Here is a 72,089-nt window from a genome sequence, read left to right on the forward strand (position 1 = left end):
TGCAGTTTTACAGCTAATTTCCTGCAATTCTGCACATTTTCCCATGACTTATACAATGTTAAAAGAACAATGCAGCCATTTCAAATAATTTATTGGTAATAAGAACCGTACTGTGATTATTTTCAATTACAATGTTTAAAAAAAAGCTTCTTAGTAAATAGCAATTTCTCAAGCAATACTTTTGCTTGAGTGTCTACATACATACTAGGGGTGTCTACATACTTTTACATATATAGTGTAGCTAGCATTTGGAACAACATGCTGTTTTTGGAGTAACATGAGTTTACTGTATGCCTACGCATGTATCAATTGAAATGTCACCTGAATCTTTAAGGGGAACTGCACCCACTGATTTGGCCCAATTTTCTGGCTTGCTCCTCCAGAAAAGCTGGTGACCATGACAGAAGCCAAACGTGAGTTGGCTTGATGTGGATATTTCTTGGATATGTTACCACCAACAAGTCACACCCATCTGTCAGAACCTTTCCCCTCACTCAATCACAACAAACAATCCTCCTGCAGGTTGAGTTCAATAACTACAGGCAGATGTATGGTGAGATGCCAGAGGAAGCTTTGAATATGTCAGTAGCCTACAGTGTAATGAGAGGAATGCAATTGTTGAATTTATGTAGATATTCTGAAGTGTTTTCAAATGTACACTACCGTTCAAAAGTTTGGAGTCACTTAGAAATGTCCTTGTCTTTGAAAGAAAAGCATATTTTTTTCTATTATAATTCTCAGAAATACAGTGTAGACATTGTTAATGATATAAATGACTATTGTAGCTGGAAATGGCAGATTTTTTATGGAATATCTACATAGGCGTACAGAGGCCCATTATCAGCAACCATCACTCCTCTGTTCCAATGGCACGTTGTGTTAGCTAATCCAAATGTATCATTTTAAAAGGCTAATTGATCATTAGAAAACCCTTTTGCAATTATGTTAGCACAGCTAAAAACGGTTGTTCTGATTAAAGAAGCAATAAAACTGGCCTTCTTTAGACTAGTTGAGTATCTGGAGCATCCTCATTTGTGGGTTCGACTACAGGCTGAAAATGGCCAGAAACGAAGACCGTTCTTCAGAAACTCGTCAGTCTATTCTTGTTCTGAGAAATTAAGGATATTCCATGCGAGAAATTGCCAAGAAACGGAAGATCTTGTACAACTGTGTACTACTCCCTTCACAGAACAGCGCAAACGGACTCTAACCAGAATAGAAAGAGGAGTGGGAGGCCCCGGTACACAACTGAGCAAGAGGACAAGTACATTAGATTGTCTAGTTTGAGAAACAGACGCCTCACAAGTCCTCAACAGGCAGCTTCATTAAATAGTACACGCAAAACACCAGTCTCAACGTTAACACTGAAGAGGCGACTCTGGGATGCTGGCTTTCTAAGCAGAGTTGCAAAGTAAAAGCAATATCTCAGACTGGCCAATAAAAAGGAAAGATTAAGATGGGCAAAATAACACAGACACTGGACAGTGTTATGGACAAACAAATCTAAGTTTGAGGTGTTCGGAACATTCATGAGACGTAGAAAAAATGAAAATATGCTGGAGTGCTTGACGCTATCTGTCAAGCATGGTCGTTTGATTCAGGTCTAGTGTGATTGAGGCAAAATAATAGCAACATTTTGTGAGCTAGCTAGCGTTAACCAACTTCGCTCTGCTAGCTAATGGTACATCATCACATTTACTTCTGTTGAATTAAGACAAAACAAAGACTACAAAACATTTCCATTCACACAACAGCTGTTAGATACCGCTACCTGACAGATAGCTAGAGGCTAACTAGAGCTGAACTGGCTGTGGTAGCTACTAGCTAGCTGCTAGTAGTTCATTCACTTCAGTCGAGAGGTGATGAAACATTAGTTAACGTTGTAACATGTCAGTTACACTACTAGCTCAACACTGGGAATATGCAGTTGAAGTCTGAAGTTTACGTACACTAGGTTGGAGTCATTAAAACTCTTTTCAACCACTCCACAAATTTCTTGATAACAAACTATAGTTTTGGAAAGTCGGTTAGGACATCTACAGTGGGAGAGTATTTGATACTCTGCCAATTTTGCAGGTTTTCCTACTTACAAAGCATGTAGAGTGTAACGGCTTTCTAATGGTGAAGGAGAGTCGGACCAAACTGCAGCGTGTCTATTGTGATTCATCTTTAATAAACAAACGTAACACACAACAAAACACTAACACTACAAAACGAAAACCGAAAACAGCCTATACAAGTGTCTACTAACCTCTAACCAGGACATCAAGACACACAGGACATTCACCCACAATACAACCAAAGAATATGGCTGCCTAAATATGGTTCCCAATCAGAGACAACGGTAAACACCTGCCTCTGATTGAGAACCACTTCAGACAGCCATAGACTCTCCTAGAACACCCCACTAAGCTACAATCCCACTATACACACATTCCAAAATCCCAAGACAAAACACACCACAATACAAAAACTCTATGCCACACCCTGGCCTGACCCAATACATGAAGAAAACACAAAATACTTAGACCAGGGCGTGACAGAACCCCCCTAAGGTGCGGACTCCCGAACGCACCTCAAAACAAATAGGGAGGTCCGGGTGGGCGTCTGTCCATGGTGGCGGTTCCGGCGCGGGACGTGGACCCCACTCAATTAATGTCTTAGTCCCCTCTCCTCGCGTCCCTGGATAGTCCACCCTCGCCGCCGACCATGGCCTAGTAGTCCTCACCCAGAAACCCACTGGATTGAGGAGCAGATCGGGACTGAGGGGCAGCTCGGGACTGAGGCAGCTCGGGAGTGAGAGGAAGCTCGGGAGTGAGAGGAAGCTCGGGAGTGAGAGGAAGCTCGGGAGTGAGAGGAAGCTCGGGAGTGAGAGGAAGCTCAGGCAGGTTGATGGATCTACCAGATCCTGGCTGGCTGGTGGTTCCGACAGATCCTGGCTGACTGGCGGATCCTGGCTGACTGGCGGATCCTGGCTGACTGGCGGATCCTGGCTGACTGGCAGATCTGGCAGATCCTGGCTGACTGGCAGATCCTGGCTGACTGACGTATCCTGGCTGACAAGCGAATCTGGCAGACTGGCGGATCCTGGCTGACTAGCGGTTCTGGCAGATCCTGGCCGACTGGCGGATCCTGGCTGACTAGCGGATCTGGCAGATCCTGGCCGACTGGCGGATCCTGGCTGACTAGCGGATCTGGCAGATCCTGGCCGACTGGCGGATCCTGGCTGACTAGCGGATCTGGCAGATCCTGGCTGACTGGCACTTCTGGCAGACTGGCGGATCCTTGCTGACTGGCGGATCCTGGCACACTGGCGGATCCTGGCTGAATGGCGGATCTAACTGATCCTGGCAGACTGGCGGCACTGGTGGCGCTGGGCAGACTGGCGGCGCTGGGCAGACTGGTAGCTCAGGCGGCGCTGGGCAGACTGGCGGCACTGGCGGCGCTGGGCAGACGGGTGGCTCAGACGGCGCTGGGCAGACGGGTGGCTCAGACGGCGCTGGGCAGACGGGTGGCTCAGACGGCGCTGGGCAGACTGGCGGCGCTGGGCAGACTGGCGGCGCTGGGCAGACTGGGAGCACTGGCGGCGCTGGGCAGACTGGCGATGCTGGGCAGACTGGCGGTGCTGGGCAGAATGGTAACTCAGGCGGCGCTGGGCAGACTGGCGGCACTGGCGGCGCTGGGCAGACGGGTGGCTCAGACGGCGCTGGGCAGACGGGTGGCTCAGACGGCGCTGGGCAGACGGGTGGCTCAGACGGCGCTGGGCAGACGGGTGGCTCAGACGGCGCTGGGCAGACGGGTAGCTCAGACGGCGCTGGGCAGACTGACAGCTCTGGATGCTTCATGCAGGCTGACAGCTCTGGCTGCGCTGAACAGAGGAGTACTGGTGCCTCTGGAATGAGGGGCTCTGGCGCCTGGCATGAGGGGCGGTAGCTCAGACAGCGCGGACAGGCGGGAAGCTCCGGCAGCGGCGCCGGACAGGCGGGACGCTCCGGCAGCGGCGCCGGACAGGCGGGACGCTCCGGCAGCGGCGCCGGACAGGCGGGACGCTCCGGCAGCGGCGCCGGACAGGCGGGACGCTCCGGCAGCGACGCCGGACAGGCGGGAGGCTCCGGCAGCGGCGCCGGACAGGCGGGACACACTGTAGGCCTGATGCGTGGTGCTGGCACTGGTGGTAATGAACCGAGGACACGCACAGGAAGCCTGGTGCGGGGAGCTGCTACCGGAGGGCTGGGGTGTGGAGGTGGTACTGGATAGACCGGACCGTGCAGGCGCACTGGAGCTCTTGAGCACCGAGCCTGCCCAACCTTACCTGGCTCGATGCCCACTCTAGCCCGGCCGATACGAGGAGCTGGAATATACCGCACCGGGCTATGCACCCGCACTGGGGACACCGTGCGCACCACTGCATAACAAGGTGCCTGCCCGGTCTCTCTAGCCCCCCGGTAACCACAGGAAGTTAGCATAGGTCTCCTACCTAGCGTAGCCATACTCCCTGTGAGTCCCCCCCCCCAAGAAATTTTTGGGGCTGACTCTCAGGCTTCCATCCGCTCTGCCGTGCTAGCTTCTCATAATGCCGCCTCTGCTTTTGCTGCCTCCAGCTCGGCTTTGGGGCGACAATAATCTCCAGGCTGATCCCAGGGTCCTTTACCGTCCAGTACCTCCCATGTCCATTTCTCCAGGTAGTGCAATCTCTCCCACTGTAGCTGCTGCTGCTCCTGCTGCTGCTGCCTCTGTTGCTTCTCCTGTGGCTCCTGCCTGTTGACACGCTGCTTGGTCCTGTGGTGGGTGATTCTGTAACGGCTTTCTAATGGTGAAGGAGAGTCGGACCAAACTGCAGCGTGTCTATTGTGATTCATCTTTAATAAACAAACGTAACACACAACAAAACACTAACACTACAAAACGAAAACCGAAAACAGCCTATACAAGTGTCTACTAACCTCTAACCAGGACATCAAGACACACAGGACATTCACCCACAATACAACCAAAGAATATGGCTGCCTAAATATGGTTCCCAATCAGAGACAACGGTAAACACCTGCCTCTGATTGAGAACCACTTCAGACAGCCATAGACTCTCCTAGAACACCCCACTAAGCTACAATCCCACTATACACACATTCCAAAATCCCAAGACAAAACACACCACAATACAAAAACTCTATGCCACACCCTGGCCTGACCCAATACATGAAGAAAACACAAAATACTTAGACCAGGGCGTGACATAGAGGTCTGTAATTTTTTTATCATAGGTACACTTCAACTGTGAGAGACGGAATCTAAAACAAAAATCCAGAAAATCACATTGTATGTGATTGTATTTTAAGTAATTTAAGTAATTAATTTGCACTACATGCTTTGTAAGTAGGAAAACCTGCAAAATCGGCAGTGTATCAAATACTTGTTCTCCTCACTGTACTTTGGGCATGACAGAAGTAATTTTTCACTATGTTGACTATGCCTTTAAACAGCTTGGAAAATTCCAGAAAATTATGTCATGGCTGTAGAAGCTTCTCATAGGCTATTAACATAATTTGAGTCAATTGGAGGTGTACCTGTGGATGTATTTCAATGCCTACTTTCAAACTCAGTGCCTCTTTGCTTGAAAATCAAAAGAAATCAGCCAAGACCTCAGAAGAACAATTGTAGACCTCCACAAGTCTGGTTCATTCTTGGGAACAATTTCCAAACGCCTGAAGGTACTACGTTCATCTATACACACAATTGTACGCAAGTATAAACCTCATGGGACCACACAGCCGTCATACCGCTCAGGAAAGAGACGCTTTCTGTCTCCTGGAGATTAAAGTACTTTGGCGCGAAAAGTGCAAATCAATCTCAGAACAACAGCAAAGGACCTTGTGAATATGCTAGAGGAAACAGGTACAAAAGTAGCTATATCCACAGTAAAACGAGTTCTATATCGACATAACCTGAAAGGCCGTTCAGCAAGGAAGAAGCCTCTGCTCCAAAACCACCATAAAAAAGCCAGACTATGGCTGCAACTGCACATGGGGACAAAGATCGTACTTTTTGGAGAAATGTCCTCTGATCTGATGAAACACAAACAGAACTGTTTGGCCATAATGACCATTGTTATGTTTGGAGGAAAAAGGGTGAAGGGTGAACCGTGAAGCATGGGGGTGGCAGAATCATGTTGTGGGGGTGCTTTGCTGCAGTAGGGACTGGTGCACTTCACAAAATAGATGGCATCATGAGAAAGGGAAATTATGTGGATATATTGAAGCAACATCTCAAGATATCAGTCAGGAAGTTAAAGCTTGGTCGTAAATGGGTCTTCCAAATGGACAATGACTTCCAAAGTTGTGGAAAAATGGCTTAAGGACAACAAAGTCAATGTACTGGAGTGGCCATCACAAAGCCCTGACCTCAACCCTATAGAACATTTGTGGGCAGAACTGAAAAAGCGTGTGCGAGCAAGGAGGCCTACAAACATGAGTCAGTTACACCAGCTCTGTCAGGAGGAACGGGCCAAAATTCACCCAACTTATTGTGGGAAGCTTGTGGAAGGCTACCTGAAATGTTTGACCCAAGTTAAACAATTTAAAGACAATGCTACCAAACACTAAATGAGTGGATGTAAACTTCTGACCCACTGGGAATGTGATGAAAAAAATAAAAGCTGAAAAAAATGATTCTCTCTACTATTATTCTGACATTTCACATTCTTAAAATAAAGTGGCGATCCTAACTGACCTAAGACAGGCAATTTTGTTTAGGATTAAATTAGTTTAAAACTGAGTTTAAATGTATTTGGCTAAGGTGTATGTAAACTTCCGACTTCAACTGTATATATATTTTTCTGTCAAACAGCAGTTACCTTGTCAGCTAGATCAGTCAACTAAAGAGTAGCCAGTTTCTGCTCTGCTTGCTTTTACAACTCAAACAAAAGTGCACCACAGACAGCAGCTGCCTTTATTCATCTTTCCCGTGCTGGTCCTATACGCCAGCCTTTCAGAAGCTTAGTCATCACACAGCCTCTCAGCAAGCTCTGTGGTGTCTGTGTGGTCCTAAATCCAGCCTGCTCAAACCCGCAAACAGCCTACCTGACCGCTCTGAGGAGTCTGCATGGTCCTAAAGCTCACTGGTGCTGCGTTTTATATCACAGTGCAATTATAAAACTGTTGGGGACAAAAATGCAATTTCAGAATGTGGGGGGGGGGTCATGTACCCCCCCCATCCCCAATGAAAGTTGTGCCCCTGAAAATAACAATATGACAACCACACTCTCACCAAGACACATTTGATTCTCAGAACATTATGCGCTAGCTGGGGATCATTCAAAATGATTTTTCTCAATCAGGGCTAGTTTTTTTTCAAGTTCCCAGTTGTCTTGAATGCACTGAAGTCAGAAGTCTGAGATTTCCGAGGTCCCAGTTGTTCTGAACTCTAAATTATCTCTAGTGACGAGAACCTTGTCGTGATGACGCAGCACAACATGATTTCCAGGGGTGCATTCAGTTCCATTCAACATTTGCTCCATTGCGTGATAGTTTGTACTGAACGACATGTTTCCCCATAACGGTGCGCACTGTTCTTCAACAGCCTTTGAGGTACGTTTGCTCGGGTCTGGTGGGTGTGGCGAGGTGTGGCTGAAATCGCAAAACTCGTGCAGCAGACACCTTAAACAATGTCCCTCAGGGCCATTATAATCTCCCTGTTCTTCAACTGCTCGTTCAGTACAGTACTGTTTCTGTTTATTTTAATGTTGCACACTGTTCATTTCATACTGAATGCAGCCCTGATTTCCCAGATGGGTCACTTAGAAGTTAAATCATAGTAAAAATGGTTATTTGACCATTTCCTGATGGCTCATACAGAGTTTAATTCAGTTGCTCTATTGATCGCTACATATATTTAGTCTAAGACTGCCATTGTAGGGGCACCGTACTACTATGGCTGACCCTGTAAAACAACACATCTCACTGCATCTACAGTATCTGGTATTACTGTATGTGACAATAAAACACATGCGTTTTCAGACGCTGGCCTAACCTGTTGGTTTCTGGGAACAATCAGAACGGTTTGAATGTGTTCGCATTCGGGGGGAGGAGATCAAATCCAGACTCATCGTGGAGAGCTAGTGTTAGTGAGCCTGACGTGTGGACGGGTAGCCAGGCAAATTTGATTCACTCATAGAACATAGACTATCAGTTTCATCACTGTCCTTTCTGGAGTAGATTATCCCTTTAATAGATACAGACAATCACTGATCACAGGATATGTTTTCTCACCCACTCACCATAAGACCTAGCTTACCCACAATAAAGAGTGTGTCCCAAATAGGACCCTATTCCCTTTGTAGTGCAATGCTTTTAACCAGGCCCATTGGGCTCTGGTCAAAGGTAGGCCACTATATAGGGAAAGGGGTATTAATTGGGACTCACACAAAGTGAGTCAAGTACATAGCACAATCAACTTGTTATGATTGACCATATTGGAAGCCAACTCTTGAACACACTAACATATAGCTAGCAACATACTGCCACAATGACATGCCTGTGTGACCTGATCCTTATCCGCTCCTCTATCAATGGGCCCTTTTTCTACCTAGAAAGTATCCCTTCTTGGGAACTCTTTAGAATAGGGATCATAAAGGGTTCATCATTTGCTTATTGGCCATCAATGGAGACACTATAAATCATTCATTAAACAGATAACATTTGTTGGTTAAAATGGTAAGATCATTCATAAAGATTACACCAGTACAGGTGGAACATTACGAGCTCAGTAGACATAGCCTGTTTTGCTTAGTGTTGCCAGCTAAGACATTCCTGGAACAGAAAACAAACACTGAATCAGTGGAATGTCAGATAGTGAATTTAAAACAATAGACCTTTCTTCCTGAAGTCAAGTGCAGGACTCTGAAGTAGAGCTTTAAAAGCCTTCCTGGTCATGTTACAACATCTCTTCCTGTTTGGACAATATATTTTAGCACACCACACACGTACTGTAACTTTGTTTCCGAGTGCGCGCGCGCGCGCACACACACACACACACACACACACACACACACACACACACACACACACACACACACACACACACACACACACACACACACACACACACACACACACACACACACACACACACACACACACACACACACAATACAATTGACGCTACAACAGCCTTGAGGTCTTCTAGATACATATAAATAGTGCTGGAAGATAAACCGTGCTTCTCCTTGATGCATTATTAAAGTCTGTCTTTCAGATGCCATAAACAACAACACACTTGGTAAGTGTGTGCTCTCTTGGCACAGTAAACTAAAGTGGATTATGGGGTTTGCCAAAGGCTAAATTGAATCATCAAACACAACTGTGAACACACTACACGGTGGGATCAATACAATAACAACCAGTAACTTGGTTGGGAACATATCAATTGGTAAGAGTTTGATTGAATAGTATTTCACTTCTTACCCTACTAGATGGCACTGTGGAACCATAGAAATAGTATAAAGGAAACTTACCCTCATATCACCAAATATTAAAGTCTTTCTTTGGTTTAATACCACTGTTGTATACCTCAATATACGACAGCAATGTTCTTACACAATGTGAACTCTGAGATTAAGACATTTTATTTACTGATAACATCAAACCAATTGATTCTCTGTCCGATTGATTTTCAACGGGAGAGTTTGTACTCTATACAAGGTTATATACCATTCACTGTGCTATAATAAATGATCTAGTTTGGCCCTGCCAACCTGCATAGAGGTCGTTAAGACCAGTAGTGTGCGTCCCAAATGACACCCCATTCCTTCCAAAGTGCACAACTTTTGACCAGAGCCCTATGGGTCCAGGTCAAAATAAGTGCATAAAGGGAATAGGGTGCCATTTGGGAGGGAGCCTTAGAGATTTTCCTAAATTGAGAGTGGAGATAACACTGTAAAGCTTTAATAAGATCAAGGACAGGGTTAAGTGGGAGGAGGCTGTGGATCTAATAGACAACACACTACATTGTCACAGTGTTGTCACAGTGTTGCCACAGTGTTGCCACAGAGTTGTTACAGTGTTGCCACAGTGTTGCCACAGAGTTGTTACAGTGTTGTTACAGTGTTGCCACAGTGTTGTTACATTGTTGTTACAGTGTTGCCACAGAGTTGTTACAGTGTTGCCACAGAGTTGTTACAGTGTTGCCACAAAGTTGTTACAGTGTTGCCACAGTGTTGCCACAGAGTTGTTACAGTTTTGCCAAGTGTTGTTACAGTGTTGTCACAGAGTTGTTACAGTGTTGCCACAGTTGTTGTGTTGCCACAGTGTTGCAGTGTTGCCACAGAGTTGTTACAGTGTTGCCACAAAGTTGTTACAGTGTTGCCACAGAGTTGTTACAGTGTTGCCACAGAGTTGTTACAGTGTTGCCACAAAGTTGTTACAGTGTTGCCACAGAGTTGTTACAGTGTTGCCACAGAGTTGTTACAGTTTTGCCACAGTGTTGTTACAGTGAGTAGATTTAGTAGTGATTGAAACATAATACATTCTGATTGATTGGGTATTTTCTTTGACAATATAAGCTTCTCCAGTAGACTATTCATGGAATAGAATTAATAACAAACTATTGGCAACAGACATTGATCAATTACCTTTCAATGTTATTTAGAGGTCTGCATTTTCGGTACGATTTTTGTGATCGGATATGTAGTCGTCAAATATACACAGCCACTATTGTATCAGCATTTAATTTGCCTGTGGTAAAACACTTTCACTGATCTGTTATCGCTACTCATGTATGCAAATGTAGAGATGCATAGATAATGTTGTTGTTGCAGATGAGGCACTGAGGTAAGAGACCAGTAGATATACATTACCCAATTAATTTCCTGCTAAGTTAAAGCTCTGCAAAACAATCTCCACAATATGACAGATTAAACTACATGTGTCTGTAATTGTAAACATGCATCAACCCTAAATTAAATATCCACATAGGAACAACCACTTAATTATTGTGTGTCTCCTCTAACAGGTAAACATGTCCTTGGTAATGTACTGCTGTCACGACTTCCGCCGAAGTCCGTCCTTCTCCTTGTTCGTCGGTCGACGTCACCAGCCTTCTAGCCATCACTGATCCATTTTTCATTTTCCATTGGTTTTGCCTTGTCTTCCTTCCCACCTGGTTCCAATCCCATCAATTACATGTTGTGTATTCAACCCTCTGTTTCCCCTCATGTCCTTGTCGGAGATTGTATGACTGGTTTTATACCCACTTTGTTATTTTGTACATTTTGGTTGTTTTGGAGTTTTGTCAGCATTTATTAAACAGCTCTGTTTATACCAAGTTCGTTCTCCTGCCCCTTACACATGTTGTTGGCTGTGTTTGTCACGCTCGTTATACGAACAAGGCGCAGCGTGGTATGTGTACATTCTTTAATAATATAATAATGAACACTGAACAAACTAACAAATGTGAAGCTAATACAGATAGTGCAGACAGGCAACTAAACATAGAATAAGAACCCACAGACACAAAAGGGAAAATGGCCACCTAAATATAATCCCCAATCAGAGACAACGATAAACAGCTGCCTCTGATTGGGAACCATATCAGGCCACCATAGACATATAAATACCTAGACCTACAAAACCCTTAGACATACAAAACCCATAGACAATACAAAAACTAGCATACCCACCCTCGTCACACCCTGACCTAACCAAAATATAAAGAAAACAGAGATATTAAAGGTCAAAGCGTGACAGTGTTTTACATTCAATTAATGGGTTTCTTTACTCCCTACTGTAGATTTAAAAAATAGTTTTGTCACATACACTGGATAGGTGCAGTGAAATGTGTTGTTTTACAGGGTCAGTGATAGTAGTGGGTCACCCCTGGAGCAAATTAAGGTTAAGTGCCCTGCTCAAGGGCACATAGACATTTATCACCTTGTCGGCTCGAGTATTCGAACCAGTGACTTTTCGATTACTGGCCCAACGCTATGCTACCTGCCTATTGATTGATGATCTAGGCTAATGCCTAGATGATATATTCACAGCCTTTGTAGTCATTTCCCTATGTTGATGTGATCTAATGAAATCATCAAGGGGCATCAATCTCTCCCTATACACCCTAGACAGCCTATTAGAGACCGATGTTTCGACAAAATAACTACACACACACACACACACACACACACACACACACACACACACACACACACACACACACACGCATAATTCAACGTCATTTGTCATACTTTAACGCCATGCACTTAATAATAAATGAACAAATAATGGATGAAATGATGAAATAAGCTCTAATATACAGGCTGATGAAAGACAATAGATGATCACCTGGCAGTCCATTTATTTATAAACCTAAGCATTACAAATCACATTGTCGGCACCGGCTAAGGTCCTCCCAACCAGGAGATGGATGAATTCATCTCAAATGTTATTGTCGGTCAATACATTGCAGAGGACAAAAATGCCCCATATCAACTATATCAAACAATGTGACATTTCAATTTACTGTATGTGTATGGTTAATGGGGGATGATGATTTTTGAAGATCTTAGAATCATTGCCTATTATAATTTACCAGTGAATGTTAGAAGATAGGGAGGGGAAACAAAGAGGAGCAAGTGAAACGTGGAAGAAATCATCATCGTAGACATCGCCACCATCTGAAAACCAAAGGACACTACTATTAGCCATTAGGCCCCACAATAACACAGCTGGTCTTTTATTAAATGAAGACTTTGTCCCAGCCATCACTCAATCACACTTCACAACACATTCCAGAGCTGTCAGTCTGCTAAACACTGAATTTCAGGCAGCCATGCCTCTCTCTCAGCCACTGTGTGTGTGTATGAGTGTGTGTGTGTTGGGGGGAGGGTTGTCTCTGACTGACACAACCATTAGAGTGTTTTTACGGCTGTCTAAACCTTCTCCTTATAATGGATTATCCTCCCTGGGAATGGGAGAGGAGAGGGGAAGAGAGGAGAGGGGAGGGGAGGAAAAGGGAGGGGAAGAGAGGAGACGGGAGGGGAGGGGAGGAAAAGGGAGGGGGAGAGAGGAGAGGGGAGGGGAGGAAAAGGGAGGGGAAGAGAGGAGACGGGAGGGGAGGGGAGGAAAAGGGATGGGGAGAGAGGAGAGGGGAGGGAGGAAAAGGGAGGGGAAGAGAGGAGACGGGAGGGGAGGGGAGGAAGAGGGAGGGGGAGAGAGGAGAGGGGAGGGGAGGAAAAGGGAGGGGAAGAGAGTTTGAAGTACCAAGCTTTATTAGTCGTATGTACGGGATACACATGGTATACACCATCCTACAAAATGCTTCTTGGAGATTCCTTCTCGACAATGCAACTACAATAAGAAAATATAAGAAAATGAAAATTAAGTAAATGGCTCAGTAGAATAGAAAACATTTTAGCATTAGTATAATACTGAAAAGCAGAAATGAGATGAAAGGACTGGAGCTGAAGGGAGAGGCTCTGTTCAGCTCTCCAGGATTCACAGGGTTGTCCCAGTGCAACAGAGGTGGTTCGTAACCACACTTGCTTGATGAGTAACCTTGCCTGAGGTCTTGCGTAATGATTAGGCTTTAACTCAGTGGGCTAAGACAGTCTTGTGGCACACAGAAGACATGGGCCACTGCTGAGGAACGGAGACTCTCTCTGCAGCTCATCAGGGCTCAGAGGGTAGCCTCGGCTATATACCCACTCCCTGACTGACTGCTCAGTCATCAAATGACTAGTCTCGCGAGCAATAGCCAAATCACAAGCCACATGAATGTCAGTCAAGTGAGACTAATCCAATGAGTTTAAAGCTCAGAACCTAGACTACCAGGGCTAGTCTGGCAATGTGATGAGTGAATGATGCAATTCAGGCAACATGGAAGAGCTAACGAAAAGAAAGTGACTGGCTGAAGATGACAGGATTCCTTAGATGGTAGGTTATATGGGGACTGAATGAGAATGTCCTTCTGTTTATCATTTACATTGACAGTAGAATCAAATTGTCCATACTCAGACTGATTCAAAACTCTAAAAACAGAGGTGGCAATTATATGGAAAGAGCAAGGGACAAAGAGATGGATTTCAGCATGACCTTATAAGCAGTGGGAAAACAAATCTACATTGTAAGATCTTTGTCCAGAACTTTAGACAGGTCAAAATGATCGTGGAGCACACCCATTTATCACTCAACCCAATCGCTTTCGCCTACCCACTATTAAACAGGCAAGAAAAATATCACAGAAACACATTGCAAATAACTATAAACCCCCCTTTAAGTGACCACAGCGAAATAAATAAATATTTCCTGTACAACTCAATATTGTTCCTTTCTGGATTTTGCTCCATTTTGGAGCAAAGATAAGAACCTATCAATCATGTATGTGTTCTGTCTGCACATTGAAGATTCCATTATGGAAAGGCACAATAGTATTTGGCTGTTTATGTTCAAAGCCAAACAAAAGCCAGCCAAAGGAACCAATTTCCTCTTTGTTACCTTCATGAATAAGAAACCCATTCGTCTTCCACTGTTCCACATTCACAACCCAAACAACAGACTAGTGAAGAGCCATTATCAAGCTGTCTGAGAAAATTAAATACACCTCACAGTCTCAACAATAATGGGCAAAGCTCAACTGAGAATTGAAGGAATACTGTACACTAAAGGGTGTCTGTGGAAATGGCTAACCCACTGGACACAGATGTCAGTTCAACATCTAGTTTGGATGTACATTTGGTTGAATTCAACAATTCCATTATGTTGATGGCTATTTTCCAAACCCAATCAGTTTTCCATATCGATTCAGCTCATGGATATGGAAAACACACGTTTTCCATATTCAACGTCATCACAGATTTTAGTTGTTGAAATGACAGAAACAACATTGATCCCCCCCCCCCAGTGGGATGCTTCAACAGCTAAATTACATTTGTAGACTATAGCATCATCATAAAGGCTGAGGTGTTCCTGATATTGTTGTGTAAAGGGCTTGGCCAGTTCCATTATAATACTACAGGTAGATATGATTTGAAACCACCATTTGTGGCAGGAGTCTTTCCCTGACCATACAGCCTAACTAGGAAACACTGAGCCGGAGTTGTAGCACAATACAAAAGGCTCAGAGGTCAAGGTCACTTCGTCAGGATATCTCTTCGTCCTGTGACCTATGATGTCAACACATCAACATTACAGATCAAGGGTGCATATTTGTGTCTGAACAACCCACAATAAATACATTTTACCGGCAGTAACAGTAACGCACACGGCAGACTTTGCCACCATGAACCAGTAGACGAGGCCTTGCATCAGACCAGTAATAACTTTGTTTATTGATTCCTCTTGCTGTTGCCTGATTCTCTCACCCCACGGCTTGTCTCACACCTCCACAGCTGAGCCCATTGTCTCCACCGTGGCCTGAAAAGCATCTCCCGCTGAGAGGCTATCAGATGACAATCACCGATTCCGCTCCTCTCCACATGCTAAAGGTCAAACACAATAAAACGCACCACTTTACAAATGAAGCTAGTCACGCTTTTAATGTTTCTCAGAGGGCTGTAGAGACAAGAGTACACGCAGGCACACACACCATGTCATCCCTGTGAAGCCTGTAAACAAACAGTGTGATGTGTCTTGGTGTAGTGTGCGTAAGAGCGCATCACGTTCAGCCCGACCTCTCACTGGGGGAGGAAATTAATCCTGATGGCAACATAAGAGCTGTGACTAGAGACAGGCTGCGAAGCCTTGAAGAGACACACTGGTGAAGTGGAGTGTGAAAACTGTCTATCGGAGAATCGGCACGGGGGGCGAAATAAAGTCAGAGAACAGTCTCCCATCTAAGCTGCTGAACTTGGCATCCTGTGATGATGCTGTAGTTATTGCTTTGCTCTGGTATCAGTCTCGTCTTTTCTGTCTGAGAAGGAACTCTAGGGGCCAGATTGTAGTGTTTGGGAGGAGAAAATGTAGTTCAACCGCAAATAGAATTCCAGTACACCTGGGAGGTAGAAGAAAAAGCGAGGTAAACAGTGATGTGAAAGAGAAAGACTTTGACATAAAGTTGAAATGAAGACAAGTCGCAGCTTTTGATTTTGGTGTTTCATCATATTCTGCACTTGACAACCCTACAGAATTTGTCTCTACAACAGATGACAGTATTTAAGTTTGCGCTATTGGACTGATAATGACCTACCTCTGACAGAGTATACAAAAGCCTGAGCTAAATGTAGAAATCCACAACTTAATTACAATTGAACTAAATACTTCTATAGAATAAACCCTCTGCTAAGCTACCCCCCCCATTCAAGCATGAGGGCCGGCTGACACAGCGTGATACTGAGAAATCCCCAGTCTGCTGGACTGTATCATGTCGTGTTGATTATTTCTTTGAGGCCTGGATGTAGCTCCATAAATCATTAAGATTTATAATTAATGGAACCAGTTTTGTTCTAATCAACTCTAATCTCCCATACAGTTTGGATTGCGGCCCAAATGGCACCCTATTCAGTGCACAACTTTTTACTGGACTAGAGCCTTATACTGGGACAAAAGTAGTGCACCATGTAGGGCAGGGTTTCCCAAACTCAGTCCTGTGGAACCCAAGGGGTGCATGTTTTGTTGTAACAACACAGTGGTGCAGGACCGACTTTGAGATACCCCGATGTAGGTAATAGGGTGCCATTTGGGATGCGCCTCATATTTCCGTTGGTAACGCTTGGGAATTGATGGGTCCTCCGCCACTTCGGGTCTTTCATCTCATGTAAATGTGAGGCATTATTCAAGATGTGATGAAAATAAAAATCAGGGGAAACTGTGGCACGCTAAATAAAACGATTACAACAAGAATAGACCTAACAGAGGGTCTGCATTCATTGACTGAGGAGAATGCATCTGGGTCATGTTCATTACGGTATGCAATAGAACATGTTTAGAAACAGAAAAGACACTTATTGGATGAGTCAGGTAGTCCCTCCCAGTTGCAGTCGGTTCTCTTCTGGTTGGTGTTGAATAACCTTGACGATTGCATTCTGTTAGTGCATTTTGTATGACACCATAGCACTGTAAAATCTGATCACAAAGGTTTATAACATTTTTACTAGCACAGACTTCTCCGGGGTAATAATAATATTTCTTAGAAATACTAGGGGGCTTTACTTAAAGCTCACGTTACAGGCAGGATGGTGCTGTACGTAGAGATAAAGGGATGCTGTAAAGGAAAAAGTCATTATCAGTTCCTGGGGGGGGGGTGTTCAGCCATACAACACACACAAACAGAGGTCAGGGTCCCAACTCTCCCTCCCTCATCCACAACTTTTCCTCCCTCTCCAACTTTCCCTCTCGTCCTCCCAAAAACCCAGGGTTACATTCAGTAGGTACAGAAAGGAGAAAACAGCTTCAAACGTAAAATAAAAAGGTCCATTCTCATCGGATACATTCAGGCGACGCCTACGTTCAAGTGAAAAAACACATTCAGTGACTTCTGAACTTTTTATGCATACTGAACGCTACCCTCCCTTCCCATCAGACCGAGGGTCTCAGTCTTGTTCCAATCACTCCTTCCTGCATTTCTTGTCATGGCCCTAGTCCTTGGAGCCTCTGCTGGTGGGGAGTCTCTTGGAGCCTCTGCTGGTGGAGGGTCTCTTGGCGCCTCTGCTGGTGGAGGGTCTCTTGGAGCCTCTGCTTCTGGAGGGTCTCTTGGAGCCTCTGCTGGTGGAGGGTCTCTTGGAGCCTCTGCTGGTGGGGAGTCTCTTGGAGCCTCTGCTTCTGGAGGGTCTCTTGGAGCCTCTGCTGGTGGAGGGTCTCTTGGAGCCTCTGCTGGTGGAGGGTCTCTTGGAGCCCCCGTGTTGCTTAACCTCCTCCAAAAACTTGTCCAGACCGAAGGGATCCTCCTCAATCTGGACGGGCCGTCACTACGAGGACCGTGATCCGTACCAGAGAACTCACGGTCAGGAACAAACCTGGGAAAGGGAAGGAAAGAGTCAGGATATGTTTTGTTTCTGAAACAGTAGACAAAATGCTGCTGCTGCAAAAAAGTGTTTTGGATCCTTGTAGTTATGACCCATAGAAAGTATAATTCAGGGAATATTTTCTTTAATGGTTTATTTATACAGGTATATGTAAATATATAGCTAACTAGATAATTAAACTAGCTTCTACCCCCCAAGCCATAGGACTGCTGAACAGTTCATCAAATGGCTACCTGGACGATTTGCATCGAACCCCTAATTTTATTTGCATTTATTATCATTTTTTCCCCCACTCTCTTGCAGAGGCTGGATGTACATTCACTGGACTCTAACCACACACACACCTCTCTGTTTATTATTTATGCATAGTCACTCTACCCCTACCTATATGTACATCACAGGAGGTTGGTGGCACCTTAATTGGGGAGGATGGGCTCATGGTAATAGGTGGAGTGGTATCAAATCCATCAAACACATGCCATTCCATGTACTCCATTCCAGACAATATTATGAGCCAGCCTCCCCTCAGCAGCCTCAACTGATGTATATTACCTCAATTAACCCATACCCCTGCACATTAATCCAGTACCACTTGTATATATCCTCATTGTCATTTTATATCATCCTTTAGTTTGTTCAGGACTTTTTAAAAACTGCATTGTTGGTTAAGGGCTTGTAAGTAAGCATTTCACTGTAAGGTAAAATGTGATTTGATAAAGGACAGACACACTTTAGTAATAAGGGATACAAAGTATATTGCAAGCAGGTGCAATTATCCTCCCATCAATGTCATAGAGATGGAAAGAGGCCTCATCATTGTGTCCGTACCACTATGGCATCTGTGACAGCATGGGCAGCGCCATTGAGGCCCTCAATTTTAAAGTAGTACATTTTCTTATTTTGTGAAAAAAGTACAAAGCTTATATTGGTGATCCACAGCCTGCAGTGCCTGAATCCTGAACCAAATATTGCGTCATTCATTTATTGTGGCCACTAGATGGCGATGTTTATGCCATTTACACACCATAGGACCCAATTGGAAGAAGACAATGTGCTGATCATTGGCTGTTGGTTCCCAAACCATAGGAATCCCCACCAATGACTACTTAAAAAATGGTGGAAGCCCTCAATGGAAATGTCCATGCTAAAATGGGTTAGATCCAAGTTGAGTCCTTTATCCATCTCTATACGCCATGAATAAAAAGTCTGTTCCCCATTATTTTAGATACCATGTTTAGAAGAGGAGATCTCGGTGACTTTGAAAGAGAGGTCTCAAAAAGGAGCATAGGGGGTTTGACGCTTTATTATAGGCACTATAAACTCCGTTTTTCAACTGGTACCCGGCTACCTTCAGAATAGTCTTGAGGCTTGTTGGCGTCCTAGAGTAAAACCAACAGCATCGTGTTTGTGAGAGTCTCGTCTCTCCATAGAGGGGTGTCGTGTCTTTACTATCATTAACTGAAGACTGATAGTTTTTATCAAAGATTCTCTGTAATTAGTTATTATGTGATTAGACTGATTAATCATGTAACTGTAATTACTAGGAAGTCGGGGCACCAAGGAAAAATATTCAGATTACAAAGTTATAATTTCCTAAAATAACTTTTCAGATATTCTATCTGATCAATTAGTCTTCGAATTAATGAATTATTTACTTTACCTCACGTTAGTCTCATTCCAAACGTCGTAAATTGTTGGTTATCTGCACGAACCCAGTCTTCACTACGAGTCATCCATACATCAATTGTCTTATTAAATCATTTATTTATTACTAACTAAGTAATTCACAGAAATGCATAAACAAACAAACAAAGGTAAATGTGGTTTCATGAAATGATAGGAGAATGTGCCCTAGTGGGCTAAACCGGCATGGCGGCTTGTTAGACAAAAGGGGAAGTGGGGGTCAACTAAGAAGTCACTACAGAGTGATAATTATAACAATTGAAATGCTAATCCTTTGCACATGAACGCTCACTCATTCGGGAATAATTGCAATCAATATATATATTTACGCTCAGTGTGTAGTCTTGATCGCTGGTGAAACATTCATTTATTTTGTAGAATTGTCCGTCTCTCTCCCTCAGTTGTGGTTAGAGGGGATTGTTCAGAGTGACATTCGTTATAGAATGGTTGTTTCAGCGGTTGTCGTTCTTCGCGTTCAATGATACCGAATTCCTAGCTGCAGACTAGTAATTATTATCAAAGACTTGTTCTTATTCTTTCGTTAACGATAGTCTAAGAGTTTTACCACGTGGTATAGTTAAAAGATTCAGCAATGGTCTACAACCTTTGCCCTCCTAATGGAGAAAAATATGGTCTGCAACCTTTAGCCATCTGGTAATTGAGGTAAGCTCGGTCTGCTGATCGAAAACCCGAGTGGCGGTTTTATTCGGATGGGCCGAAGAGGGCTGTCCCAGGATGTCTGACCCTAACTTGGCTCGGGGGCGGTCCTCTGATTTAGTTCAAATCAAACGGGAATCATATTACACAATTATACAAACAGTATCATACTCATTCATCTTATACAACAATTAGATGTAAACCTCATATCTGAGGCTATTATATAAACAGTGTTATGGTAATGTGGCCACACCGACTCCCATGAGCTTTCCCAAGTTGTGACAAACGGACCAGTTCGTAGCTGGATTCTTCACCGATCTTTTATACCTTCTCAGGAACGTAAACGTTGTTCAGACCTCAAGTTCTGTGAGGTGGAAGGATTTCCTTTGTCCTCTATGAAAATGTACTCTCTCTCTACTATGTGGCCATGTGACAGGGTCTTTCATGAATTTACGACCTCTGACCACAGCAGCCTAGTTGAAGGAGGCAAGGGGGAGGCAGGGAGAGGGGGATGGGGTTGCTATACCCAAAGAGGCCAACGTCATGACAGGGGTCATAATAGTTTGTTGGCCAAACTGTTGGGGACGCTACAGAGAATTTTGTGAGAAGACCGATTTCCCGGGATGTCTCAGGTTTGACAAACACTGCTCTAGCTCTGCCGCCTTTCACGCAGATGCGGAAGGGAGACATCGGCAGACGCAGAGGTTTGAGACGCATCCCATGCAGAAATGTGATATCTAGATAGATATTCTAACTTAATGTAATTAGATTTCCACGGGGACATTGACACTAGGGGGTTAAGACACCACATTAGGGTTTCCTTTATTTTGGTAATTACCTGTATGCATTGATGTGTACTGTTTGGAATGCTGTCCATTGAACTTTCTCTGTGTATTATTTCATTATTTAAATTAGGCTTAAACATTGCATTTCTCAGCAGTCGACTGCATCGCTCAATATATCTCTCCCCAGAGAGGAAGCAGCGCCAGGGAAACAGACGGCCTACGATACCTGATGCTCTGCACGCGAGTGATCAGGTCATCAACATACAGTAATATACTGCATATGGATATAGTATAAGCCAGGTCTCGCCAACCCTGTTCCTGGAGAACAACCTGTCCTGTAGGTTCACTCCAAACCCTGATCTAGCACACTCAATTCTAATAATGAACCTGTTGATAGGCATAAGCAGGTTAGTTAGAACCTACAGGTGGGTAGCTCTCCAGGAACAGGGTTGGAGAGCCCTGGTATAAGCTATAGTCAGCAGGGTCATTTAACAGACGGAGGTGGTACCTGTTGCTCTGCATGAGCTTGTCCAGGTCAACTCCATACATGTCCTTGTCAGAGCTCTACTCTAGTAGAAACACCACTATAGGAGAACCTCTGACAGCACAGCAGGTGTGTGTGTGTGTCACCTTGGTCTGGTTGAATAGTCTCTGGTCGTACTGAGCCTCACTGGAGGCTCTAGGGTTGGGCTGACCCAGACCGCCAGACGGTTAGTTAAGGAAGAAGGCGAGAGAGAGAGACAACATATGGATACGGGAGAGCTTGGTGTTTAGTACCACCTCTGTAGCTTGTGTGTGAAATGAGTTGCTTGCTGCACCAAACATAGCACATCACTGTCTGCTAACATTATCACAATCCCAACATATCTGCAGATAATCACATCCAGCAGAAGCGACTGCAAGGTTAAGTAGACGCTCTGGGCTAACCGGCTCTTCATAATGAGGCCATTTACAACCAGCAGTCAGGCCTGTCGTTGTAATCAGTGGCCGTCTCCCTATCCTTTCTTCCTACTGCTCTCCCCCCTTCCCCCTGACATCATCTGACAGCTCCACTGCAGAGACAGACAACTGGAGCAGAGTAGCCTAATCTCTATGTCTGCCTCTCACCAATTTGCTCTCTCATTTTCTTTGCCTGTCTCCCTCTCGGCCTGTCTCCCTATCTCCCTCTCGCTCTCTGAAGCACTGCAGCTGTAGCAGACAGGACGGTCAGGGGGTCTGGGCTGGGGGCTGCTGTGGCCAGCTGCGTTCCTTCAGCGTTCCGAATGAACCATGAATGATTCAGCAGGGTGTGTGTGTGGATGTATGTACCTCTTATCGGGGGAGGCTCGGGAGATGTTCCTGTCGTGCTGTCTCTCTTTCCTCCTGTCATGGCGGATCTCGTCACGCTCTCTGGCCTCACCGTCCTCGCCACCTGCCACAGGAGAGAGAGCGGGAGGGAGAGGTGGCGTAGAAGAAAGAGGATAGAGAGGAGAATAAGGGTGAGAGGATGGAGAGAGAGTTACAGAGTGACGACAGAAAGAGGGGAGGTATGGAGGGAGAAAGCGTGCGAGGGAGAAGGAGCAAGGGTGTTACCAGGCAGCTCACTCACACATAATCAGGACTGACAGAGTCTGCTCTCTGCGTGCACAGAGCTACTTGGACAAGATTCTGAGAAAGGTCTAGGGGTTTGTGTTCCTCAATGCTGCATTTGGTTAAACCTCGTCAGTATATTTAATTTCAAATATATTGATTGATTTGTCACAGACCATCCACACGACTTTACAACACTTTACATTGACAGTCCTTGTACAGGAAAACATGACATCACAAACAGGTGACCTGATCCTAGATCTGTGGTTAGGTTCAAGCAAGAAGAGGTTGTGGACTGACCTCTGTCCCCTCTGTGACCTTTGATCCCTGCCCTGCGTACTCGCGCCATCTGAGCCAGCTCTGTTGAGTTTTTCCTCCTTCTTCTACTTCTCTTTCTGGGCCATCTTCTTCTCCACCTGGGATCTCATCTCCACAGCCTCTCTGGCCTGGATGCAGTAGACACAGAGTTAGTTTACATTCATTTAAATCAACATCACATTTTAAACTTTAGGCTACAATCATAAATGTGGCTTGGAGGCATATAGGCTTAGACACAGCACAACGAAGAGAAAGAAAACACAGAATCTTAATTTTATGATGAGAGAATCACTCTAAAGGCTAGAGCCAATATCATACAGAAAAGTAGTCGGCTTTGAAATTGACACAAAGGTCTGTAATTTTTATCATAGGTACACTACAACTGTGAGAGACGGAATCTAAAAGAAAATCCAGAAAATCACATTGTATGATTTTTTAAGTAATTAATTTGCATTGTATTGCATGACATAAGTATTTGATCACCGACCTGTTAGTTTTTCTTTAAGAAGCCCTCCTGTTCTCCACTCATTACCTGTATTAACTGCACCGGTTTGAACTCGTTACCTGTAAAAAAGACACCTGTCCACACACTCAATCAAACAGACTCCAACCTCTCCACAATGGCCGAGACCAGAGAGCTGTGTAAGGACATCAGGGATACAATTGTAGACCTGCACAAGGCTGGGATGGGCTTCAGGACAATAGGCAAGCATCTTGGTGAGAAGGCAACAACTGTTAGCGCAATTATTAGAAAATGGAAGAAGTTCAAGATGACGGTCAATCACCCTCGGTCTGGGGCTCCATGCAAGATCTCACCTCGTGGGGCATCAATGATCATGAGGAAGGTGAGGGATCAGCCCAGAACTACCCGGCAGGACCTGGTCAATGACCTGAAGAGAGCTGGGACCACAGTCTCAAAGAAAACCATAGGGAACACACTACGCCGTCATGGATTAAAATCCTGCAGCGCATGCAAGGTCCCCCTGCTCAAGCCAGCGCATGTCCAGGCCCGTCTGAAGTTTGCCAATGACCATCTGGATGATCCAGAGGAGGAATGGGAGAAGGTCATGTGGTCTGATGAGACAAAAATGTAGCTTTTTGGTCTAAACTCCACTCGCCGTGTTTGGAGGAAGAAGAAGGATGAGTACAACCTCAAGAACACCATCCCAACCGTGAAGCATGGAGGTGGAAACATCATTCTTTGGGGATGCTTTTCTGCAAAGGGGACAGGACGACTGCACCGTATTGAGGGGAGGATGGATGGGGCCACGTATCGCTAGATCTTGGCCAACAACCTCCTTCCCTCAATAAGAGCATTGAAGATGGGTCGTGGCTGGGTCTTCCAGCATGACAACGACCCGGAACACACAGCCAGGGCAACTAAGGAGTGGCTCCGTAAGAAGCATCTCAAGGTCCTGGAGTGGCCTAGCCAGTCTCCAGACCTTAACCCAATACATCTTTGGAGGGAGCTGAAAGTCTGTATTGCCCAGCGACAGCCCCTAAACCTGAAGGACCTGGAGAAGGTGTGTATGGAGGAGTGGGCCAAAATCCCTGCTGCAGTGTGTGCAAACCTGGTCAAGAACTACAGGAAACGTATGATCTCTGTAATTGCAAACAAAGGTTTCTGTACCAAATATTAAGTTCTGCTTTTCTGATGTATCAAATACTTATGTCATGCAATAAAATGCAAATTAATTACTTAAAATGTTTTTATTTTAATTTTAGATTCCGTCTCTCCCAGTTGAAGTGTACCTATGATAAAAATTACAGACCTCTACATGCTTTGTAAGTAGGAAAACTTGCAAAATCGGCAGTGTATCAAATACTTGTTCTCCCCACTGTATGTATGTATGTATGTATGTATGTATGTATGTATGTATGTATGTATGTATGTATGTATGTATGTATGTATGTATGTATGTATGTATGTATGTATGTATGTATGTATGTATTTATGTATGTATGTATGTATGTATATATATTTCAGAGAGACTCAGAGAAGGAATCGCTAATCACAGGACAAACATCGGTTCTCAACCACAAACAGTGTACCTTTCTGTCAGCAATGTAGAGCGCCTCGGCTAGTTTGGCAAAGTTGTCATTGATGTGAACGGTCTGCAGTCCTCTACCGTCCGCTGCCAGATGCTTGTCCAGGGGGGGTGGTGTAACTCGAGAAGACAAACCCAGAATATAGGACTCAACTTTGGGAACACTTTCTATGAAACACACACTCACACATAATTAAGTGGTAATGCCCTCGAAGCCGGTGTTTGGAGGATATACAGTTACAGGTCTGGTTAGGCTTTATCTCGGGTCGGCGATCCGTGCCAAGATATCCTCCAAACACCGGCTTCGAGGGCATTGTCACTTTTAAACAACAGGTTACCAACATATTCAAATAATGACAGACATATTTCAATTTTTCATACCATTTCATCCTTCCACAAGATATAGTCCCGACACAAATCTAGGGTTGCTACCAATGCCGGCTGGTTGTTCGTTCGATCGGTTCGGTTGCTAGAGATGCGACCCAGTCGTTCATTCCAAATGTTCCATTGCCATACTGGCTGGCAACTTTCTTATCCCTTGCTTGCTAGCTAGTCAACTACAGCTAACTTAGTCACGTCAAAAAGTGCAGCCAGAATAACAGCAAAGTCGCCGCATTTGCATAAGCTGTTTTCTAGTGACATTTATTTGGATACATCCATAACAATGGTCTAATGAGGTGTGATTTCGCCTGGCATAGAAAATGTGCTCACTTGTCAGGACACTGTTGTTCAGAGGAGCTAGTCAACAACACAGCTAACACAATCACTTCAAACTGAAGCTGGAAAGACATCAAACAAGCTGCACTTCGTTTCACTTTTTTAATATTTTTTTATACATATCCATAAAATGATGCCAGCTGATTCATAATTTCGATTGGCTGAGAAACGCTGCCTGTCTATCTCATCCCCCGAAACTGTCTATATGCTTTTAATAGTGGAGATCAAGTTAATGAAGTGCCTGGCTGGGCTGATGAGACAGTGGATTGCTCAGTCAGATGGAACAGAGTAAATAGGCATTTTAACGTCATAGGATTTAGCCGGTGGTAACTTGTGGAATAGACACAGACTGGAATGCGCTTTTAACCAATCAGCATTCAGGATTAAACCAACCAGTTGTATAATGCCTTATAATAGAAATATAGTGCATTACACAACTTTGCTTTAGGCAATCACAAAAACCACTAGTCATAGAACACAGGAGTGTACTTACAATGTCAGCAATCCTGACCTCAAACAAACACAACCTCCCATTGAGTCAGTGTCTCCAGAAGGAGAGAGCAGAGTTGGTATATCTTTGCGTTCTTCCAGTTTGAGATGCAGGGAGGAATCTTCCTTGACTGTCATCTGGTAGGACAGAGAGAGAAAACGCATCACATCTTTGCTCAACACATCAACACAGCTAGAGAAGAGAGTACATTTCATTTGGACACGAAAAAAGGTGTTGAGTTGAGCTGATCCTTTTACACATTATTAAAAGTAATAAAAACACTATTGGCAACTTAAAATCTCGAGATCAGTTAAGTCTGTCTGAACCCCAACGGTACCTTTCTGCTTGACGAGTGCATGACAGATGCAGGAGGGGAGGGAGGTCCACCAGGAATCTTCTTATTGATCCTGGAATAAGGAACCTTGACACACCACATCCTAGATGACAAAATAAGCCAGTGTGCTTCTAGCTTTATTTAGCAGATGTGCATGACTCAAGTTATCCTAGCACATAGGCAGGTTGGCTGTTTAGCAACAAAACAGACGAGTGCACAGCTATAGGACAAAACAGACGAGTGCACAGCTATAGGACAAAACAGACGAGTGCACAGCTATAGGACAAAACAGACTTTGACAGTTGACAACATGTAAGCTATATTTTGCACAAGGACCACGTATCGTCTCTCAAATACATTGTCACAGTTGCTTGTTAGCTAGCCAGTGAATATTCCGTCAAAACAAGACATGGTATCAAGTACAAGAAAAAACTAGCTGAAATGAGCCACCCACGATTCCCCACATGGCAGCTTCTTGTCATTGTTGCTAGCTATCTAGGGGCGGCAGGGTAGCCTAGTGGTTAGAGCGTTGCAAGTTCAAACCCCTGAGCTGACAAGGTAAAAATCTGTTGTTCTACCCCTGAATAGGCAGTTAACCCACTGTTCCTAGGCTGTCATTGAAAATAAGAATTTGTTCTTAACTGACCTGCCTAGTTAAATAAAGGAAAAATAAAATAAATATCTAGCCCCCCAGAATCACATAACACGTGTGCATTGTTTCTGTGACCTGCTAACCTGTCTATAGCAAGATAGTGAAAGCACATATGTTTTAAAGTTTAGTCAGTGACGCTGGTGGGAATGTACTTACTTGACGCGTGGGGCTCCATGGGGTCCTTCTGCATCTCCACCATACGTTTGTTTCCCCGAGTTGAAGTCCACGCCCTGCTGGGACGGAGTTTACCTGGGGAAATGATACAGGTATCAGAATCAGTATGAATAAATGCATGCATGCATACATTACAGCACAGTGTGTGGAGGATGTATTTTCTAAGTATACCCTAGTGCTCCTGATGCTTTCTATACCGCCCATGATGACAGGATTTATATAGCCTAGTCTTATTATCTAGGGCATTCACTCACTGCTACAATGTACAATGTACACACACACACACACACACACACACACACACACACACACACACACACACACACACACACACACACACACACACACACACACACACACACACACACACACACACACACACACACTCTGCAGGTCACAAACGCCACCATTTTCCCAGTTGTTATTGAAATTCACAGTTTAATGTGTTAATGTACTCTGAAATTAAAGCATAGAACAAATAAACAACTGGAGACAAAAAAAATTAAACCATGGAATCATTTTGTTTAACATAACACTTTGCAGACATAATAGCCAAACACACTTGTCTCATTCTTTCTACAATGGAAATCAAATATTGTTGGGAAAGTTCTTCCCGACACTGTTGCAGAAGTTCCCACAAATGTGTTGCACTTGTAGGATGCTTTGCGTTCACCCTTCTGCCCAGTTCATCTCAAACCAGCTCCATGGGGTTTAAGGCTGGAGACTGTGCTGGCCATTCCATGATTTGAAGCCTACTGTCTTGTTCTTTTCTTCTAAAGTAGTTCTGAAATAGCCTGGAGGTATGTTTTGGGTCATTATCTTGCTGTATGATGAACCCCTGCAAAATGCTGTGATCGCCGTTTTGGTTCAGGGTGCCACTCACTCTGTGCTAGTCGCCAACTCTGGATCCAGCAAAAGTGCACGAGACCATCACGCTTCCTCCTCTATGTTTGACAGTTTTTATTTTATTTAATTTACCTAGGCAAATCAGTTAAGAACAAATTCTTATTTTCAATGACGGCCTAGGAACAGTGGGTTAACTGCCTGTTCAGGGGCAGAACGACAGATTTGCACCTTGTCAGCTCGGGGATTTGAACTTGCAACCTTCCGGTCACTAGTCCAACGCTCTAACCACTAGGCTACCCTGCCGCCCCAGTTGCTGTCACACACTGAGGAACCATCCTTAAGCTTACTTGACGGTGTACAAAAACCCTGCACGATGAACCGAAGGGGTCTTCAGTTGTCCGCTGGCAGTGCTTCATGGCCCAGGCAAGCCTATTTCTTATTTTCCCATCTTAGCAATGGCTTTCTTACTGCCACTCAACCTCTCAAACCTACAGCTCGAGGTATTCTCTTCACAGTTGAAACAGACTTGCTTAAGTTGAGCTGTGCTTAAGCTGTGCTTTAAGCGGTTGTCCTGTGAGCCACCTATCACGCAAGTTGTTGACTCTCAGAATCTTGTCTTCCGATTCTGTAGGAAACTGTACTCACTGACACCGTGGCAATTTCTCTAAAGGAAAGACCTACACTTTTAAGGGTTATAATGGTCTGTCTTGCTTTGTTAATTGCTTTTTCCCCCTCGCCATTATGATAGCAATATACTACTTCCTGCAGTACAATACTGTCCAAATAATGCTTAAGAGGGTGTAGTAACACAGTCTGTTCCAACAAGGCTTTTATATAGACTGTGGGTTTGTAAGTAATCAACAAAAGTCGGGACACCCGTAGGAACTGTTAGCATCAACTTTCAAGGCTTAATTTACTTCCATTGCTGCAGAACAGCTGTAAGTTGTTAACCCATTACTTGTTCCCTGAAAAAGGCCCCTTTTCACAACTCTGGAATGTACATTAATTTTCAGCTTTTGGTAACCTAAACTTTATTTTAAACCTCTGGCAGTTTATCGCTTACCTTTGTATCATTTCAGGTTATTCACTGGACTTAAACTGCTTAAAATGTAGAAAATAGTAAAAATTAAGAAAAACCCTTGAATGAGTAGCTTCAAATAAAGGTGTAGGTGTATAAAATCAAGCACACAGCCATGCAATCTCCATATACAAACATTAGCAGTAGAACAGCCTTACTAAAGAGCTCAGACTTTCAACGTGGCACCGTCATAGTATGCCACCTTTCCAACAAGTCAGTTCCTCAAATTTCTGCCTTGCTAGAGCTTCCCCGGTCAACTGTACGTACTGTTATTGTGAAGTGGAAACTTCTAGGAGCAACAACGGCTCAGACATGAAGTCGTAAGCCACACAAGTTCACAGAACGGGACTGCAGAGTGCTGAAGCACATAAAAATCCTCTGTCCTCAGTTGCAACACTCACTACCGAGTTCCAAACTGCCTCTGGAAGCAACTTCAGCACAAGTACTGTGCGTCAGGAGCTTAATGAAATGGGTTTCCATGGCCGAGCAGCCGTAGTGCACAAGCCTCCTCAATGCCTAGCATCGGCTGGAGTGGTGTGAAGCTTGTCGCCATTGGACTCTGGAGCAGTGGAAACACGTTCTATGGAGTGATGAGTCACGCTTCATCATCTGGCAGTCCGAAGGACTAATCTGGGTTTGGCGGATGCCAGGAATGTTTGGTGGAGGAGGAATAATGGTCTGGGGCTGTTTTTCATGGTTCAGGCTAGGCACCTTAGTTCCAGTGAAGGGAAATCTTAACGCTACAGCATACAATGACATTCTAGACCATTCTGTGCTTCCAAATTTGTGGCAACAGTTTGGGGAAGTCCCTTTCCTGTTTCAGCATAACAATGCCCCCGTGCACAAAGAAAAATCCATACAGAAATGGTTTGTCGAGATTGGTGTGGAAGAACTTAACTGGCCTGCACAGAGCCCTGACCTCTACCCCATCGAACACCTTTGGGATGAATTGGAACGCCAACTGTGAGCCTGGCCTAGTCACCAACATCAGTGCCCGACCTCACTAATGCTCTTGTGGAGTTGTCCCTGCAGCAATGTTCCAACATCTAGTGGAAAGCCTTCCCAGATGAGAGGTAACTGTTATAGCAGAAAAAGGGGGACCAACTCCATATTAATGCCCATGATTTTGGAATGCGATGTTCGACGAGAAACATGTCCACATACCTTTGGTCATGTAGTGTAAATATATACCTGTATTTAGTAATGTATTCAGCGGATTTAATTTAGAAAAAGCCCATATTTTAACTCACGAACCGGCAGTCACTAGTTAGCTTTTCAGTTGACGCTAGTGCCACTCTGCTGCGGAGCAGCGCCAGAGTTCTATTGAGCATTGACCACTTTTTGATCATGCCCTTGATGACGTTCCATTCACTCTAAATGTGCTACATTCTCAGAGTAAATCGTTGGTAACTTTTGGAACCATATATGGTAGAGACATGAGGTTTGGAGTATTGTTTTTCTAACAAAATGTTCTATTGAATGGACATACTTGTAGAAACCTTGAATGAATTAAGCATTTTATGGGTGAACACCCTATATTATCTTCCATTTTGAAAAGGGAGAAACTCATAAACAACAGTTGGCATCATCCATCACATTCAAAATCCGTACATGATGTACTGTGCTGGGGCCTGTTTGTCAGCTGCCCTCACAGGCATAGCTGCAGCTATCTTCTGAGAGACCTGCTTCAGCAGAGCATCGCGGGTCTTCTCCGTCAGCTATTTGACAGCCTCCTCGTCAGGCTTCTGCAACTCTGGGGCATAGTCGCTCAGCACTTCCTTAGGAAGCAGGTCTGAGTACTTACTGAAAATCACCTGCACAGTGACAACAGAGGAGACAGCTGAATATATAGAAACTGAACTGTACACAGGTCCTCCGTGACAGTAGTTATTCAAATGATGGCTCTCTGTTTAATACAGGATTGTGGCAAGAAACAGCTTTTTTTACTTGGTAACTAGATGACAATAACAAAAACATGGTGGGTCACAGCACAGGAAGGAGTCTGGAGACCACTGCTCTATAAAATAAAGATGTGGGCACAGCGATTCATAGGCAATTTCATCCCCAGAATCATGGTTCCCAGCGTTATGGTCCTATGTGGCTCAGTTGGTAATGCATGACACTTGCAACACCAGGTCTACTACATTGTAGATCTAGGTAGACCAACTGGATATCTATTAACATTCTTACCTTGTCCTTGCCCTGTCCCTGTCTGGCGATGGCGTCGTATTTGATCTTGGCCCCCCCGTCCACCTGTACAGGGCGTTGGAGCACTTCTTCTTCCTTCCCATCTCCAGAGGGAACTGGGCCACGTGGATTTCAGGGAACGCAAAGCCATCTCAAAAGTCCTCCAACACAAGGAAGGTTGTCAAACACTGAGAGACTAGTAGTAAGAAGCAATGTGTAGATGTACCCATTTCCACTGTCCTACAACACAGGGGAGTCCAACACACAAACTGAGAGGAAAAAGCTATATCCCGTGATATCGCTTTTCTGAACATTCAGGGCGTCATTTCTAACACAACACCAACAATAACACAGCTTCAATCCATTAAACTGGGTATGGAGTAAAGTTTAGTACTTCCAGAGAGCGGGGCACCCAGCTATTCCTGTAGCCGTGGGGAGGGGGTTGTCTGCGGGAGGAGACGAGGGCGGTGGAGTGGGACCTCTGTGCCCAGGCCCTCTACTCGGACTCCAGCTGGTCCTGGGACAACTGAGTCGGCGCAGGTAGGAAATTGTCATTCTTTTTGCACCATTAGCTAAGATTTCCACTTCCAACATCTCGACTGTAAACAAGGCCATCTAACGTTAGGATAACGTAGTTAACCTTACGTAGTTAGAGTAGCGTATGTGGGCGGTGCATGTGCTAGCTGCAAATACTAGTTTTGAAACACAACAGAAGCTTTTGTGTTCGCAGTAGTAACGTGCAGGTACTAATAAACCTGACCCCGATACAATAACTAGCTAAACACCAAAACAAGAAACTGGTGAAGGAGACCAGCTAAGGTTAGCTTGCTAGCTAAGGGAGTAACTAACTAACGTTAGGGAAAGGCCAGGACTCGTCTCAGGAGTTAGCCATAGCTAGCTATAAGCTAACGAACAAAACATCGATTTCAAAGCAATAATATGGCAGTAAAACCTTAGTAACTTTACATAATCTTAACATGACATCTTATCGCTTAAATGCCTGATTGGAATTGTTTTACATTCTGTAACAAAAAATAAGGCCTTTCCACAACACTCACTTCATAAGTGACATTCTTGTTTATTCCACAATGTCTATGATTTCGCAATGCTTGCTTCAATGTTTTTCTGAAAAGGGCGAGGAAGAGGGTCAAAGTGAGAGGTTTCAGTCTCAAATCACATTGTATTTGTCACCTGCTTCGTAAACAGCAGGTGTAGACTAACAGTGAAACGCTTACTCAAGGGTCCTTTTCCAACAATGCAGAGTTTAAGATAAAGATAAAATAAGAATACAAATAGTGACACAAGGAATACATATACAGTGAATAACGATAAAGAGCCGTGCCCTCTTCACAACTGTGTGGGCATGGACCATGTTAATTCCTTAGTTATGTGGACACACATGAACTTGAAGCTCTTGACCCGCTCCAGTACAGCTCCATCGATGTGGAAGGGGGCGTGCTTGCCCATTAGTTTTCTGTAGTTCACAATCAGCTCCTTTGTCTTGCTGACATTGAGGAAGAGGTTGTTGTTCTTGAACCATACTGCCAGGTCTGTGGCCACTTCCCTCTAGACTGGTTCATCATCATCGGTGATCAGTCCTACCACCGTTGTGTCGTCAGCAAACTGGATGATGGTGTTGGAGTCGTGCGCGGCCACACAGTCGTGGATGAACAGAGAGTAAAGAAGGGGACTAAGCACACGCGCCTGAGGGGGGTCTTACTCACATCGGCTACAGAGAGCAAGATCACAGATTCGTCCGGAACATCTGGTACTCTCATGCATGGTTCAGTGTTGCTTGCCTTGAAGTGATCATTTAGCTTGTCTGTTAGGCTCACGTCACTGGGCAGCTCGTGGCTGGGTTTCTTGGTAATCCATGATAGTTTGCAAGCCATGCCACATCCATCCTGCCAGAGCCGGCGTAGTAGGGTTCAATCTTAGTCCTGTATTAACGCTTTGCCTGTTTGATGGCTTGCCGGAGGTCATAGCCATCAAACAGGGTCACCAAAATCTAGCCAAAATATGTGCTTATTTTGGACCTAAGCTTGCCACCTGCCTTCCCACCTTTGGGACAATGACTCCCGTTGTTAGGGTGGAGACTTGAGCATCTCGTCATTATACACATACAATTGGATAAAGCCAATTTTGACTTTGTGGCTGTGCTATCTAGTGGAAACTGTTGTATGGGAGAGTAGGGGTGTGTGGAAAGGAGTGGGTGTGTCGAAAGGAAAATAGTGGGCGTGTGGAAAGGAGTGGTTGTGTTGAAAGCGCTCTGCTATAGATTAGATGGTTTTGATTGAGCTGTGTTTTTTTCTTTTACGTTGAGCTACCAGAGGATGAGTCTGAGGATGAGTCTGCCAGAGGATGAGTCTGAGAAGTATTTCACTGTATATTTTCAGTTATAAAGTTATATGTTAATTTTTTATTAAAAGTGCTGATGTAACTCTACCTACATGTACATATTACCTCAATTACCTCAACTAACCGGTGCCCATTGACTCTGTACCGGTACCCCCTGTATATAGCCTCCACATTGACTCTGTACCGGTACCCCCTGTATATAGCCTCCACATTGACTCTGTACCGGTAGCCCCTGTATATAACCTCCACATTGACTCTGTACCGGTAGCCCCTGTATATAGCCTCCACATTGACTCTGTACCGGTACCCCCTGTATATAGTCTCCACATTGACTCTGTACCGGTACCCCCTGTATATAGCCTCCACATTGACTCTGTACCGGTACCCCCTGTATATAGCCTCCACATTGACACATTGACTCTGTACCGGTACCCCCTGTATATAGTCTCCACATTGACTCTGTACCGGTACCCCCTGTATATAGCCTCCACATTGACTCTGTACCGGTACCCCCTGTATATAACCTCCACATTGACTCTGTACCGGTACCCCTGTATATAGCCTCCACATTGACTCTGTACCGGTACCCCCTGTATATAGCCTCCACATTGACTCTGTACCGGTACCCCCTGTATATAGCCTCCACATTGACTCTGTACCGGTACCCCCTGTATATAGCCTCCACATTGACTCTGTACCGGTACCCCCTGTATATAGCCTCCACATTGACTCTGTACCGGTACCCCTGTATATAGCCTCCACATTGACCCTGTACCGGTACCCCCTGTATATAGCCTCCACATTGACTCTGTACCGGTACCCCTGTATATAGCCTCCACATTGACTCTGTACCGGTACCCCTGTATATAGCCTCCACATTGACTCTGTACCGGTACCCCCTGTATATAGCCTCCACATTGACTCTGTACCGGTACCCCCTGTATATAGCCTCCACATTGACTCTGTACTGGTACCCCCTGTATATAGCCTCCACATTGACTCTGTACCGGTACCCCCTGTATATAGCCTCCACATTGACTCTGTACCGGTACCCCCTGTATATAGCCTCCACATTGACTCTGTACCGGTACCCCTGTATATAGCCTCCACATTGACTCTGTACCGGTACCCCTGTATATAGCCTCCACATTGACTCTGTACCGGTACCCCTGTATATAACCTCCACATTGACTCTGTACCGGTACCCCCTGTATATAGCCTCCACATTGACTCTGTACCGGTACCCCTGTATATAGCCTCCACATTGACTCTGTACCGGTACCCCCTGTATATAGCCTCCACATTGACTCTGTACCGGTACCCCCTGTATATAGCCTCCACATTGACTCTGTACCGGTACCCCCTGTATATAGCCTCCACATTGACTCTGTACCGGTACCCCCTGTATATAGCCTCCACATTGACCCTGTACCGGTACCCCTGTATATAGCCTCCACATTGACTCTGTACCGGTACCCCTGTATATAGCCTCCACATTGACTCTGTACCGGTACCCCCTGTATATAGCCTCCACATTGACTCTGTACCGGTACCCCCTGTATATAGCCTCCACATTGACTCTGTACCGGTACCCCCTGTATATAGCCTCCACATTGACTCTGTACCGGTACCCCCTGTATATAGCCTCCACATTGACTCTGTACCGGTACCCCTGTATATAGCCTCCACATTGACTCTGTACCGGTACCCCCTGTATATAGCCTCCACATTGACTCTGTACTGGTACCCCCTGTATATAGTCTCCACATTGACTCTGTACTGGTACCCCTGTATATAGCCTCCACATTGACTCTGTACCGGTACCCCTGTATATAGCCTCCACATTGACTCTGTACTGGTACCCCCTGTATATAGTCTCCACATTGACTCTGTACTGGTACCCCCTGTATATAGCCTCCACATTGACTCTGTACCGGTACCCCCTGTATATAGCCTCCACATTGACTCTGTACTGGTACCCCCTGTATATAGCCTCCACATTGACTCTGTACCGGTACCCCCTGTATATAGCCTCCACATTGACTCTGTACCGGTACCCCCTGTATATAACCTCCACATTGACTCTGTACCGGTACCCCCTGTATATAGCCTCCACATTGACTCTGTACCGGTACCCCTGTATATAGTCTCCACATTGACTCTGTACTGGTACCCCTGTATATAGCCTCCACATTGACTCTGTACCGGTACCCCCTGTATATAGCCTCCACATTGACTCTGTACCGGTACCCCTGTATATAGCCTCCACATTGACTCTGTACCGGTACCCCCTGTATATAGCCTCCACATTGACTCTGTACCGGTACCCCCTGTATATAGCCTCCACATTGACTCTGTACCGGTACCCCCTGTATATAACCTCCACATTGACTCTGTACCGGTACCCCCTGTATATAGCCTCCACATTGACTCTGTACCGGTACCCCCTGTATATAGCCTCCACATTGACTCTGTACCGGTACCCCCTGTATATAGCCTCCACATTGACTCTGTACCGGTACCCCCTGTATATAGCCTCCACATTGACTCTGTACCGGTACCCCCTGTATATAGCCTCCACATTGACTCTGTACCGGTACCCCTGTATATAGCCTCCACATTGACCCTGTACCGGTACCCCCTGTATATAGCCTCCACATTGACTCTGTACCGGTACCCCTGTATATAGCCTCCACATTGACTCTGTACCGGTACCCCCTGTATATAGCCTCCACATTGACTCTGTACCGGTACCCCTGTATATAGCCTCCACATTGACTCTGTACCGGTACCCCCTGTATATAGCCTCCACATTGACTCTGTACTGGTACCCCCTGTATATAGCCTCCACATTGACTCTGTACCGGTACCCCTGTATATAGCCTCCACATTGACTCTGTACCGGTACCCCCTGTATATAGCCTCCACATTGACTCTGTACCGGTACCCCCTGTATATAGCCTCCACATTGACTCTGTACCGGTACCCCCTGTATATAGCCTCCACATTGACTCTGTACCGGTACCCCCTGTATATAACCTCCACATTGACTCTGTACCGGTACCCCCTGTATATAGCCTCCACATTGACTCTGTACCGGTACCCCCTGTATATAGCCTCCACATTGACTCTGTACCGGTACCCCCTGTATATAGCCTCCACATTGACTCTGTACCGGTACCCCCTGTATATAGCCTCCACATTGACTCTGTACCGGTACCCCTGTATATAGCCTCCACATTGACTCTGTACCGGTACCCCCTGTATATAGCCTCCACATTGACCCTGTACCGGTACCCCCTGTATATAGCCTCCACATTGACTCTGTACCGGTACCCCCTGTATATAGCCTCCACATTGACTCTGTACCGGTACCCCCTGTATATAGCCTCCACATTGACTCTGTACCGGTACCCCTGTATATAGCCTCCACATTGACTCTGTACCGGTACCCCCTGTATATAGCCTCCACATTGACTCTGTACCGGTACCCCTGTATATAGCCTCCACATTGACTCTGTACCGGTACCCCCTGTATATAGCCTCCACATTGACTCTGTACCGGTACCCCTGTATATAGCCTCCACATTGACTCTGTACCGGTACCCCCTGTATATAGTCTCCACATTGACTCTGTACCGGTACCCCCTGTATATAGTCTCCACATTGACTCTGTACCGGTACCCCCTGTATATAGCCTCCACATTGACTCTGTACCGGTACCCCTGTATATAGCCTCCACATTGACTCTGTACCGGTACCCCCTGTATATAGCCTCCACATTGACTCTGTACCGGTACCCCGGTATATAGCCTCCACATTGACTCTGTACCGGTACCCCCTGTATATAGCCTCCACATTGACTCTGTACCGGTACCCCCTGTATATAGCCTCCACATTGACTCTGTACCGGTACCCCTGTATATAGCCTCCACATTGACTCTGTACCGGTACCCCCTGTATATAACCTCCACATTGACTCTGTACCGGTACCCCCTGTATATAGCCTCCACATTGACTCTGTACCGGTACCCCCTGTATATAGCCTCCACATTGACACATTGACTCTGTACCGGTACCCCCTGTATATAGCCTCCACATTGACTCTGTACCGGTACCCCTGTATATAGCCTCCACATTGACTCTGTACCGGTACCCCCTGTATATAGCCTCCACATTGACTCTGTACCGGTACCCCTGTATATAGCCTCCACATTGACTCTGTACCGGTACCCCTGTATATAGCCTCCACATTGACTCTGTACCGGTACCCCTGTATATAGCCTGCACATTGACTCTGTACCGGTACCCCTGTATATAGCCTCCACATTGACTCTGTACCGGTACCCCCTGTATATAGCCTGCACATTGACTCTGTACCGGTACCCCCTGTATATAGCCTCCACATTGACTCTGTACCAGTACTCCCTGTATATAGCCTCCACATTGACTCTGTACCGGTACCCCCTGTATATAGCCTCCACATTGACTCTGTACCGGTACCCCCTGTATATAGCCTGCACATTGACTCTGTACCGGTACCCCCTGTATATAGCCTCCACATTGACTCTGTACCGGTACCCCCTGTATATAGCCTGCACATTGACTCTGTACTGGTACCCCTGTATATAGCCTCCACATTGACTCTGTACCGGTACCCCCTGTATATAGCCTCCACATTGACTCTGTACCGGTACCCCTGTATATAGCCTGCACATTGACTCTGTACCGGTACCCCCTGTATATAGCCTCCACATTGACTCTGTACCGGTACCCCCTGTATATAGCCTGCACATTGACTCTGTACCGGTACCCCCTGTATATAGCCTCCACATTGACTCTGTACCGGTACCCCCTGTATATAGCCTCCACATTGACTCTGTACTGGTACCCCCTGTATATAGCCTCCACATTGACTCTGTACCGGTACCCCCTGTATATAACCTCCACATTGACTCTGTACCGGTACCCCCTGTATATAGCCTCCACATTGACTCTGTACCGGTACCCCCTGTATATAGCCTCCACATTGACTCTGTACCGGTACCCCCTGTATATAACCTCCACATTGACTCTGTACCGGTACCCCCTGTATATAGCCTCCACATTGACTCTGTACCGGTACCCCCTGTATATAGCCTCCACATTGACTCTGTACCAGTACCCCCTGTATATAGCCTCCACATTGACTCTGTACCAGTACTCCCTGTATATAACCTCCACATTGACTCTGTACCGGTACCCCCTGTATATCGCCTCGCTTGTTATTTTACTGCTGCTGCTGAATTATTTGTTACTTTTATTTTCTATTCTCTACTTATCTATTATTTACTTAACACACAAAAATCTTCTTAAAGCATTGCTGGTTAAGGGCTTGTAAGCAAGCATTTCACAATTTGATTTGATGATGGCTGCAGTGTTGCTTACAATGACTTGGCTACTCCGTAACTTGTCAAGCGGGAGCGAAGGGCACAGTGTTGTTGCAATTCATGCCTTCCCCATTGAGTAGTAGACTGTATGTTTGTATCAAGGTTACATCTACAGTATGGTTATCAATATCAGTTATATTTTTGGGTAGGCTGATATCCTACTTGAAATAAAATCATGGGAGGGAAAAATGCTACCCCCACTGCTAATGGCCCAGCAAAGGCAATTCAGGTGAGGAGCCCCTGCAACAAAGCAACTCACGCCAAACACTTAAGACTAGATAGCACATTAATCAGTGATCACCAAGGATGTCCAAGGTGAAATAGCTTATGAAATCTATCGATAGGCTATTAGATGTCAAATATATAGGGCGAAGTCAGAAAAAGTGGAACCTCCTTTTTGAGGCCTAGCATTCTACACTGTTGTAACTGCCTCAAAATGATCCGAATTAGGCTATTGAGAAGATGGCAGAAAGAGCATTGATGACCCAAAAGATAAATGCTGCCTTGTCTCATTCATCTCCCTGTCACTCATCCTCAAACCTCTGACAGTGTTATTTCTCCAAACCCTGTCAGCTCACATCCATCACAGCATTTCCGCATCAGATCAAACTTCATTAGGTGTCCATTCGCCAAAAGAAGACACAATAAAGACCAAAATAGCAATAGCCTAAGTGCCTCTTCAATACTGTTGACCTTTGTGCAGGTCTTTTCTAATATGTTCCACTGAATGGAAATCCCTCTTTGAGACTTTCTCCTATAGGATACGTAGTGTATTAATACATAACAGTGGGTCACATCCCGTGTGGAAAATATATAGAATAATGTATTAACAAGGTTCTTAAGTGTTCTACCTGCAACTTGGAAGTGATACATATGGCAGCAAATACACTTACACGATTCATTGAAGATTCTTGTAATATACAACTTATATGTTGCATGTGTTGTATGAAAAACATACATTAGAGACATGTAAACGAATCCTTCTAAAGTAGGAAAAAGTAGTAGTTCTATGTAGGAAAATTACCTCAATCATGTATTCAAATGAGTTTTGCCACATACATGTATATGTTAACACATACAGTGCCTTCGGGAAATTATTCAGACCCCTTGACTTCTTCCAAATTTTGTTACGTTACAGACTTATTTTAAAATGTATTAAATTGTCACATCCTGACCATAGGAAGCCTTTATTTTCTATGGTAGAGTAGGTCAGGGCGTGACTAGGGATTTAGTCTAGTTTGTTTTTTCTATGTTGGTGTGTTGGTATGATTCCCAATTGAGGCAGCTGGCTATCGTTGTCTCTAATTGGGGATCATAATTAAGTAGCATTTTTCCACCTGTGTGTTATGGGATAATCTTTTGAGTAAGTGTATGTAGCACCTCTGTTGTCACGGTTTGTTGTTTCGTTGGTTTGTTTTGCAAATTTTCACTTTCGCCTTGGTCCGTCTATACAAATGAACGTGACAGAATATCCCATCAACAAAGGACCAAGCAGCGTGCCCGGGAGGAGATGGCATCCTGGTCTTTGGCGGAGATCAGGGAGAGAACATCCTGGACTTGGGACGACATAATGGCAGGAGAGAAGAGCCTGCCATGGAAGCAGGCAGAAGCAGCGAGGGAGGGACAGCGACGTAGTCGGGGAGGAAGGCCACAGAAACCCCACATTTTTTATGGGGGTGGCACATGGAGCAGTCGGCGGAGCCGAGGAGTGAACCAGAGCCAGTCTGGAAGAAGAGGGAGAATGTGGAGGAGAGAGAAATGAGAGAGTTATTGAATTGGTGGAGGATGCACGACATTTGCCCTAAGGAGCGTGTTATCGATTTAAAGCCACCTGAGTCAGCTCTCCGTACTCATCCTGAGAAGTGTGTCAAAGTTCCGGTACAAGTGATGCAGGCTATACGCACCAGGTCGCCAGTACGCCTTCCCAGCCCAGTACGTCCTGTGTCAACACCCCGCAATCACCGTGCGGAGTGTGTCATGGTTCCGGCACCATCTGTGTCAGTTCTACGCATCAGGTCTCCAGTACGCCTCCACAGCCCAGTACGTCCTGTGCTAGCTTCCCGCACTCACCGTGCGGAGTGTGTCATGGTTCCGGCACCATCTGTGCCAGCTCTATGCACCAGGTCTCCAGTACACCTTCCCAGCCCAGTATGTCCTGTGCTAGCTTCCCGCACTCACCGTGCGGAGTGTGTCATCGTTCCGGCACCATCTGTGCCAGCTCTATGCACCAGGTCTCCAGTACACCTTCCCAGCCCAGTACGTCCTGTGCTAGCTTCCCGCACTCACCGTGCGGAGTGTGTCATGGTTCCGGCACCATCTGTGCCAGCTCTACGCATCAGGTCTCCAGTACGCCTCCACAGCCCAGTACGTCCTGTGCTAGCTTCCCGCACTCACCGTGCGGAGTGTGTCATGGTTCCGGCACCATCTGTGCCAGCTCTATGCACCAGGTCTCCAGTACACCTCCACAGCCCAGTACGTCCTGTGCTAGCTTCCCGCACTCACCGTGCGGAGTGTGTCATCGTTCCGGCACCATCTGTGCCAGCTCTATGCACCAGGTCTCCAGTACACCTCCACAGCCCAGTACGTCCTGTGCTAGCTTCCCGCACTCACCGTGCGGAGTGTGTCATGGTTCCGGCACCATCTGTGCCAGCTCTATGCACCAGGTCTCCAGTACACCTTCCCAGCCCAGTACGTCCTGTGCTAGCTTCCAGCACTCACCGTGCGGAGTGTGTCATGGTTCCGGCACCATCTGTGCCAGCTCTATGCACCAGGTCTCCAGTACACCTTCCCAGCCCAGTACGTCCTGTGCCTGCTCCTCGCACTTTCCCTCAAGTGCGTTTCCCCTGTCAGGTATGTCCTGTGCCTGCTCCTCGCACTCTCCTTGAAGTGTGTGTTCCCAGTCAAGTAAGTCCTGTTCCTGCTCCACGCACTCTCCTTGAAGTGCGTGTTCCCAGTCAGGTACGTCCTGTTCCTGCTCCTCGCACTCTCCCTCAAGTGCGTGTCCCCAGTCCAGTACGTCCTGTGCCTGCTCAACGCACTCTCCTTGAAGTGTGTGTTCCCAGTCAGGTACGTCCTGTTCCTGCTCCACGCACTCTCCTTGAAGTGCGTGTTCCCAGTCAGGTAGGTCCTGTTCCTGCTCCTCGCACTCTCCCTCAAGTGCGCCTTCTCAGTCCGGTACGTCCTGTGCCTGCTCTTCGCGCCCACCCTGAGGTGCGTGTCACCAGCCCGGTACCACCAGTGCCGGCCCCACCAGGCTTCCTGCGACGATCCCCAGTCACGGCGAACGTGACATAAATAAAACAATTTCCTCAGAAAAATAAATACAATACCACATAATAACAAAGGAAAAATAGGTTTTTGGAAATGTTTGAAAATGTATTAAAAACAAAAAATAGAAACACCTTATTTACATACGTATTCAGACCCTTTGCAATGAGACTCTAAATTCAGCTCAGGTGCAACCTGTTTCCATTGATCATCCTTGAGATGTTTCTTCAATTTGATTGGAATCCACCTATGGTAAATTCAATTAATTGGATATGATTTGGAAAGGCTCAAATCAGTTTTGGAAAGGCTTTAATCCATTTTAGAATAAGGCTGTAACGTAACAACATTTGGAAAAAGTCAAGAGGTCTGAATACTTTTCGAATGCTTCACTCTTTTTCCTCTTCCTAGACCTGTTGGGGAAGGAGAAAAATGCAGCATTGGACAAATAAAACAGGAGTTAATTGCAAATGCCCACGTGTGTCTGCGAGCAGGAGTTCTGACATACTGTAGAGATCTTTCAATTTTGTGCAGATATGGGATGTACATATACTTTATTTATATCATAATGGAATGGTCCTCCAATCCTATTTAAAAAAAATATTATATCTCTTGACACATTGATGAAAATAATCATGGCCTCTACCTTCAAGCTGCATACTGGACCCTATTCCAACTATTCCAACTACTGAAAGAGCTGCTTCCTGTGCTTGGCCCTCCTTTGTTGAACATAATAGATGGCTCTCTATCCACCGGATGTGTACCAAACTCACTAAAAGTGGCAGTAATAAAGCCTCTCTTGAAAAAGCCAAACCTTGACCCAGAAAAAAAAAACGTTGGCCTATATTGGATCTCCCATTCCTCTAAAAAGAAAATGAAAAAGATGTTGCGCAGCAACTCATTGCCTTCCTGAAGACAAATAATGTATATGAAATGCTTCAGTCTGGTTTTAGACCCCATCATAGAACTGAGACTGCACTTGTGATGGTGGTAAATTACCTTTTAATGGCGTCAGACCGAGGCTCTGCATCTGTCCTCGTGCTCCTAGACCTTAGTGCTGCCTTTGATACCATCAATCACCACATTCTTTTGGAGCAAATTGGTCTACACGGACAAGTTCTGGCCTGGTTTAGATCTTATCTGTCGGAAAGATATCTGTTTGTCTCTGTAGATGGCTTGTCCTCTGATAAATCAACTGTACATTTTGGTGTTCCTCAAGGCTCTGTTTTAGGACCACTATTGTTTTCAATATATATTTTACCTCTTGGTGATGTCATTTGGAAACATAATGTTAACTTTCACTGCTATGCGGATGACACACAGCTGTACATTTCGATGAAACATGGTGAATCCCCAAAATTGCCCTCCCTGGAAGCCTGTGTTTCAGACATAAGGAAGTGAATGACGGCAAATGTTCTACTTTTAAACTCGGACAAAACAGAGATGCTAGTTTTAGGTCCCAAGAAACAAAGAGCTCTTCTGTTGAATCTGACAATTAATCATGATGGTTGTACATAAAACTGTGAAGGACCTCGGCGTTAGTCTGGACCCTGATCTCTCTTTTGACGAACATATCAAGACTGTTTCAAGGACAGCTTTTTCCCATCTACGTAACATTGCAAAAATCAGAAACTTTCTGTCCAAAAATGATGCAGAAAAATGTATCCATGCTTTTGTCACTTCTAGGTTAGACTACTGCAATGTTCTACTTTCCGGCTACCTGGATAAAGCACTAAATCTTCAGTTAGTGCTAAACACGGCTGCTAGAATCCTGAGTAGAACCAAGAAATGGATCATATTACTCCAATGCTCTGCCTAGTAGGTTCCTTTCTCTCCACTGGGATTCTCTGACTCAAACCCTATTACAGGGGCTGAGTCACTGGCTTACTGGTGCTCCTACATGCCGTCCCTAGGAGCGGTGCGTCACTTGAGTCGGTTGAGTCACTGACGTGATCTTCCTGTCGGATGGCGCCTACCCTTGTTTTTGTGCTGTGGGGGAGATCTTTGTGGGCTATACTCGGCCTTGTCTCAGGATAGTAAGTTGGTGGTTGAAGATATCCCTCTAGTGGTGTGGGGGCTGTGCTTTGGAAAAGCGGGTGGGGTTATATCCTGCCTGTTTGGCCCTGTCCGGGTGTCGGACAGGGCCACAGTGTCTCCTGACCCCTCCTGTCTCTCCTGTCTCAACCTCCAGTATTTATGCTGCAATAGTTTATGTGTCGGGGGGGCTAGGGTCAGTCTGTTATATCTGGAGTATTTATCTTGTCTTATCCGGTGTCCTGTGTGAATTTAAGTATGCTCTTTCTAATTCTCTCTCACTCTCTCCTTTTCTCTCTCTCTCTCTCTGAGGACCATGCCTTGTTTTTGTTTTTTGTGACGCAGTTGCGTCCTGTTTTAATAATTGCCTGAGAAAAGTGCTTTGTCCACTCATCTCTGCTCTCCTGCGCCTGACTTCCATGCACCAGCTACACCCACCCACTGACAGAATTTCACACGCTCAATGTGGAGTCAGCAGGAGCAGGTGCCCCTGGTATAGGGGTCGAGGGATGCGGTCCATGGCGGCGCCGAGATGATGGAGCATCGCCGCGTGCTCCCGGACGCGCTCCTAAACCCCTATACCAGGGGCACCTGCTCCTGCTGACATATTGTAGCTGGAAATGGCTGACTTTTAATGGAATATCTACATAGGCGTACAGAGGCCCATTATCAGCAACCATCACTTCTGTGTTCCAATGGCACGTTGTGTTAGCTAATCCAAGTTTATAATTTTAAAAGGCTAATTGATCATTAGAAAACCCTTTTGCAATTTACATTTACATTTAAGTCATTTAGCAGACACTCTTATCCAGAGCGACTTACAAATTGGTGCGTTCACCTTATGACATCCAGTGGAACAGCCACTTTACAATAGTGCATCTAAATCTTTTAAGGGGGGTGAGAAGGATTACTTTATCCTATCCTAGGTATTCCTTAAAGAGGTGGGGTTTCAGGTGTCTCCGGAAGGTGGTGATTGACTCCGCTGTCCTGGCGTCGTGAGGGAGTTTGTTCCACCATTGGGGGGCCAGAGCAGCGAACAGTTTTGACTGGGCTGAGCGGGAACTGTACTTCCTCAGTGGTAGGGAGGCGAGCAGGCCAGAGGTGGATGAACGCAGTGCCCTTGTTTGGGTGTAGGGCCTGATCAGAGCCTGGAGGTACTGAGGTGCCGTTCCCCTCACAGCTCCGTAGGCAAGCACCATGGTCTTGTAGTTGATGCGAGCTTCAACTGGAAGCCAGTGGAGAGAGCGGAGGAGCGGGGTGACGTGAGAGAACTTGGGAAGGTTGAACACCAGACGGGCTGCGGCGTTCTGGATGAGTTGTAGGGGTTTAATGGCACAGGCAGGGAGCCCAGCCAACAGCGAGTTGCAGTAATCCAGACGGGAGATGACAAGTGCCTGGATTAGGACCTGCGCCGCTTCCTGTGTGAGGCAGGGTCGTACTCTGTGGATGTTGTAGAGCATGAACCTACAGGAACGGGCCACCGCAATTATGTTAGCACAGCTGAAAACGGTTGTTCTGATTAAAGAAGCAATAAAACTGGCCTTCTTTAGACTAGTTGAGTATCTGGAGCATCCTCATTTGTGGGTTCGATTACAGGCTCAAAATGAAACAAAGGACTTTCTTCTGAAACTTGGCAGTCTTTTCTTTTTCTGAGAAATGAAGGCTATTCCGCGAGAAATTGCCAAAACCCTGAAGATCTCGTACAACGCTGTGAACTACTCCCTTCACAGAACAGCGCAAACTGGGGCTAACCAGATTGTATCGGGACTCTGGAGTACCTCCCTGGCTTTTTAAATTTAATGTTCAAATTTGAGTTTGCTTGTTGTAGTGTATCATGACAACTTCAACTGTAATGAATACATGCTCTGTTGATCTTCACTTGATAAGGAAAGGGTTGCATATGGCTCAGGTTAATATATGTAGCATTCCTAACAAAATACATGAGGTTTTTAACTTGGTCAACATAAATAATATTCATATTTTGGCTTTGACCAAAACACATTAAGATGCATCTGTAAATGATGGGCAAACTAACATTCATGGATATAGTCTACTGAGAAGAGATAGGAATAGGAATGGTGGGGGTGGAGCACTGTACATTCAGAATCATATACATTTTAAGAGAAGGGATGACCTTAATGTATGTCAAATAGAGGCACTATGGGCTCAAGTACATCTGCCTCACCAGGCACCTATATTGGTAGGATGTGTGTATAGACCTCCTAGCTCTAAGGTGTGCTATCTGGGTAACTTATGTACTGGGTTTGACCAGGCCACAGATAGCAACAGAGATGTATTTATCTTAGGGGGTTTTAATATAAATTGGAAGGATCACAATAATTCGAATAGAACAAAATTGATGAGATATGCCAAGAACTGTGGTTTGAAACAAATGGTTAATGATACTACTATATCTTCAATTAAGTTGGGTCATCGTTCAGACACATGCATTGATCTGATTTTCTGTAATATACCATTGCAATGCTTAAAAGCCAGATCAATGCCAGTGGGCTGGACAGACCATATTATTGTGACCATAACCATGAACACCAAGGTTCCAAAGAAACCCCCTAGGATTGTGGTTAAGAGACATTTTAAAACATTTAATCATGAGCTATTTCTAAATGATTTGGCTGCTGTTCCCTGGGAGCTGATTTATCTAGAGGATGATTTAAATCACGCTACAGAATGTTTTATTGATTTGCTCATTGAGGTAATGGACCATCATGCCCCTTTAAGAAAGAGTACAGTTGGTGCCCGTCCATCTCCATGGATTGATGAAGGAACTGGGTGAGGCTTTTCCTCAAAGAAATATGTCAACGCTTTAATTGATTGGAAAAATGATTCTATAAAGGTATGGAACACAGTTAAGGGCTTACTTGGTACATCTATCTCATCACGCCCATCTAGTGTGGAGGTTGACTTGGTACATCTATCTCATCATGCCCATCTAGTGTGGAGGTTGACTTGGTACATCTATCTCATCATGCCCATCTAGTGTGGAGGTTGACTTGGTACATCTATCTCATCACGCCCATCTAGTGTGGAGGTTGACTTGGTACATCTATCTCATCACGCCCATCTAGTGTGGAGGTTGACTTGGTACATCTATCTCATCATGCCCATCTAGTGTGGAGGTTGACTTGGTACATCTATCTCATCACGCCCATCTAGTGTGGAGGTTGACTTGGTACATCTATCTCATCACGCCCATCTAGTGTGGAGGTTGACTTGGTACATCTATCTCATCATGCCCATCTAGTGTGGAGGTTGACTTGGTACATCTATCTCATCATGCCCATCTAGTGTGGAGGTTGACTTGGTACATCTATCTCATCACGCCCATCTAGTGTGGAGGTTGACTTGGTACATCTATCTCATCACGCCCATCTAGTGTGGAGGTTGACTTGGTACATCTATCTCATCACACCCATCTAGTGTGGAGGTTGACTTGGTACATCTATCTCATCATGCCCATCTAGTGTGGAGGTTGACTTGGTACATCTATCTCATCATGCCCATCTAGTGTGGAGGTTGACTTGGTACATCTATCTCATCACGCCCATCTAGTGTGGAGGTTGACTTGGTACATCTATCTCATCACGCCCATCTAGTGTGGAGGTTGACTTGGTACATCTATCTCATCACGCCCATCTAGTGTGGAGGTTGACTTGGTACATCTATCTCATCACGCCCATCTAGTGTGGAGGTTGACTTGGTACATCTATCTCATCACGCCCATCTAGTGTGGAGGTTGACTTGGTACATCTATCTCATCACGCCCATCTAGTGTGGAGGTTGACTTGGTACATCTATCTCATCATGCCCATCTAGTGTGGAGGTTGACTTGGTACATCTATCTCATCACGCCCATCTAGTGTGGAGGTTGACTTGGTACATCTATCTCATCACGCCCATCTAGTGTGGAGGTTGACTTGGTACATATATCTCATCATGCCCATCTAGTGTGGAGGTTGACTTGGTACATCTATCTCATCACGCCCATCTAGTGTGGAGGTTGACGGGAGAATAATAACAAAACCAGTTGATATTGCCAATCATTTTGAAAAGACCAAAACAGCATGGGATACAATTAAGTATAAGAGGAGTACAAATTGAAGAAGTGGCAGAAACAAAACTATTGGGAGTACAGCTAGACAACTGCTTATCATGGTCGTCTCAAATAACTAATCTATGTAAAAATAATAATATTAAAACAGCATGCATGATCAGAAGGATAGCTAAATATTTACCAGGAAAAATTATTCAGCAAATAACACAAGCATGAATTGAGAGTCAGGTGAACTACTGTTCTGTGGTCTGGGGAAATGCATCATCAAGTGAAGTTAGGAGGCTGCAGAATGCACAGAACAAAGCAGCAAGGATTGTTTTAAGGTGGAGATATGGTTCTTCTGTTGCAGTCATGCGCAATGTTCTTGGTTGGTCATCAATCGATAAGATAATTGAAAGGAACATGCTTATTTTATTTCATAATATACATAATTTAAAATGGCCAAGTTCTATTCACAACAGTATTCAGTTGGTAAGAGACAGACATTCAGTAAATACTAGGAATAGATTGTCCACCATCTATGCGTTATCTAGACAGAAAAGAGAAATAGGCAAAAGAACATTTTGATTTATTTATTTATTTTATTTTACCTTTATTTAACCAGGTAGGCAAGTTGAGAACAAGTTCTCATTTACAATTGCGACCTGGCCAAGATAAAGCAAAAGTAGTTCGACACATACAACAACACAGAGTTACACATGGAGTAAAACAAACATACAGTCAATAATACAGTAGAAAAATAAGTCTATATACAATGTGAGCAAGTGAGGTGAGATAAGGGAGGTAAAGGCAAAAAAAGGCCATGGTGGCGAAGTAAATACAACATAGCAAGTAAAACACTTGAATGGTTGATTTGCAGTAGAAGAATGTGCAAAGTAGAGATAGAAACAATGAGGTGCAAAGGAGCAAAATAAATAAATACAGTAGGTAAAGAGGTAGTTGTTTGGGCTAAATTATAGATGGGCTATGTACAGGTGCAGTAATCTGTGAGCTGCTCTGACAGCTGGTGCTTAAAGCTAGTGAGGGAGATAAGTGTTTCCAGTTTCAGAGATTATTGTAATTCGTTCCAGTCATTGGCAGCAGAGAACTCGAAGGAGAGGCGGCCAAAGGAAGAATTGGTTTTGGGGGTGACCAGAGAGATTTACCTGCTGTAGCGCGTGCTACAGGTTGGTGCTGCTATGGTGACCAGCGAGCTGGAATAAGGGGGGACTTTAGCAGGGTCTTGTAGATGACCTGGAGCCAGTGGGTTTATCGATGAGTATGAAGCGAGGGCCAGCCAACGAGAGCGTACAGGTCGCAGTGGTGGGTAGTATATGGGGCTTTGGTGACAAAACAGATGGCACTGTGATAGACTGTATCCAATTTATTGAGTAGGGTATTGGAGGCTATTTTGTAAATTACATCGCCGAAGTCGAGGATTGTTAGGATAGTCAGTTTTACAAGGATATGTTTGGCAGCATGAGTGAAGGATGCTTTTTTGCGAAATAGGAAGCCAGTTCTAGATTTAACTTTGGATTGGAGATGTTTGATGTGAGTCTGGAAGGAGAGTTTACAGTCTAACCAGACACCTAGGTATTTGTAATTGTCCACATACAAGTCAGAGCCGTCCAGAGTAGTGATGGTAGGCAGGTGCAGGTAGCGATCGGTTGAAGAGCATGCATTTAGTTTTACTTGTATTTACCTGCATAATTTCCAACCCCTTAAAACCTGTTGCTACTCTAGGGGCAGTATTTTCATTTTTGGAAAAAAAACGTTCCCGTTTTAAACAGGATATTTTGTCAGGACTAGAATATGCATATAATTGACAGCTTTGGATAGAAAACACTATAATGTTTCCAAAACTGTAAAGATATTGTCTGTGAGTATAACAGAACTGATGTTGCAGGCGAAAGCCTGAGAAAAATCCAATCCGGCAGTGCCCCATATTTTGAAAGCACTGCAGATGCACTGCAGCTCAGGCTGTGATTGGGCGGCACACAATTGGACCAGCGTTATTTGGGTTTGGCTGGCGTAGCCATTGTTAATAAGAATTTGTTCTTAACTGATTTGCCTAGTAAAATAAAGCTAAATTAAAAATATATATAATCTCAATAATCAGTAAATTACAAGCCTAAACCAATCATGTACAGTACTGTTTCCCTTTCCCTTTTTGAACAGCACAGATTATGATCCTTTTGTAAACAATATAGCCTACAACAGATTTAAAACTGGCAATACTCACTCACTCTGATGGCTGTTGATGAGAGCCCCACACACATTCAATGTGATGGCTGTGATTGCACACTCTCAGCAAGTGCTCTGTAGTCTGGCTCGTACTTTGACACAGCAAGTCTGACACTGTTTGTGAGATTAGTTAGACAATACCTGTTCTTTGACTTGATTCTTTTCATCTGTGAAAGGGCCATCTCACAGAGATATGTTCACCCGAAGTAGGCCTTCACCTTAAGCGCCGCAGGATGAAAGGAGGGGAAACTTCAGTGTTTACAAGACCCCAAAAGTCACTGTCTCTTGATCTTGCTTTCAACTCGATGTCATATTGCAATTCAATTATCTCCATGTCAACTCCGCTTGGTAAAGCAAATACCTGCTGGAATCTGGCGGACACCTCCCCAATCTCAAAGGGGAGGAAAGGGTTTGAGATAAATGCAACAACCTCCCCTATGTCATTTAACTCCTGAAAACACCTGTTAAATTCGGATGCCAGTTTCTCCAGGTGGGCGCAGAAATTCTTGTGGGAGAAAAGCATCGTTGTTTCCAATGTTTTGTGACATCTTCTCCAGGTTTGGGAAGTGCACCAGCCTTCCATTCCACAGATGAGAGGCCCACACACCCACCTTGGCCTTAAAGGCATTGACAGCGCTGATCATGTGTGCCACGTCTTTGTCTTTTCCCTGAAGCTTATAGTTGAGCTGGTTCAGTTTTGCTGTTATGTTCTCGTGAGGAAACCTCAGTCTAGCAGCCATGCATCATCAGACAGTTCCTCAAGATTTAAAACAAAGGGTGCTGAAGTCCTTTTGTGCGAATTGAATTAACAATCATAACGGACAGACATAACTGGGGTGCCACAGGGTGGGATTGTCTCACCTTACTTCTTCCAGCTCCACATGTCCACTCGGAGAGACATATGTGATGACACTGGCTACGCCGACAAAATTGGGCTGTCCCATGCTATAAGGCTAGCAAACTTTAAAAAATGGCACCTTTTTAAATTGAACCTTTATTTAACTATTTAACTACTATAAGAACAAGTTCTTATTTACAATGACGACCTACCGGGGAACAGTGGGTTAACTGCCTTGTTCAGCGGCAAAACGACAGATTTGTACCTTGTCAGCTCGGGGATAACCAACTGGAGGAACAACATGCTTCTTATTGGAAAGAACTCACTGGGCAGTGGGCAAAAACTGGTTGAATCAACAAAGTTTATATGTCCTCTCAACCCCAAAGATGAATGTGATGACATTGAATCAACGTGGAAAACTGATTAAAATAGCAAAAAGTAACTGTATTTTTTTTACCCAACTTTTAACCTAAGTCAAATCAAATCCAATTGTATTTGTCACATGCTTGGTAAACAACAGCCGTGGACTAACAGTGAAATGCTTACTGACGGGTCCATCCCAACAATGCAGAGAACAAGAAAATAGAGAAATAATAGAAAAGTAAAACATGTAATAATAGATACACAATGAGTAACGATAACTTAGCTAATAAAAAAGGGGTACCAGTACTGAGTCGATGTGTAGGGGTATGAGGTAATTGAGGTAGATATGTACATATAACTTAAGTATAACATGACAGATAGTAAACAATAGCAGCAGCATATGTGATGAGTCAAAAAGTTTGTGCAAAAAGGGTCAATGCATATAAAACATTTTCTCAATGCTGCAGCTGTTGAATGTTTTGAGGATCTGAAGGCCCATGTCACATCTTTTCCTGAGGGGGAAGAGGCTTTGTTGTGCCCTCTTCCCAACTGTGTTGGTGTGTTTTAACCATGATAGAACCTTAGTGTTGTGGACACAGAGGAACTTGAAGCTCTCGACCCGCTCCACTACAGCCCCGTCAACGTGAGTGGGGGTGTGCTTGGCCCTCCGTTTCCTGTCGTCCATGATCAGCTTCTTTGTCTTGCTGACGTTGCGGGAGAGGTTGTCGTCCTGGAACCAGACTGCCAGGTCTCTGACCTCATCCCTATTGGCTGCCTCATCGTTGTCGGTGATCAAGCCTATCACCATCATGTCGTCTGCAAACTTGATGATGGTGTTGTAGTCGTACGCAGCCACGCAGTCGTGAGTGAACAGGGTGTACAGGAGGGGACTAAGCACACACCGCGGAGAGGCCCACGTGTTGAGGGTCAGCGTGGCGAATGTGTTGTTGCCTACCCTCACTACCCACAAATCCAATTAATGGTGACATTTTTTGTTGATTTCACATTGAATTCAGATTAGTTGACAACTCAACCAAATGTAAATCAAAACAACTCAATCAAATATAAATCAAAACTAGACTTTGAACTGACGTCTGTACCCAGTGGAAAGTCTGATAAACTAAGAATCTGCTTCTCCAAAAATCCTCCCCAACCAGCTCCGCTAATTCTGGGTGGACTGTTCCAGTTGCAACAAGCACAAAATACCTTGGCTTCCACTTGGGCAACCTACTCAGTGGGGACCAGCACATTGGTCCCCACAGGCAGTGGAAAAGGTTTTAAAGTGTCTCCATTTTTTGAGAATAACCAAGTTTCTATCCAACCTTTTTATGCGAGTAAAGTACATGTCGCATAAAACATGTTTGTTTTGTGTCAGTAAAATGAATAGTGTGAGAAATGTTGATAGAAACGCTTTTATGTGCATATATTGATATAATAACCATCATATCTTGGCTTCCCAGGCCCAGGCCGATAGTGGTCAAGTTCCTGAGGTTCAAGGACAAGGTAGCTGTTCTGGAAAGAGCCAAGAATTTGAGAGGAACGTATATCTTCCTCAACGAGAACTATCCTGAAGTTGTGCGCCAGAAGAGGAAAGAACTTATCCCAGCTATGAAAGCTGCCAGAGCACGTGGGGACATTGCTTTCATCCGCTATGACAGGCTCATTGTCCACCCTCCCTCCCAGACGCCTGGAAGGGACACACACACGCACGCACGCACGCACGCACGCACGCACGCACGCACGCACGCACGCACGCACGCACGCACGCACGCACGCACGCACGCACGCACACACACACACACACACACACACACACACACACACACACACACACACACACACACACCTATTGATTAATGGACTGCTGAATGTTTATATTTTTTCTCTTGCTTTGTTTGCTCTTTTCCATATTATGTCTATCTTTGATAATCTCCCCATGAAAGGGCTGAAAATAGCCCATATTAATATATGTAGCCTTAGAAATAAGATTCATGAAATCAACAACTTGCTAACATCAAATAACATTCATATTGGCCATTTCTGAGACTCACTAAGATAATTCATTTGATGATACAGAGCTATGCAAGGATATAACATATATAGAAGAGACAGAAACGCTTACCGGGGAGGTGTTGCTGTATATATTCAGAGCCATATCACTGTAATGCTTGGAGAATATCTTATGTAAAGTGTTAATTAAGTGTTGCAGGTTCACTTGGCACATCTAAAGCATTTTGGGGTGTTGCTATAGACCACCAAGTGCTAACAGTCAGTATCTAAATAATATGTGTGAAATGCTTGATAGTGCATGTGAGGTAAACAGAGAGGTGTACTTTCTTGGGAACCTGAATATTGAGGTCCATAAGAAAGCTTCTTACTGTAACCAGTACCTGTAATCTGGATCAAGTTATTAATCTACCAACACTACAGGGACAGGATAATCCACATGTATCGATCACATTTCTACTAATTCTGTTGAACGTTGTTCTAAAGCTGGATCTGTACCCATTGGATGCAGTGATCGAAATATAGTGTCTAGTGTCTATATCCAGGAACGCCTAAGTGTATAAAAGATCAATCAAAAGATTTTGTTGTGACTCTTACGTGGATCATGGTAAAAAATATGTGTTGTTCTGATGTAATTAATAAGGAGCATCCAGGTGCTGCCCTTGATGAGTTTATGAAATTGCTTCTTCCAATGATTGATAAACATGCACCTCTTAAGAAACGGACTGTTAGACCTGTTAAGAACTGTTAAGGCTCCATGGATTGATGAGGAATTGAGGAATTGGAAAACTGTATGGCCAACTTAGTCAGGAAATGCCAACAATGAACAATGAGCCATCTTATTTATGCATAAAAAATTAATAATGAAAGAAAAGTATTGCAAGTTTGAATTTTGTAAAGTTAGTGTGGGAGAGGTGGAAAAAGTATTGTTAACGGTAAATAATGACAAACCTCCTGGCACTGACAACTTAGATGGAAAGCTACTGAGGATGGTAGCTTACTCTATAGCTATTCCTAACTGTCATATCTTTAATCTGAGCCTAGAGGAAAGTATTTGCCCTCATGCCTGAAGGGAAGCCAAAGTAATTCCGCTACCCAAGAGTGGTAAAGCGGCCTTTACTGGTACTAACAGCAGACCTATGAGCTTGCTGCCAGCTCTTAGCAAACTGTTGGAAACAAATTAAGAAAAAACTTTCAGCATGCTTATAGAGAAGGGCACTAAACATGTACTGTACTGCACTGACACAAATGACTGATGATTGGTTGAAAGACATTAATAATAATAAGATTGTGGGAGCTGTACTGTTAGATTTTCATGGAGCCTTTCATATTATTGACAATAATCTATTGTTGAAAAAACACACGTGTTATGGCTTTTCAACATGTTCCATATCATGGATTCAGAGCTAACTATCTAATAGAACTCAAAGGGGTTTCTTTAATTGAAGCTTCTCTAATATCAAACATGTAAAGTGTGGTGTACCACAGGGCAGCTCTCTAGGCCCTCTACTCTTTTCTATTTTTACCAATGACCTGCCACTGGCATTAAACAAAGCATGTGTATCCATGTATGCTGATGATTCAACCATACACGCATCAGCAACCACAGCTAGTAAGGTCACTCAAACCCTTAACAAAGAGTCACAGTCTGTTTTGGAATGGGTGGCCAGTAATAAACTGGCCCTGAACATCTCTAAAAGTAAGATCTAAGTTCTCAACCTCAGCTGAATCTGGTAATGAATGGTGTGGCTGTTGAACAAGTTGAGGAGACTAAATTGCTTCGCGTTACCTTAGATTGTAAACACTAATGGTCAAAACATATAGATTCAATGGTTGTAAAGATGGGAGAGGTCTGTCCATAATAAAGAGATGCTTTGCTTTTTTGACACCACATTCCAAAAAGCAAGTCCTGCAGGCTCTAGTTAGATCTTATCTTGATTATTGCCCAGTCGTGTGGTCGAGTGCTGCAAGGAAAGACCTAGCTAAGCTGCAGCTGGCCCAGAACAGAGTGGCACGTCTTGCTCTTCATTGTAATCAGAGGGCTGAAATAAATGCTATGCATACCAGTCTCTCTTGTCTAAGAGTTGATGAGAGACTGACTGCATCACTTCTTCTTTTCATAAGAAACATTGTGTTGAAAATGCCAAATTGTTTGCATAGTCAACTTACACACAGCTCTGACACACACACTTACCCCACCAGACATGCCACCAGAGGTCTTTTTACAGTCTCCAAATCCAGAACAAATTCAAGAAAGCGTACCTCATTATATAGCGCCATTATTGCATGGAACTCCGTTCCATCTCATATTGCTCAAATGAACAGCAAACCTGGTTTTAAGAAAACAATAAAGCAACACCTGACAGCACAATGCTTCTCCCCTATTTGACCTAGATAGTTTGTGTGTATGTATTGGTATGTAGGCTACGTGTGCCTTTTATTTTTTATGTTTATGTAGTTCTGTTCTTGTCTATTAAAGTTCTGTATTATGTCATGTTTCATGTTTTGTGTTGGACCCCAGGAAGAGTAGCTGCTGCTTTTGCAACAGCTAATGGGGATCCTAATGAAACATTTTTAAAAATGTTAAAAATATCAAAGTGGATTTGGAGTCATGCGATAATATGGTGTATGATGTGGTGTGTGGTCCTCCCTCTAAGACTCGTCTGGAAAACATGCCGTTCATTAGGCTACAGATTAAATAAATCATGATGAACTTCAAAGGGTTGTGTAAGTGCAAGGTGATGAGCTTGATGCTCCTTTCCAATAAATACCAGAGTAGGCACACTCACTATGTAACGCATTTTTTGTTGTGAGAAAACCTTCAGTGGAAACCCATTTTCCTTGCATTCTTTATTTAGTACGTGTACGTTTAACCGCAAAAGGTATTTTGATGTGGACTGCGTCATCACTCACAGCCTTTTATCCGCAACTTGTGAACTCAAGAAATGGCCTTCCCACTGATGACCTCATGAAACTCTACACCACCAAGTATGCCTAGAGTATGCCTAGAGTATGCCAGTGTGTTGCTGGTGGGCTGCACAATGAAGCATTAAGCTGCACTGGATAGGGTACAGAAAAGGGCAAGCAAGATAATAACCAAAAAACTAAGATCGTTTTTCTGCATAATTCAGTCTTGATGAGTATAAGCATAAATAAAATAACCCCCCAAAAAAAAATATGGTCAAACTGTTTCAGCCACCTGATTCTAACTAACCTACACCTGCTCAAGAAAACAATACGAGATCATTTCAATTCATAAGCTTAAGTGCCCCCCTTCCTTACCACTCAGTCAGTACTAGTAGTAACCTCTACAGTAAAGTGTCAAATATCTTCTCTTCACTGCCTGAGCTGTGGGCAATGAAGAGGTAAGCAGGGATCGTTCCATTTCCACAGTTTTCCTTCCTCTTCCCCTCTCTGGGTGTTACTATTCCAGTAACGGACGTTTCTGAAAGGGTGTGAAACTAAGGGTTACGTAACCGTGACCACATATTGAGGCCGCCACGGTGTGTGCGTGTGCGTGTGTGTGCAGATGTATGTGTGTGTCGCCATGCATGGAGGATGTAAAAAACAATATTTTCTGGTCCCCTGCTTAGTGCTCAGCTGCTAACCCCCTCCTCTCCCTCTCTTTCTCTCTCTCTTTCTCTCGCCATCCCTCTCTCCCTCCACAGACTCCTTAGGTTGTTTCTGAGTGTGCTGATTGGCTAGTCTGTTGAACAAGGAGCTAGCAGAGGGCAGTGAGGCAGGTTAACCTGAAGGGACAGAAGACATTATCCCTAAGCAAAATAGCCTGGAGGGAGCCCTCTAGCCATTGTCAGTGTCTGACTCTCTGTTTAAACCATCAGATTAGACTTCTGTTTAACCAAACAGAGCTAGAAAGTCAGCCAAAGCTGCTGAAAACATTGGGTTTTGGGTTGAAGAAAGATAATTATTATATGACAATTTGTACGTGAATGTCATATTCAGTAGTGAATGACTGATGATTGCATTGACAGTAGCCACACTGCTGCTGGAGTGATTGCTCTAAGCCCTGAACCTGTCAGCAGAAAGACTCACCAAGCAGCTCACAAGCTAGAGTTGCTTGGTTTCTAATGAGTAGAGAGCTGTAACTTTGAGTATCTTGCAGCTCTCGTCCTCCCTTTTCTCTCAATCCCTATCTCCCTTCTATCGCAACCCCTCTCTCTCTCCCTCATTTCTCTTTCTCTCCTCTCTCTCACATCTTTTATTCCCACCCCCCTCTCTCTCTCACTCCTCTCACCTTCTCTCTCCCGCCTCTCCTTATCCTCCCCCCCTCTCTCTCACTCCTCTCACCTCTCTCCTGCCTCTCCTTACCCTCCCCCTCTCTCTCTCTCACTCCTCTCACCTTCTCTCTCCTGCCTCTCCTTATCCCCCCCTCTCTCTCACTCCTCTGACCTTCTCTCTCCTGCCTCTCCTTATCCTCCCCCTCTCTCTCTCACTCCTCTCACCTTCTCTCTCCCGTCTCTCCTTATCCTCCCCCCCTCTCTGTATGTCAGTCTCTCTCTGTATCTCAGTCTCTCTCTGTATGTCAGTCTCTCTCTGTATGTCAGTCTCTCTCTGTATGTCAGTCTCTCTCTGTGTCAGTCTCTCTCTGTATGTCAGTCCCTCTCTGTATGTCAGTCTCTCTCTGTATGTCAGTCTCTCTGTATGTCAGTCTCTCTCTGTATCTCAGTCTCTCTCTGTATGTCAGTCCCTCTCTGTATGTCAGTCTCTCTCTGTATGTCAGTCTCTCTCTGTATGTCAGTCTCTCTCTGTATGTCAGTCCCTCTCTGTATGTCAGTCTCTCTCTGTATGTCAGTCTCTCCCTGTATGTCAGTCTCTCTCTGTATGTCAGTCTCTCTCTGTATGTCAGTCTCTCTCTGTATGTCAGTCCCTCTCTGTATGTCAGTGTCTCTCTGTATGTCAGTCTCTCTGTATGTCAGTCTCTCTCTGAGTAGGAGAGGCAGTTATTAATGTGACAGAGGGTAAAAGGACGGTTCGGATGAGATCAATCACTGGGTCCTAGGCAGGCAGGCAGGGGACGACAAGGGCGCTTCCCAAATGGTACCCTATTCCCTTTATAGTGCACTACTTTTCACCAGGGTCCATAAGGGCTCTGGTCAAAAGTAGTGCTCTGTGTAAGGAATAGGGTGCCATTTGGGAGGCAGAAAATGAGACACGGTACAGATGGACGCTTTTAATAGACCCAATCATCTGTGGGCACCGGCCAGCCTCCTTCTTCTGGGCCACAGGTGGCAGTTGGCATTTTTTAGCTGTCTTCTCCTCCTTCTCTCTCTCTCCCTCTCTCTTCTTCTCCTCTCTATCTCCCCTGCCTTCTCTCTCTCTCCCTCTCTCTTCTTCTCCTCTCTATCTCCCCTGCCTTCTCTCTCTCTCCCTCCCTCTCTCTCTTTCTCTCTCTCACTCCCCGTCCCACAACACTCTGAGGAGTGCCTCCTCTGCTGAAAGAGCGATCATTTCAGGGCTGAAGTGAGATCACTCACTTGGCGTATGTATGTGTGTGCATGCTGCAGGATGTTTTCAGGCTGCAGTGGATGAATCGAGTTAGAATGATCAATCAATCAACCAGTGTTTACCTATCACATTGATGGATAAGGACAATTATCAACCGACGCCCAGCCTAAAGTATCCATTGATAAGATCTCAAGCTTAATTCTCTTGAATATAAAAGGTTTTAAAAGGAATGGTGGAGGGAGAGGGAGTGAGTGAGGTTAAAGTATGGAGGAGAGAGGGAGGGAGGAAGAGAGAGAGAGGGAGTGAGTGAGTGGGGGTAGAGTATGGAGGAGAGAGGGAGGGAGGAAGAGAGAGAGAGGGAGTGAGTGAGTGGGGGTAGAGTATGGAGGAGAGAGGGAGGGAGGGAGGGAGGGAGGGAGGGAGGGAGGGAGGGAGGGAGGGAGGGAGGGAGAGAGAGAGAGAGAGAGAGAGAGAGAGAGAGAGAGAGTGAGTGAGTGAGGGTAGAGTATGGAGGAGAGAGAGAGCCCAGTTCCCACAGCAGCAACAATGGACCAGTGATGGAGTGGGAGAAGCAGAGTGAGGTAGAGAGAAAGAGACAGAGGGAGAGAAGAAACAGAGCATGGTGGAGAGAGCGAAAGAGAAAGAGAGCCTGTTGTATTTACATGTAATTAGACATGAAGTGGGTCAGGAGCAGCCACACACACACACACACACACACACACGCACGCACGCACGCACGCACGCACGCACGCACGCACGCACGCACGCACGCACGCACGCACACACACACACACATGATCCTACTTATAACTTCAATGACTCCACAACATGTTTGTTACCACATATATTTTTTTATCACTTTGGTACATTCCAAACTGGTCACGCTAGTAACGCAGCCAGTCTTTCATTCAAAACCTGTCATTGTGTATTCATTTGGATTGTAAAAATCTTTCACCACGCAACCATTGATTCAAAATATAAGTTGATTGTGAAATGTAATGAGAACATTGGTTTAATCACCAAAACACAACATAATGATAACTTTTTCAATGTAGTCGTTTGAACTACCAGTTAATCCAATAGCAAACAATGCAAGATACGAGTTTCAAATCGCTCTTAGAAGTACTGAAAGTAATATGCAACAGTACTGTAAATTACAGTAGATTACACAGTTTTCACATGCGGCAGTACAAGTAAAAATCTATAATTGACAGAAAATCTATCATTTCCATAATATCTATCCAATGTGTGCTCAATGAAGGCATTCTCTACAATCATTCATACAAAGATTCTATTTTCAGATATAATAGCAACATCGGTCTACTGTCTGTAATCAAATGTAAGAAATTAAATTAAAAAATTTAATGAATGAAAATAAAATCTACTCTTTATAATGCATTCATTTGCATCATCCCTATCTTGAGCATTTGGCCATAAATTCTCATCCACATCACAGTGAATGTCCTCATTGTTCATGCACAGCGGGAAAAACCTTTTGGCATGGCGAATCCAAGCTTGACATTGGTCTGCATTGATGTTGTCGCATGCCTCATCCATGGCCAGGAGGTTTGCACCCTCATGGGGATGGCGATAGCACACCTTCCACCTCCATGCTGAAAAAAAAGTCTCAATAGGGTTGAGGAAAGGAGAGTACGGTGGCAGGTGCATTCGGAAAGTATTCAGACCTCTTGACTTTTAGTTACTTTGATACGCTGCAGCCTTATTCTAAAGGTAATCGTTTTTTCCCTTCATCAATCTGCACACAATACCCCATAATGAAAAAGCAAAAACAGGTTTCAAAATTTTTGCAAATCTATTACAAAATATCCGGAAATATGACATTTACAGTGCATTCGGAAGGTAATCAGACACCTTCCTTTTTCCACATTTTGTTACCTTACAGCCTTATTCTAAAATTGATTAAAGTACTATCTATATAATCCCATAATGACAAAGAGAAAACAGGTTTTTAGATTATAATTTTTTTTAGACAGACGCTTGGCATTCAGGTCAAAGAGTTCAATTTTGGTTTCAGCAGAAAAGAGAATCTGGTTTCTCATGGTCTGAGAGTCCTTTAGGTGCCTCTTGGCAAACTCCAAGTGGGCTGTCATGTGCCATTTACTAAGGAGTCTTCCGTCTGGCCACTACCAATAAGGCCTGATTGGTGGAGTGCTGCAGAGATGGTTGTTCTTCTGGAAGGTTCTCCCATCTCTACAGACGAACTCTGGAGCTCTGTCTGAGTGACCATCGGGTTCTTGGTCATCTCCTTGACCAAGGCCCTTCTCCCCCTATTGCTCAGTTTGGCCAGGACACCAGCTCTAGGAAGAGTCTTGGTGGTTCCAAACTTCTTCTATTGAAGAATTCAAAGAGGTCAAAGAGGTGGGCATTGGTGACGTCAATAGAGACAATGACACCTTTGCCAATGTGACATTCATGATGATTCTGTGCTTCCAACTTTGTGGCAACAGTTTGGGGAATGCCCTTTCCTGCACAAAGCAAGGTCCATACAGAAATGGTTTGTCGAGATCGGTGTCCCGTTCTGTGAGCTTGTGTGGCTGAAATACCCAAATCCATTAATTTGAAGTGTCCCCATACTTTTGTATATATAGTGTATTTCTAGATGAAACACTAAAAGTTACTCTGGGATTTTGTGAAAAAAAACTTTTTTGATGATCTGTTTTGAGTTTTGTACTAAGAGTTGTGACATTTTACCACATACTTATGAAAATAGTACCAAAGCAATTAAGAAACTAAATAATTTCTTGATTTAGCTTCCTATTCCCTGTAGTTGTATACTTTGGCCACGTATTCAGTATTCCTACCTATATTCACTAGAGTTGGTGTTATTCTCAGGTTTGGTTATTCTAGGGGTGTCTCTATCCAGTATAATCTGGTTTAAACACACAGCAGGGAGTTTGCTGTCTGCCCAGAGTGTTTCTACCTCCAGCACACCTTTCCTCTCCATAAATCTACAGGACAGGTACACGGAGTGCTCTCTCTCTCCTCTGGCTCTCATTCTCTCTCTTTCAATATATCATTCGCTCTCTCATCTTGTCTCTCGCTCTTTCTCTCTCCCTCCGCATCTCTTTCTCTCCCATTCTATTGTCTGAACCTGGCGAGGGTAGGCAGAGAAAGCTGATAATCATCTGTCTTACTGTATATACAGTTATATTTGTCTAGCTTCTGTGTATATCTGTGTGTTTTAATGGATATCAAACCCACTCGCTCTCTCTTTAGAGAGTTAAAACCTTTACTCACAGTCCTAGTGTCTCCATTATAGGAGAGTTGAGTAACCCAGCCAGGCCATGATTGACCGCAGCAGAGGGCAGACAACATGGCCTTCAGCTCAAACAGCACTGGGAACCTCGGCATGGCCACTCAGGACTGTGTAGAGAGTACGACTGCAGTGCTAGCCAAGGTCAATGGAAGGCTTTAGCAGCTTATAGGAGTAAATAAGCGTGGAGAGGGAGAACAACGGACCCAGATGGACCTGTAAAACGTTTTATAAGAGGACGTATAGTAAAGCAGCCAACAGGGACGGAAGATGGAGGATGGGGGTTTTACATGTAAAAATAGTAAAGTCACTGTGGGAATCCTAGGGTTCAATTCAATCTGTCACGCTGAAGATCCGCACTACAATGAGATTTAAAGGCAATGTTCTTGCGTTGCGGAGACTACATCCATGGTAAACACTGCATACAGGTAACTGCCAAAATAAAGGGAACACCAACATAAAGTGTCTTAATAGGGTGTTGGGCCGCCACGAGCCAGAACAGTTTAAATGCACCTTGGCGTAGATGCTACAAGTGTCTGGAACTCTATCGGAGGGATCTGACACCATTCTTCCACGAGAAATTCCATAATTTGGTGTTTTGTTGATTTTGGTGGAAAACGCTCCAGAATCTCCCGTAAGTGTACAATTGGGTTGAGATCTGGTGACTGAGACAGTCATGACATCTGGGCTACATCGGTTTTATGCTTATCACAACATTCAGTGACCACTCGTGTACTGTGGATAGGGGCAAAATAATGGCCTACCCAGCATTTGTATTCATTAACATAAGCATGATGGGATGTTAATTGTAAATTAATTTAGGAATCACACCTGTGTGGAAGCACCTGCTTTTAATATACTTTGTATCCCTAATTTACTCAAGTGTTTCCATTATTTTGGCAGTAATCTGTATGTCGGGTCAATCGGAAATGACCTGTTAAAATGCACATTTTCAACACTACGGATTGAATTGAGCCCCTAATGTCTTAGTCTAGTGTCTGTCTCATAGGCCCTAAGGTGGTATATGGTCAATATACCACAGCTAAGGGCTGTTCTTATGCACAACGCAAAGCGGAGTACCACAAACCCCTGAGGTACCTTATTGCTATTATAAGCTGGTTAACAACGTAATTAGAGCAGTAAAAATAAGTTTTGCCATACCCGTGGTAAACGGTCTGATATATCATGGCTGTCAGCCAATCAGCTTCCAGGGCTCAAACTACCCAGTTTATAATGTTCCAAAAATCGCAGAAATTACAGAATGTTCAGCATCAGGATTAACAATGAAAAGGAGGATAAAAAGAGACATGGATGTTAACTATTCCCTTTTGTGCATCGTAATGTAAAGATTGAACCATTTTATAAGCAAATTACTACAGAATCTTCACTGCATGAACTACTGGGCAAAGAGACTAATTGAAATACCAAATGCCTGAGCTGATGCAAATCTGAGTCCAAAATGTCACCCTATTCCCTATTTAGTGCGCTACTTTTGACCAGGGCCAATTGGGCTCCGGTCAAAAGCAGGGGAGTATATAGGGAATAGGGTGCCCTTTGGGACGCAGACAGCGTCTTCATAGCACGGACACGTGGCCTAGTTTCATGTTGCATTAGCATAGCATGATGGAGAGAACGATAAGTGCAGAACACATAGCAGCTTTTCACCCAATCAAATTAATACATCTGCTCATTCTGGGATGGAGGATATGGAATGGTTAGTACAGTTCATGTATGTGCCAGTAGATGGCAGCACTAACACACTCACACATACTGTACATACATAGCATGGAGACACCGCAAACATACACACATGCATGCACGCATGCACACTTCCCTTTGGCAAGCTTTCGTTGTGCTGTGGAGCTCGTAAACGTCTAAGAAACACGTGCAGATATATCTGCCTTCGCTCCTCTGTGTACACAGTGCCACTCAAGCGGGTTGTCATGTGCCTTTTACTGAGGAGTGGCTTGCGTTTGGCCACTCTACCATAAAGGCCTGATTGGTGGAGTGCAGCAGAGATGGTTGTCTTTCTGGAAGGCTCTCCCATCTCCACAGAGGAACTCTGGAGCTCTGTCAGAGTGACCACCGGGTTCTTGGTCACCTCCCTGACCAAGGCCCTTCTCCCCCTGTTGCTCTTGGCAGGGCTCTAGGAACAGTCTTAGTGGTTGCAAACTTCTTCCATTTAAGGTATTTCTGTTTTTAATTTGTAATAAACTTGCAAAAATGTATAAAAACCTGTTTTCACTTTGTCATTATGTGTGTAGATTGAAAAACACATTTTGAATCAATTTTAGAATAAGGTTGTAACGTAACAAAATGTGGAAAAAGTCAAGGGGTCTGATTACTTTCCAAATGCACTGTCTGTGTGTGCGTGTGTGTCTGTTCCAGAAACAGCATTAGAGTTTATGAGGAGAGGCCAAATAGCATCCTATTCACTATTTAGTGCACTACTTTTGATCAAGGCCCATGGGGCTCTGATCAGAAAGTAGTACATTAAATAGCGAATAGGGTACCATTTCACACGCACGCATCGAGAGAGATGCTGTTTCTCCAATCTGTAAGTCTGGACTGTCTCCACTCACACTGTCTTCCTAATGCTAATCCCATCTAGGGCATAGGGAGGGAGGCAGGGAGGCTCTGAAACAACCAACAGTCATGCTGTGACACACACACACACACACACACACACACACAGTGCGACACACAGGACCCTCACTTTGGGGAGGAAATCACACATCTTCCTAATCGAGACTGAAAATGTTTCTTCACTCCAACAAGAGCTCGTTAAGAGGCAAACGAGATGGCTAATTAGAATGCTCTCAGCAAACATTGACATCTCTCCTCTTCCTCCCCTCATCCACGCAATTATTCAGTCCACTGCTCGTTTGCGTTCACATAAACACGCAGTGGGTGTCACAGAGAGAAAGTTGTTGTTCTGATAAACCCATTTCATGCTACGTATGTTCATCCCTCCCTCCCTCCCTCCCTCCCTCCCTCCCTCCCTCCCTCCCTCCTTTCACGTCTGTAGGGCTTGTGGTGGTGGAGCTGATCGAGCTTTGACCTTGAGAAGACAGACCGTGTGTGTGTATGCATGTGTGTGTGTGTGTGTGTGTGTGTGTGAGCGTGTGTGTGTGTGTGCATGTGGCAGCCAAGCAATGAGGCAGCACGTAGCTAAACTATGGAGCATGTCGTTCATTGGCAGTGCCTGAGAACGAGCAACTAGCGTTGGTCGCTCGATAGCTCACTACAGATGCTTGTAAGTGAAGCCCAAGTGTTACAAGACATGATGTACTCAGAATCACATAGCACCACTGTTCTGCTCCCTATTTACTCACAGTGTGGAGGATGTTGTGCTGAAACAGTGAATGGTTGTACTGTAGCCTATCACTGTTGGAAACACCTCCAACTTCCCCATAAACAAATGTAGTCCTGCTATATCCAGCCCGGGGGAGTTAAAACTGTCCTTTGGCAGGAGAGCACTCATCTCACTCACTCATTCTCTCTCTCTCTCTCTCTCTCTCTCTCTCTAGAGAAGAGGAAGCCTTAGTAGCTAATCTTCTCTCTTCTCCTCTCCTCAGCCTCCTCTCAGCCTCCTCTCCTTTCCTCTCGTCCATCCCTAAGGAACTCACACAGGCAAAGATAAGCCCCACCTCTTCTCCATCACTGCTCAGAGAGCTCACCCATAAATCCATAGAGAGGGAGAGCACTGTGGGCATTATCTAGGGCGGGCAACCTTCTCAGGACGGCTTCAAGCAATGACGTGAGGATCCCCTACTTGTATATGTAGTCGAGAAGCGGAACACCTGACAGTGACACTTTTTTAATGATCTTCATGGAAATGTCACAATAGTCAACATCAGTGCATATAGTTTGATATCTGTGTAATTATCGTTGCAAAATACATGATGATAGTTCAGTTACAAAACAATGCTGATGCAAAATGAGCACACCTCTCCATTCCAGAATATTAAAAGACTAGAGGAGTGGTAGTATGCCAACTGTATTCATGGGATCCAGTCATGGGGGAACAGTTTCAAAGTGTGTCTCTCTAACCTGTTTTGGAAGACATCTGATTTGTCCGTGCTTCCTTCTCTGTGTCTCAACTCCTCTCTCATTTCACCTATTCTATCCTCTCCAGGGGACCTCTTGAGACTGACTTGAGGGTGTGCGGAGGATCTGACGCACACACACACACACACACACACACACACACACACACACACACACACACACACACACACACACACACACACACACACACACACACACACACACACACACACATACACACACACACACGTTCTGTACATGCAATGTAATGTAGGAGAAGACACAGAAATACTTAGAACGTGTATAGTACACAAGCGTGCACATGCAGACACGCGCACGCACACACACAGGCCAGCCAGCCCCGCTAACCACTGTCTGATCGATTTGTTGGAGCAGCACAGCCTCTCTGCTTTCATCTTTAAGCATAGCGTGGAGGTGGCCCCTGGAGCTTACCCCCTCCTCACCCACAATCAACCTCCCTAACCTCCTCCTCACCCCTCGCTCCTGGAGCTCAGAACCAGTGTTGTAGTACTTGAGTTCAGCACTCCCTCACCATCCTCACACCTCCCCTCACACCTTTACCATAATATATGCCATTTAACAGACACTTTTATCCAAAGTGACTTACAGTCATGTGTATATATATTTTAGATATGGGTGGCCCCAGAAATCAAACCCACAACCCTGGCATTGCTAACACTGTGATCTACCAACTGAGCCACACAGGACCATCTTTCCTTCCCATCATCTCTCCTCATTCCTACTCACCCCTCCCTATATCCCCCCTCAACCCTTCTCCCACGTGGCGCCCACCTCTCTGAAACGGAGCTCATCATCATAGCGACCGCTGCCATTGGTTCACCTGGGGACATCGCTCGGCTCCACGGCAACTAGAGGAGCTGTCGGACTGACCGAAGCGAGGGGGGGCTGCTTCCGCCGTAACTACTTCTGACAGGTGAGGAGGGGAGAGGAGAGAGGAGGGGGAGGAGATGAGAGCACAGCTGTGACCACATCGGCTTAGGTTTGGTTGTTTGGGAGGGCTTGGGATGTTTTGTTATTTTCTGTCCCTGAGGACAGAGATGTCACACTTGCACTGCTTCATGTTTGTGTACCTGGCAGCATCAATAACTGATATGTAGTCCTACTTCGTATTTTCAAAACGCAGGATATATATCCCCGAAGACTTGATATTTGGGGTTTTTGAAAAGTAGCTTTGCATGTATGTAATATAGTTTCAAGTTTTATTAGTCGTATGTATGGGGTACATCGTCCAACGAAATGCTTACTTGCACGTTCCTTCTCTTCAATGCAACACCAATAAGAAAATATAAGAATATGAAAATAAAGTCAATGGCTCAGTAGAATAGAAAACATTTTAGCATCAGTATAATACTGGAAGGCACAATTTATAGTCCAATATTTACACATGTATTGGGGAAGGGGGGATTAGGGGCAAGTGTTTAAATTGAGCAGTAATAAGAGTCTAGTAGCAGCAGTTGTGATGTGTGTGTAGCATGAATGTATATGTGTGTTTAAGTACAATATGTCTGTGTGTTTGTGTGAGTGAGTGCATGAGAATGTGGAGAATCAGAGCAGGTGGTGAGTCCAGTTCAAGTGTTCAGCAGTCTGATAGCTTGTAGATAGAAACTGTCTCTGAGCCTGTTGGTATCATACCTCATGCTGTGATACTGTCTGCCCGACAGTAAGGGAGAGAACAGCTTGTGGGTGGGGTGTGTGGGGTCCTTGGGCACGCCAAATTTCTTCATCCGCCTTAAAAAGTAGAGACGGTGCCTTCTTGACAAGAGTGGTGGTGTTGTTGGTCCATTTCAAGTCCTCGGTGATGTGGACGCTGAGGAACTTAAATCTCGTGACTCTCTCTACTGAAGTCCCGTTGATGTGGTTCAGGGGCATGTTCTTTCCTCTGCTTCCCGAAGTCAACAATCAACTCCTTTGTTTTGCTGATGTTGAGGGAGAGGTTGTTGTCATGACACCACAATGCCAGTTCACTTACCCCCTCCCTATAGACTGACTCGTTATTGTTGGTTATCAGGCCAACAACCGTGGTGTCGTCAGCAAACTTGATGATGGAGTTGGTGTCGTGCAAAGCCACACAGTCGTGGGTGAACAGGGAGTACAGCAGAGGACTGAGGACACACCCCTGAGAGACCCCTGTGTTAAGTCAGTGTGGAGGAGGTGTTGTTGCCAATCCTCACAGCCTGTGGTCTGCCCGTCAGGAAGTCCAGGAACCAGTTGCTGAGGATGGTGTCCAGACCCAGGGCTCTGAGCTCGTTGTCGAGCTTGGAGGAAACAATATTGTTGAATGCTGAACTGCAGTTAATGAACAGCATTCTTACGTAGGTGCTCCTCTTGTCCAGCTGTGTTACGGCCGTGTGAGTAGAGGTGGAACTGTCATCGTCCGTGGATCTGTTGGAGTGGTACGCCTATCCTACCCTATCCTATCCTATCCTATCCTATCCTATCCTACCCTATCCTATCCTACCCTATACTACCCTATCCTATACTACCCTATGCTATCCTAATTTATCCTACCCTATCCTATCCTATCCTGTACTGTACTGTACTAAACTGTGTTTCAGGACTTATTGAACAATATTGAACCACTGCAGGCTCTCAAAAGTGTTAATTTACACATGGAGACTGGGTGAAGAATAGAGCAGAGCAGAGCTGGGGAATGTGGTGCTATAGCCATTTTCATGGCAGTGTCACTCAGGGATAGGGAGAAATTGAGAGCGAGCAAATGAAACTGCCACCACTGTCTCCCGCATGGTTTTATCTGGCTCTGTATGAATTAGGAAGCCCGTATGAAAAGGGCACTAATATGGATTTGCGAGGAAGGCCTCCCCGTATAAAGATATAGCTCAGCAAGCACTCAGGTTGTGTGCGTCCCTAATGGGACCCTATTCCCTATATAGTGCACTTATTTGGGCCAGGGCCCTATGGTAGTAGTGCACTATATAGGGGATAGGTTGCCATTTGGGATGTGCTCTGGGCCTTGGTGGCCACCAGGGATCACAGGGCATATATTTCATCACGAAGGCTGAACGGGAAATTAGCAGTGCATGACAGGAAAATACTGGGCGTGAAATTAGCTACAGCTCCCTCTCCTCTCCTCCACCATGATCCCTCTCTCCCCTGATGTCAGTGCGTCGGTCGTTGGGCTGGGTGTGCAGCATTTACGCTGTGTGTGTGAATGTGTGTGAGTACAGCATTGACGCTGTAGTATCGCTTCACATCAATCTGTAAATGAGCTGACAGATCAAATGCATATGATTAGATATGTCAGAACCACCAGGAGGTTAGATTAGCTTGAGTGGAGAAACTTCTATAAGGCTTCTTCTCACTGGTGGAATAGGGGCTACTGTAGGCCTGCAGCGAAAGTCATTGCTGATGTTATTTTCTGAATACCAACTCCTGCAGAGTTAATCAAATTCATATGATGTTACTTCCTACTCCTGCATGGCCCAATGCACTGTAACAGACCACAACAGACTAGGTGTAGCAGGGCCTGTGCTTGTCCTTGACCTACATTGTAATGCGTTAGAGCATATCACTCCTATGGGAGTGAGGGACTCCACATTTCCACACTTGACCACTGAGACATGAATTGGAGGCTGTACCTGAATCGCTGCTGTTTTTTTCTTTCTGCGTGAGTGAACACTGAACAGTGTTTCAAGGTTATCACTCAGGTAGAGTGACATGTTCTGCATCCCTGTAATAACTACTTTCCTCTGGGATCAGCAGTGACATTGTGAGCCAGTGAAAGGTTCTGTAACCCTGTATTAACTGGTGTCAGGTGTAGTGACACGTGTTGTATCCCCGTGATAACTGGTGTCCAATGGGATAAACAGGTGCAGTGACATTTGTTGCGTCCCTGTTATGAATGGTTTCACATCCTGTAATAACTAGTGACTTTGTGGGCGGCAGGCAGCAGCTGACTGAGGCCTTTTGGGTAAACGGATTAGGGAGTGTCGAACCATCTCTGAACACTAGCTAATAAAGAGCGATGCACTTACACCTTTCTTCTGCTCTCTCTCTCTCTCTCTCTCTCTCTCTCTCTCTCTCTGTCTCTTCTCTCTTTCTTTCTCTTTCTCTCTTTCCAGTGCCGGTTGTAGCATTTTCAGGACCCTTAGCTTTTAATTTGATGTAAAACATAAGATCTCTTTGTGTCTTTGCCATGTTTGTAGCATGTCCATACATGTTTGGCATGGAAAGGAGTATGTTTACACGCACACTAATACTTTTATATAATACTGACTATGCCAGTAGGCCGAGTAAGGCATTAGTCATGTAAACACCTTACTCTTGTTTTCTTAATCAGTGTAAGGTCATAAACTCTGCACCCCCCACAGCAACTTGCCCAAGCCTACCCATTTCTCCTTCACCCAAGTCCAGATAGCTGATGTTCTGAAAGAGCTGCAAAATCTGGACCGCTACAAATCAGCTTGGCGAGACAATCTGGACCCTCTCTTTCTAAAATGATCCGCCTCAATTGTTGCAACCCCTATTACTAGCCTGTTCAACCGTTCTTTCATATTGTCTGAGATCCCTAAGATTGGAAAGCTGCCGCCATCATCCCCCTCTTCAAAGGGGGAGACACTCTAGACCCAAACTGTTACAGACCCATATCCATCATGCCTTTCTAAAGTCTTCGAAAGCCAAGTTAACTAACCGATCACCAACCATTTCGAATCCCACCGTACCTTCTCCGCTATGCAATCTGGTTTCCGAGCTGGTCATGGGTGCACCTTAGCCACGTTTAAGTCCTAAACAATATCATAACCGCCATCGATAAAATACAATACTGTGCAGCCGTCTTCATCGACCTGGCCAAGGCTTTCGACTCCGTCAATCACCGCATTCTTATCGGCAGACTCAACAGCCTTGGTTTCTCAAATGACTGCCTCGCCTGGTTCACCAACTACTTCTCAGATAGAGTTCAGTGTGTCAAATTGGAGGTTCTGTTGTCCGGACCTCTGGCAGTCTCTATGGTGGTGCCATAGGGTTCACATCTCGGGCCAACTCTCTTCTCTGTATACATCAATGATGTCACTCTTGCTGCTGGTGATTCTCTGATCCACCTCTACGCAGACGACACCATTCTGTATACTTCTGGCCCTTCTTTGGACACTGTGTCAACCGCCAGACGAGCTTCAATGCCATACAACCCTCCTTCCGTGGCCTCCAACTGCTCTTAAATGCAAGTAAAAA

General features: G+C 44.8%; 1 pseudogene; it reads right to left on the bottom strand.

Moving 5' to 3' along the window:
* Window positions 1-17,557: 17,557 nt before the first annotated feature.
* On the bottom strand, window positions 17,558-33,374 carry LOC115107492 (SNW domain-containing protein 1-like; annotated as a pseudogene).
* Between the last annotated feature and the right edge of the window lie 38,715 nt (window positions 33,375-72,089).

Source organism: Oncorhynchus nerka, linkage group LG24 (genome assembly GCF_034236695.1).
Source record: "Oncorhynchus nerka isolate Pitt River linkage group LG24, Oner_Uvic_2.0, whole genome shotgun sequence".
Classification (NCBI taxonomy): Eukaryota; Metazoa; Chordata; class Actinopteri; order Salmoniformes; family Salmonidae; genus Oncorhynchus; species Oncorhynchus nerka.